Raw genomic sequence first — 72,089 nt, forward strand, 5'->3', positions numbered from 1 at the left:
ATGTTTAGACTAACATGAAGTGCAAAGTGTCACGAGAAAACAGTCTAAAAATCCCCCGGAAGTGTCTCAGGGTTCTAACCACTTATAGTGACACATGTCAGGTGTGAAAAAATGGGTCGTGTCAGGAAGGTGCAAAATGGCCAAGTTGTTAAGGGGTTAATATTATGTGCAATGTACTAAATGTGGTGGTGCCAGCGGTGCAGGTGACACACCCCCTTCATTCATCGGATCAGTGCGATCATGAAGATACTTATATGGTTTGAGTACGTGCCTTGCGTCCTGACTCTGACACCTCTGTTACGGTTTGCGGTACGAGAGGACATTTTCATGAGTACGTGGTATGAGAGTGCGGTATGAGAGGACATTTTCATGAGTACGCGGTATGACAGTGCGGTATGAGAGGACATTTTCATGAGTACGCGGTATGACAGTGCGGTATGAGAGGACATTTTCATGAGTACGTGGTATGAGAGTGCGGTATGAGAGGACATTTTCATGAGTACGTGGTATGAGAGTGCGGTATGAGAGGACATTTTCATGAGTACGCGGTATGAGAGTGCGGTATGAGAGGACATTTTCATCAGTACGCGGTATGAGAGTGCGGTATAAGAGGACATTTTCATGAGTACGCGGTACGAGAGTGCGGTATGAGAGGACATTTTCATGAGTACGTGGTATGAGAGTGCGGTATGAGAGGACATTTTCATGAGTACGCGGTATGAGAGTGCGGTATGAGAGGACATTTTCATGAGTACGTGGTATGAGAGTGCGGTATGAGAGGACATTTTCATGAGTACGTGGTATGAGAGTGCGGTATGAGAGGACATTTTCATGAGTACGTGGTATGAGAGTGCGGTATGAGAGGACATTTTCATGAGTACGCGGTATGAGAGTGCGGTATAAGAGGACATTTTCATGAGTACGTGGTATGAGAGTGCGGTATAAGAGGACATTTTCATGAGTACGTGGTATGAGAGTGCGGTATGAGAGGACATTTTCATGAGTACGCGGTATGAGAGTGCGGTATAAGAGGACATTTTCATGAGTACGTGGTATGAGAGTGCGGTATAAGAGGACATTTTCATGAGTACGCGGTATGAGAGTGCGGTATGAGAGGACATTTTCATGAGTACGCGGTATGAGAGTGCGGTATGAGAGGACATTTTCATGAGTACGCGGTATGAGAGTGCGGTATGAGAGGACATTTTCATGAGTACGCGGTATGAGAGTGCGGTATAAGAGGACATTTTCATGAGTACGTGGTATGAGAGTGCGGTATGAGAGGACATTTTCATGAGTACGCGGTATGAGAGTGCGGTATGAGAGGACATTTTCATGAGTACGCGGTATGAGAGTGCGGTATAAGAGGACATTTTCATGAGTACGTGGTATGAGAGTGCGGTATAAGAGGACATTTTCATGAGTACGCGGTATGAGAGTGCGGTATGAGAGGACATTTTCATGAGTACGCGGTATGAGAGTGCGGTATGAGAGGACATTTTCATGAGTACGTGGTATGAGAGTGCGGTATGAGAGGACATTTTCATGAGTACGCGGTACGAGAGTGCGGTATGAGAGGACATTTTCATGAGTACGTGGTATGAGAGTGCGGTATGAGAGGACATTTTCATGAGTACGCGGTATGACAGTGCGGTATGAGAGGACATTTTCATGAGTACGCGGTATGAGAGTGCGGTATAAGAGGACATTTTCATGAGTACGTGGTATGAGAGTGCGGTATGAGAGGACATTTTCATGAGTACGCGGTATGAGAGTGCGGTATGAGAGGACATTTTCATCAGTACGTGGTATGAGAGTGCGGTATGAGAGGACATTTTCATGAGTACGCGGTATGAGAGTGCGGTATGAGAGTGCGGTATGAGAGTGCGGTATGAGAGTGCGGTACGAGAGGACATTTTCATGAGTAGAACCTTTAGATGACTTTTTATTGTGTTATAGGGAAAGGTGGATTTGAATTTTTTGAATTTTCTTTTCATACTGACTCAATTACTATTATTTCCGGTCCACGGTGTCTCTTGGTTTTGGTTTTGTCTCTTTTGTCTCTTTGGGGGGGGTGCAGTTTTATGTACAAAACTTTGCGACTTCTTGCAAATCTTTAAAACCTAAACCCCTGGATGTCACGGGTGTCCCTGCGATCCATTCCACACCCGTGCCCCTCTCCGTGGTGGTGCTTTGCGCTCATTAGCCATTGTGAAAGCTTCCCTGTGCGTTGTTCCTTGTTCCTGTTCCCGTTCCTACGTTGATCTTCAGTTGTGACCTAGGACCTGACCTTTGACCTCTGGATCTCTGCCGCCAGCCCTGACTACCTACCTGTGCCTGACCCCGAGCCTGGACTCTGAAAAGGAGATGAATGTCGAGAAAGACTTCAATTCACATAAACATTTCGTTGAATTCCCCTCCAGGCCGATGTCACAAGGAAGTAGAAGAATAAGCAGCTCCCGGAGTAAAGAACTTCGCATTTCTTGACAAGTGACATTCAATGTTTCAGCTCAGAACAACATAAGAGCCGGGGTTTTCCATCAGAGGAAGGTCTGACGAAGCTGCTGACATTGTGACACAGGTAAGTCCATCCTACAGATCACTTACTGCACAATACACGATGGAGACGTGTGAGTATATCAGGACCTCTAGTATCTGTGGGTAATAGTGTTTTGTACGTGAAATGTCTTTAGTTTTCTTTCTTGTATGTTTGAGGTGAAAATCTCAGATGTTGGGAGTTACAGGATCTGTAGAGCGTCAGGTGCCGGGGAAGGAACATTACAGAGAGCGGCCAAATCCTGTACCCAGAATCTATGAGACTGACACTGACAGTGGCCACATCCTGTACCCAGAATCTATGAGACTGACACTGAGCAGTGACCACATCCTGTACCCAGAATCTATGAGACTGATACTGAGCAGTGGCCACATCCTGTACCCAGAATCTATGAGACTGATACTGAGCAGTGACCACATCCTGTACCCAGAATCTATGAGACTGATACTGAGCAGTGGCCACATCCTGTACCCAGAATCTATGAGACTGACACTGAGCAGTGACCACATCCTGTACCCAGAATCTATGAGATTGATACTGAGCAGCGGCCACATCCTGTACCCAGAATCTATGAGACTGACACTGAGCAGTGACCACATCCTGTACCCAGAATCTATGAGACTGATACTGAGCAGTGACCACATCCTGTACCCAGAATCTATGAGACTGATACTGAGCAGTGGCCACATCCTGTACCCAGAATCTATGAGACTGATACTGAGCAGTGACCACATCCTGTACCCAGAATCTATGAGACTGATACTGAGCAGTGGCCACATCCTGTACCCAGAATCTATGAGACTGACACTGAGCAGTGACCACATCCTGTACCCAGAATCTATGAGACTGATACTGAGCAGTGACCACATCCTGTACCCAGAATCTATGAGACTGATACTGAGCAGTGGCCACATCCTGTACCCAGAATCTATGAGACTGATACTGAGCAGTGACCACATCCTGTACCCAGAATCTATGAGACTGATACTGAGCAGTGACCACATCCTGTACCCAGAATCTATGAGACTGATACTGAGCAGCGGCCAAATCCTGTACCCAGAATCTATGAGACTGATACTGAGCAGTGACCACATCCTGTACCCAGAATCTATGAGACTGATACTGAGCAGTGACCACATCCTGTACCCAGAATCTATGAGACTGATACTGAGCAGTGGCCACATCCTGTACCCAGAATCTATGAGACTGATACTGAGCAGTGGCCACATCCTGTACCCAGAATCTATGAGACTGATACTGAGCAGCGGTCACATCCTGTACCCAGAATCTATGAGACTGATACTGAGCAGTGACCACATCCTGTACCCAGAATCTATGAGACTGATACTGAGCAGTGGCCACATCCTGTACCCAGAATCTATGAGACTGATACTGAGCAGTGACCACATCCTGTACCCAGAATCTATGAGACTGATACTGAGCAGTGACCACATCCTGTACCCAGAATCTATGAGACTGATACTGAGCAGTGACCACATCCTGTACCCAGAATCTATGAGACTGACACTGAGCAGTGACCACATCCTGTACCCAGAATCTATGAGACTGATACTGAGCAGTGACCACATCCTGTACCCAGAATCTATGAGACTGATACTGAGCAGTGACCACATCCTGTACCCAGAATCTATGAGACTGATACTGAGCAGTGGCCACATCCTGTACCCAGAATCTATGAGACTGATACTGAGCAGTGGCCACATCCTGTACCCAGAATCTATGAGACTGATACTGAGCAGCGGTCACATCCTGTACCCAGAATCTATGAGACTGATACTGAGCAGTGACCACATCCTGTACCCAGAATCTATGAGACTGATACTGAGCAGTGGCCACATCCTGTACCCAGAATCTATGAGACTGACACTGAGCAGTGGCCACATCCTGTACCCAGAATCTATGAGACTGATACTGAGCAGTGGCCACATCCTGTACCCAGAATCTATGAGACTGACACTGAGCAGTGGCCACATCCTGTACCCAGAATCTATGAGACTGATACTGAGCAGTGACCACATCCTGTACCCAGAATCTATGAGACTGACACTGAGCAGCGGCAAAATCCTGTACCCAGAATCTATGAGACTGACACTGAGCAGCGGCAAAATCCTGTACCCAGAATCTATGAGACTGATACTGAGCAGTGACCACATCCTGTACCCAGAATCTATGAGACTGATACTGAGGAGTGGCCACATCCTGTACCCAGAATCTATGAGACTGATACTGAGGAGTGGCCACATCCTGTACCCAGAATCTATGAGACTGATACTGAGCAGTGGTCACATCCTGTACCCAGAATCTATGAGACTGATACTGAGCAGTGGTCACATCCTGTACCCAGAATCTATGAGACTGATACTGAGCAGTGACCACATCCTGTACCCAGAATCTATGAGACTGATACTGAGCAGTGACCACATCCTGTACCCAGAATCTATGAGACTGATACTGAGCAGTGACCACATCCTGTACCCAGAATCTATGAGACTGATACTGAGCAGCGGCCACATCCTGTACCCAGAATCTATGAGACTGATACTGAGCAGTGGTCACATCCTGTACCCAGAATCTATGAGACTGATACTGAGCAGCGGCCACATCCTGTACCCAGAATCTATGAGACTGATACTGAGCAGTGGCCACATCCTGTACCCAGAATCTATGAGACTGATACTGAGCAGTGGCCACATCCTGTACCCAGAATCTATGAGACTGATACTGAGCAGTGACCACATCCTGTACCCAGAATCTATGAGACTGATACTGAGCAGTGGCCACATCCTGTACCCAGAATCTATGAGGCTGACACTGAGCAGTGACCACATCCTGTACCCAGAATCTATGAGACTGATACTGAGCAGTGGCCACATCCTGTACCCAGAATCTATGAGACTGATACTGAGCAGTGACCACATCCTGTACCCAGAATCTATGAGACTGATACTGAGCAGTGACCACATCCTGTACCCAGAATCTATGAGACTGATACTGAGCAGTGACCACATCCTGTACCCAGAATCTATGAGACTGACACTGAGCAGTGGCCACATCCTGTACCCAGAATCTATGAGACTGATACTGAGCAGCGGCCAAATCCTGTACCCAGAATCTATGAGACTGACACTGAGCAGTGGTCACATCCTGTACCCAGAATCTATGAGACTGATACTGAGCAGTGACCACATCCTGTACCCAGAATCTATGAGACTGATACTGAGCAGCGGCCACATCCTGTACCCAGAATCTATGAGACTGATACTGAGCAGCGACCACATCCTGTACCCAGAATCTATGAGACTGATACTGAGCAGTGACCACATCCTGTACCCAGAATCTATGAGACTGATACTGAGCAGTGGTCACATCCTGTACCCAGAATCTATGAGACTGATACTGAGCAGTGGCCACATCCTGTACCCAGAATCTATGAGACTGACACTGAGCAGTGACCACATCCTGTACCCAGAATCTATGAGACTGATACTGAGCAGTGACCACATCCTGTACCCAGAATCTATGAGACTGATACTGAGCAGTGGCCACATCCTGTACCCAGAATCTATGAGACTGACACTGAGCAGTGGCCACATCCTGTACCCAGAATCTATGAGACTGATACTGAGCAGTGACCACATCCTGTACCCAGAATCTATGAGACTGATACTGAGCAGTGACCACATCCTGTACCCAGAATCTATGAGACTGACACTGAGCAGTGGCCACATCCTGTACCCAGAATCTATGAGACTGATACTGAGCAGTGGCCACATCCTGTACCCAGAATCTATGAGACTGATACTGAGCAGTGGCCACATCCTGTACCCAGAATCTATGAGACTGACACTGAGCAGTGGCCACATCCTGTACCCAGAATCTATGAGACTGATACTGAGCAGTGGCCACATCCTGTACCCAGAATCTATGAGACTGATACTGAGCAGTGGCCACATCCTGTACCCAGAATCTATGAGACTGATACTGAGCAGTGACCACATCCTGTACCCAGAATCTATGAGACTGATACTGAGCAGTGGCCACATCCTGTACCCAGAATCTATGAGACTGATACTGAGCAGTGGCCACATCCTGTACCCAGAATCTATGAGACTGATACTGAGCAGTGACCACATCCTGTACCCAGAATCTATGAGACTGATACTGAGCAGTGGCCACATCCTGTACCCAGAATCTATGAGACTGATACTGAGCAGTGGCCACATCCTGTACCCAGAATCTATGAGACTGATACTGAGCAGTGACCACATCCTGTACCCAGAATCTATGAGACTGACACTGAGCAGTGGCCACATCCTGTACCCAGAATCTATGAGACTGATACTGAGCAGCGACCACATCCTGTACCCAGAATCTATGAGACTGATACTGAGCAGTGACCACATCCTGTACCCAGAATCTATGAGACTGATACTGAGCAGCGGCCACATCCTGTACCCAGAATCTATGAGACTGACACTGAGCAGTGGCCACATCCTGTACCCAGAATCTATGAGACTGATACTGAGCAGTGGCCACATCCTGTACCCAGAATCTATGAGACTGACACTGAGCAGTGGCCACATCCTGTACCCAGAATCTATGAGACTGATACTGAGCAGTGACCACATCCTGTACCCAGAATCTATGAGACTGATACTGAGCAGTGACCACATCCTGTACCCAGAATCTATGAGACTGACACTGAGCAGTGGCCACATCCTGTACCCAGAATCTATGAGACTGATACTGAGCAGTGACCACATCCTGTACCCAGAATCTATGAGACTGATACTGAGCAGTGACCACATCCTGTACCCAGAATCTATGAGACTGATACTGAGCAGTGACCACATCCTGTACCCAGAATCTATGAGACTGATACTGAGCAGTGACCACATCCTGTACCCAGAATCTATGAGACTGACACTGAGCAGTGGCCACATCCTGTACCCAGAATCTATGAGACTGATACTGAGCAGTGGCCACATCCTGTACCCAGAATCTATGAGACTGATACTGAGCAGTGGCCACATCCTGTACCCAGAATCTATGAGACTGATACTGAGCAGTGACCACATCCTGTACCCAGAATCTATGAGACTGATACTGAGCAGTGGCCACATCCTGTACCCAGAATCTATGAGACTGATACTGAGCAGTGACCACATCCTGTACCCAGAATCTATGAGACTGATACTGAGCAGCGACCACATCCTGTACCCAGAATCTATGAGACTGATACTGAGCAGTGGCCACATCCTGTACCCAGAATCTATGAGACTGACACTGAGCAGTGGCCACATCCTGTACCCAGAATCTATGAGACTGATACTGAGCAGTGGCCACATCCTGTACCCAGAATCTATGAGACTGATACTGAGCAGTGGCCACAGTCTCCTTCACATTACGGATGAGGACAGGTCCTGCTGAAGCTCCTCCACAAGTAATGACCTCCCCTCCCCATGTCTCATGTAATTTTTTTTAATGGATTTAGGATATAAATAGAAAATAAAGGTTTTTCTCTCATTAATAACTAGCTGTAGTGTAACCCAAGTCTCCACCATGATTAGTTGTTAGGTGAGGGTCTCCTGCAGTGTAGCTGCTGCCTGTGTGATACAAGTCCCCATAGAGTGATTTAGGGCACCTGACCCGGTGACGGTTTCTGCTCACCTTCCTCCAGTTGTTCTCCATGTTCTGGGTGTGAGGAGGAGCAGGGGACGGGCTGTTGGATCTTCCTTCGCTCTTCCATTGTGAGCAGTAGATGCTGCAGCGCCCTGACTCCTTACCATGGCAGACTGTTATGTGGCCACTTTGGAGCAGCTTTAGGTCCCGGCCTCTGTACAAAATGCCCAAAGATCATCTGCCATCGGTCACAAAGTATTGAAGCTGTTCACATAGTAAATGGTGGTCAATGATTTCAGCCCTTAGATTGGACTTATAGTCACATGGTTCTTTTCTGATAACAACTCGCACTCGTTGTCAGGATTCGGGGTCAGTGAACCCCCTGGACCACCTCGGACGGTGACACAAGCCGACACCTGGGACCGGAATCTAAGTGGCACCCGGTCTCCCCCAGAGCCGACACAAAGCGGGTTGGTCTTGCTGCGTCGTGGTGCCACCAGGTCGTTCCACAGGTGTAACTTGTTGGCAGTGCCAGCCGAGGTCGAGGTGCAGATTCACAATCCAGGCTCGAGGTCGGGGACAGGCAGGTAGTCAGGGCTGGCGGCAGCGGTACAGAACCAAGAACAGGTCTGAGGTCACAGCAGGAGATCAGAGCAGAACAGGAACGGAAAACAGGAATCACAGTGGACGCTTTCTCTACGGCTACGAACTCAAAGATCCGGCAGAGGTTTATATAGAAACCAGCGCCAATCTTCGAGAGCCGGCCTGAGGAGGCGGGGCAGCTCGGGCGACCGGAGAGGTAAGTGAGGGCTGGGGTCGCGCCACCACGGAGAGGGGCATGGGTGTGCCCACGACCCAAGACATGGATACAGCAAATTCTCTCCCCTTCTTATATTCACTTATTTGATTCTATTATATTTGAAAAGTATTTCTTCTACATTGATACACTGGGGCACATTTACTTACCCGGTCCATTCGCGATCCAGCGGCGCGTTCTCTGCACTGGATTCGGGTCCGGCCAAGATTTAATAAGGTAGTTCCTCCGACGTCCACCAGGTGGCGATGCTGCGCTGAAGAGCATCTGAACGTACTGGAGTTCACAGGCTCGGGCTGAGTGAAGGTAAGCACATCCCAAGCGACACATTTTCCGTTCTAAAATTCCCGATTTCCGTCACGCGCATGCCGGCGCCGATGCGCCACAATCCGATCGCGTGCGCCAAAATCACGGGGCAATTCAGGTACAATCGGCGCAAATCGGAAATATTTGGGAAAACACGAATCGGGCCCTTAGTAAATGACCCCCATTGTATCTCAATAACAATAATAACAATAATCTGTATTTATATATATCGCCATCATATTCTGTACTTTACAAATCATAGGGGACAAATATAATATAATAGGGGACACAGCACAAACATTCATATGGAACAATAGGAATGAGAGCTTACAGTCTATGAGGATGAGGGGAGACACAAGAACTTACGGTCTATGAGGATGAGGGGAGACACAAGAACTTACGGTCTATGAGGATGAGCGGGGACACAAGAGCTTACAGTCTACGAGGATGAGGGGGACACAAGAGCTTACAGTCTATGAGGAATAGGGGAGACACAAGAGCTTACAGTCTATGAGGATGAGGGGAGACACAAGAGCTTACAGTCTATAAGGGTGATGGGGGGACACAAGAGCTTACAGTCTATGAGGATGAGGGGTGACACAAGAGCTTACAGTCTATGAGGATGAGGGGAGACACAAGAGCTTACAGTCTATGAGGATGAGGGGGTGACACAAGAGCTTACAATCTATGAGGATGAGGGGGTGACACAAGAGCTTACAGTCTATGAGGATGAGGGGATGACACAAGAGCTTACAGTCTATGAGGATGAGGGGAGGACACAAGAGCTTACAGTCTATGAGGATGAGGGGGGACACAAGAGATTACAGTCTATGAGGATGAGGGGGTGACACAAGAGCTTACAGTCTATGAGGATGAGTGGAGACACAAGAGCTTACAGTTCAGGTTGGGATTTGAACCTAGAACCTGGAATCCATGTGCCTTAAAGACTAGGCAACAGGCTCATCAGATAACAGTTAGATGATTTATGGTAACTGCTACTGTTACACTGTGACACAGACTAATGCAATGATATATAGAGAGGGATCTTCTCAGAGATTATTATTGTAATTATGGAGACAATTATTATTATTTTTACTATTATTAATAATCGTCTCCATAATAATAAAAAATAATAAAATTTATATTAATAATTGTCTCCATAGTTACAATGATAATCTCTGAGAAGATCCCTCTCTATATATCATTGCATTAAGTCTGTGTCACAGTGTAACAGTAACAGGTAACAGTTCTTAGTTACCAAAAATCCTCAGCTAGAGAATCACAGCTCATAGCTCAGTAGATCGAGGTTCTGTGTCTCTACGTCAGTTGGACTGCAGAGGGTCTGGGTTTGAATCCTGGGCTAGGCTAAAATGTATTTAATTGAATTAAATAGAGACCTTGGGGCAGATTTATCAGGTATCTGAAAGTCAGAATATTTCCAGTTGCCCATGGCAACCAATCACAGCTCCCCTTTAAAATATTCATGAGCACTGGTGAAATGAAAGCTGAGCTGTGATTGGTTGCCATGGGCAACTGGAAATATTCTGACTTTCAGACAATTGATAAATCTGCCCCCTTGTGTCTGGGGAAGCCCTAGGACAGGGGTGGCGAACCTATGGCACGGGTGCCAGAGGCGGCACTCTGAGCCCTTTCAGTGGGCACCCAGGCCATCACCCCAGAATAAAGTTCACCAGACAGAACTCAAAGAATCTGCCTGCAGAATCTTCCTACAATGATAGATGAATTTGCCCTCCTCCTTTCAGCTGGGTTGGTGTCCTTGGGAGGCTGAAGGATTGAAAGTTGTCAATGAACAAAGAGAAATACATTGCTGCGCTGGCACTTTGCAATAAATAAGTGGCTTTTGGTTGAAGTTTGGGCACTGAGGCTCTAAAAGGTTCACCATCACTGCCCTAGGAGATGTGGAGACCATATATGGACAGATTGTGATCTCTCCCTGATGACGTGGTCCCTGCTCTCGGCTAACCCGATCTCTCAGAAGGATTCCCTGCCTGATGTCTGTAGAAGCCATTCAGTATGGCAGGTTCTGGCTTTGAAAGTCTTTACTAGGCGGGACACAGAGCCGGGACAACCCCAGCCCGTGCGGGACCTGGAGAGAATATCCGTGACAATCTCCCAGCTCTGCCCGTGACGCGAGGCAGAGGGGAAAAAAACAGGACTGTCCCAGCCAATCCGGGACAGTTGGGAGCTACAGTACATAGCTGGGTGTCATGAGCACAGAGATAATATTGAAAACCAAATCTGCTGATGGTTAGGCCAGTATAGGCAGTGTAGAGGGAGAAGAGATGAGGACCTAGGACTGAGCCCTGAGGACCCCGAAACTGAGAGGAAGAAGAGAAGAGAAAGATCCAGAAAAGGAGACACTGAAAGTGCAGTCAGAGAGAGGAGACTGCAGGGTCCTTCTGCCAATGGTGCGAAGCCCCTGAGGAGGAGCTGGTGGTCCACAGTATCAAACGCTGCCGATAGATCCAATAGGATGAGGAGGGAAGAGTCACCTCTGGATTTAGCAGTGATCTATAATATTGATTATTTTCTGAAATTAAAATTCACATATTAAGGCCACTTTCACATGACTGTAGGAGATCTATATACGGCTGCAAGCTTGCGGCCATACATCCATCCCCTATAGACCGACAATGGCTGAACGGAGCGATGCGGTGCCACTGTACCACTCCGTACACAAAGAAAAGATAGGACACGTCTTATCTTTCCCTGTGTTTTGGGCCATGAACCGTGGAGAGGGGAGGGGTTAACCCCTCCTCATGGCGCCGGACGTATGCCCACATGTCAGTATACACAGCCTGCCTACTGCAGGAAGCAGCAGATGTCTGCCCCACCTCTTCACTGCCAAGCAGCTGCTGACTGTCCTCAAACACTTTGTCCTCGCTGAATAGTGGCGCGGAGCCCAGACCACCTAGTAGCTCTCTGGCTGCGGGAAAGGAACAGGACAGAGCCTGGTTGAGGACAGGTGAGGGCCGCTGACCTGCACCTGGGCCATGCCAACTAATTGTTGTATCTGACGAACCCACAGACTCTTGGCTGGGGTTGTCAGATGTTATATTAGAGGAATTGGATGACCTGGTCAACCATTCAACAACCTTTGGGTTGTTGATGAACACACTGTCGCTAGATGACAACGGCAGTTCTAGCCTCACAGAGTCACCCCTGCTGCGACATCCCCTTACTGTGCTGCCACCTCTGCCTGCTCCACCTGCCACCTTTCTGTCTGACATAGTGGTTTATAAACTATGTGGATCTGACACGTAAATCTGGCTGTAAACTATAGGCCCAAAAAGTTATGGCAATGTGTGTTATACAGATACCTCACAACTGACACCTAGTGAGAGGTCCACAAATCACTACAGCAGCTGCATATGCATGTATGTCAAACAGATTTGTTCCTATTCGATTTTGTCACTAAATAGAACTGCAATTTTGGGTATACAGATCCCCCCATAAAGAACAACCAGGGATTGGAGCAGGAATCGCTACAGCACAGAACAGTAGCAGCAGCTGGACGCTACAGACAGCACATCCAGTGTAATATGCTTAGTAACATATAAGATGATATTTACCGTTCCACTTGTTGTAAATTACAAACTAATGTTACATTGTTTCTTTCAGTGTCGGTGTCCACAATGTCCACAACAAATAATGAGAATTCCCCTCCTGGCTACACCCCACAGAGCCCGGCTCCGACATCTGTCCCTAACTGGAATACACAAGTTCCAACCTACATACAGAATGTCCCTTCTCCATATCCCGGATACAATGCTTCTTCTCCAGCACAGGCGTGGAATGTAGCCACGGGGCCACCACAATGGAATGTGGCTGGAATAGTGGCCCCAAATACAGACCCTTCATCTCCTTTCTTCACAACATTCCTGAGGGGCAAACCAAAAGCCTTGGGGGTAAGTAGACATAGAATAGGCACCAATAGGAAAGAATGATAAGCCTTTGATTTGTCATAATTTTTGTCCATGATTTTCTTACATAAAACTACATACAGTAAATGTCTTATGTCCGGCTGCTCACCAGATGATTGCGCTGTGGCTCAGTTACAAGATGTATTATTTCACATTTATGATGATGCGCAACTCTGAGAAGCAGCCAAAGATGCCTGGAGGTGGTCTGCAGGACTTCATGTCTACCAGTCTTTCCTTCCTTCTTATAGACCAGTGATGGCTCTGTCTATAGCAGTGATGGCAAACCTTTTAGAGGCCGAGTGCCCAAACTACAAGAAAGATCCGCTTATTTATCGCAAAGTGCCAACACAGAAATGTAATTAGTGATTTATACTCCCTTCTCTGTCACAGTTTTCATTGATACCAGCCCCTGAGGCATCAATACAGCAGAAAATAGTCCCAGGTACAGCTGTCACTTTATAATAGCTCTGTGCACAGCAAGTCCTGGGCTGTCTGGGACTGCAGGAAGATACCTGGAGTCATCTCTGGTGATGGCCTGAGTGCCCACAGAAAGGGCTCCGAGTGCCACCTCTGACACCAGTGCCATAGGTTACCCATCACTGCTATAGACATTCAGAGGAAATAACCCTAATGTTACAGATTTCAGTCTCTGTATAATATATTTCATTATTTTAACCCAACCTGAAGGGCATAATTCAGGTCCAGGAGATCGAACAAGCTCTGCTGTTTGGGATCGGGGTCCATGTTCAAATCAAGCAGCTTCCAGCCCCTGAGGATCCACTGGCTTGTCCTCTGTGATTGGCCAGGCTGGACATGAGACTCAAACAGTATAGGAGCAGGGTCTAGATGCCATCACACACAAGAGACTGCTACGGAGAGGATGCTGCTTGTCATAGGGTCAGTCATCTAGATTTTGGAAAAAAAGATTTGGGATTTCAGAAAAAAACTGCAATTCCCCTGGTCCAGGCACCTAGGTGTATAGCTGTGGCTCCTGTTATTAGGGACAGGTGGAAATGTGAAATAACTGCCATTATTGGGGCACTATGAAAATCTACATTAGGCTACTCATAGGCTGCTATAGTGCAGGATTAGTCAGGGCTGTGAGTCTGTGGACCCTCTGGACCTCCACGGGAGGTGGTACTAGCCGACACCGGAGTCTAAGTGGCACCTGGTCTTCACCAGAGCGCCGCGCGGAGTGGGATGGACTTGCTGTGGCAGGATACCACCAGGTCGTTCCACAGGTGCGACTAGTCCATGGTGGCAGCCGAGGTAGTAATGCAGGAGACAGTCTGTACCCGGGGTGACAGCAGGAGAAAAGTGCAGGAAGGAACACAGGAACGGATTGGTACATGGGACAGGAATACAGGATACACAGGAGGGCTTTCACTTCAGGGAAATGGCTTAAAAATCCGGTGGGGAATTATGGGAGCCGCCGGATTAAATGCAGACCCAGAAGTGGCCAGCGCCAATCACCTGGGCCTAGTCCGGACAGGAACAAGAGGTAAGTCCAAGGGAGCAGGGCCAACGCAGCGGAGAGAGGCACAGGTGCACCCGCGATCCGCGATATGGATCACAGGGGTACCCGTGACAGTACTCCCCCCACCTTCGGCCTACCCCTCTTCTTCTTGGTCCCTCTAAAGGAGCTCAGACCCGGACCCCTTCCAGTCTACAAGAAAGAACCGCTTACCACTTACCACAATCTTCATGTCCAGAAACTCTTTAACCTCATAGACATCACCAGGAGAGAAGACAGGAGGAGTCCTACCCATCAGCCTGGGTCTTGACGCGGTCCGTGGCTCAAAGAAGGGACTGGTGGGTCTGGTCCCAAATAGACTTGAGGTCCTGCACCAGATCCTCTACCGCAGGGACATCAGAGAGAGTAGACAGCGGAAGAGGAAGGCAAGGAATACGTCCATAGACCACAAAGAATGGAGCCAAGCACGTAGACCCCGAGTCCAAGGAATTATAGGAAAACTCAGGTAGTAAGTCAGCCCCATTGTCTTGACGGGGTTCTGGTAGAGTCTGGTTCACCCTCTCTACTTGACCATTCGACCGAGGGTGGTAGGCAGAAGAAAAGTCAAGGTTGACCTGCAACTGGTTACACAGGGAATGCCAGAATCAGACACAATGTGTAGCGGAAGGCCATGCAGCCGGAATATATGTTTGAAGAACAAACTGGCAAGCTGTGGGGAACCCGGAAGACCTGAAGGGGAACAAAATGAGACATTTTGGAAAACGGGTCCGTCATCACCCAGTTGACAGTACTGCCTGAGGAGACAGGCGGGTCGGTGACAAAGTCCGTTGCCACGTGAGACCACGGGCGACTGGGTATTAGCAACGGAAGTAACAGTCCAGCCGGTTTGAGACGAGAGGCTTTATTGCGGGCACAGGAGGAGCAGGATCCCACAAACTCCCGAACATCTTTGACCAGGTCTGTCCACCAGTAGTAGCAGGAGATGAGGGCCACGAAGCGTTGCAGCCCTGGGTCCCCAACCAGACGAGAAGAATGTCCCCAAGACATATGTCTTGCCGGGAGGTAGCTGCCGAAGATCCACTGGAGCTGCAACAACAAGCTGGTCCGGAGAAATTATATGCCAAGGAGCTGGTTCTTCCTTAATATCCGAAGCACGGGCAGTGCATCAGCCTTGACATTCTTGTCTGTCAGACGAAAATGAATCAGCAAGTCGAAGCGGGAGAAGAACAGTGACCGGCGGGCTTGCCTGGGATTCAGGCGCTGGGCTGTCTGGAGGTACAGTAAGTTCTTGTGGTCAGTGTACACACTCACGGGATGGAGCTCCTTCCAGAAGATACCGCCATTCTTCTAAAGCAAGTTTGATGGCCAACAGCTCTCCAATCGAATAATTTCTCTCAGCTGGAGAAAAGGTGTCAGTACCCGTCCAGCAAACCGCACAACCACAACCAGGCTTGGCGCTCGCTGTCAGACTAGGTAAGTGGTGGGAACTCACCCTGCGATGTCCCTGTGGGCTAAGGCCCTGCCTAAAGCAGATAAACCGACCTGGTAAGGGGGAACCTAACTGACGATCCCTTGGGCTGCAAGACCAAAAAAACCTGGAAACACCTAAGGTTCCTCCCATTGCTTCAGATGTCCCGGCCTGTTACCTGCCTCTCAAGTCACAAGGCAACCGGTCCCCCTGCAAAAGGAGGATGTGTCCCCACTACCAGCAGCACCAGGGCCACCCATCCACAGCATCTGCTCAGCTCTCCAGCCTCTAAATCATGCACATTTCCAGGACCTTAATAGGAACATTTCCAAATTGTTGTCCTTTGACATATTCCCAATCAGGCTGGTGAGGATGGACAGCTGTAAAGATGTGATGTGGTGGCTGAGCCCTAGTCCTTCTCCCAACAGTCAGTCCCCACCCTTCCCCAGCAGCTTGTGGACTCAATCTGCAACGCTATTACTCCAGAGGTGCAGCTCACAACCCACACATGGACCAGTAAGCACGGACAGCCCCGGACAATCTCCTCACCTACCCAATGGGATAACATAGCGGTGATATTAAGAACTTCATTAACACCGTATTCACCAGTAATAGAAATGTGTAACCAAACAATTTATACCAAAACCTACAATAGTTCCACATAATCTACTAATCCAATTCTTAACAAGAGCAAAGACAAAGGGGTCATTTATCTTTCATTTTTTATGATTTTTTTGCGATTTTTTTCTGCACTGATGTCGGCTGGACATTTGTTTATCGTCAGTAAGACTCATGTGTCTTCTATCCCAGATGTTCTAAAAGTTGCAAATTTCAATGTTATCTGGATACGACCACCTCTGCTGGAGGAATTGCACAAAGACACAAATTGTATTTGTATATGAAATGTCCTGGAGTTACTGCAGGTCCCGCAGCCGTCCTGTGGTAATGATCGCTGGATGCAGGAGGTCAGGCAGGACTCAATAGCGCATGTCTGGCCACCGCTGCCAGAGTGTGAGGTGGTCGTATCCAAGGACACAGTCTCATTTCTAAGGCACAACATGACGACATTTATGAGAAATTATCTTCACACAGGAACATTTTTTTTTATGACTTTCAATTGAAGAAAAGGAGCAATGAAGTGAATGCAATGTAACGCAATAGCAGCATGACAAGGGGTTAAATGGGAGCTATCTATGGGGTTAGGTGAAGGTCAGAGATGGAGGGGGAGATGTTACAGTAAGTAGTGAGCAGTCACGTACAGGGGAGGGTTTGGGAATATTGGTAAATATACGGACACGAGGCAGTGTCAGTCTGTCACTGGAATCTGAGGAGAAAAGAACAATTTTCCCGCCCGCCCCTTTATAATAAGGGATGCAGATGGGGGGCCAAAAACAATGTCGCAGCGGCGGATGTAGGAGGGGTTCTCGGGGGCAAAAAGGAGGTGTTGAGACGGGGGAGCTGGCACCACGGGGGGTGTCCAGTCCCCAGAATAGTTGTTTAACAGAGAAATGGTGAATTCCTGGGAGCAAGGATCTCAGGAGGTGCGGAAGTCTCCATTTTGGGTCCCTGGTCAGGCGCATATACGGCCGGGGACAAGTGAGACTTTGTGGCAGCTGCTTTGATGGTAATTTAGATGCCCCCCGGAACCCCTTTGCTAGCTGAGTTTAATGTAAATTGTAATGTTATGCAATGTTATTGATTAATGATGATGTTTGTTATAATAAATGCGGCCGCTGTCTACTTTACATCTAACGTCTGTGTACGCCTGGTAATGAATAGAGGGATTTTGGGGGGTTGGGTTTTTACAGCGGTAATTTTAAGTCCCAAAGTCATGTTTTCATAAGGCAAATGAAATAATTAAATGTAAATGTCCAGATGGGAAAACTCCTTTAACACAAGAAAAAAGTTAGAATGATAAATTACCAAAGAAGCAGATGGAGAAGAGACAAAAAAGAGCCAAAACAAACAGGGTGCGGTCACACGTCGCATTTACTGCATGTGTTTAAAAACGCATTGCTACAGCTGAAGGGAGATTTGCCTAATTAAACAGCTGTTTACAAAACGCAAGTGTTAACACATTGTTAACACATGTGTTAACATCACGGTTGGCGCAAGTGTTTGTTAACACATTGTTAACACATGCATTAACATCGCGGTTAGCGCATGCGTTTTGTAAACGCAAGCGTTAACAGCTGTTTAATTAGGCAAATCTCCCTTCAGCTGTAGCAATGCGTTTTTAAACACATGCAGTAAATGCGACGTGTGACCGCGCCCACAGAGAAAAGATAAACAATTAAGCGATTGTGTAGAATAAAGTATCATTTTACAGATAACAATATCTCCATATGTGAGTGGCATAAAGTCTAATACCCGATATGTATTGAATATTGATATCATAATGCACTGAACCCCCAGCAGCGATCATTCACACTGTTCAGTTCTGAGACTCCAGTCTTCATTATTAATCTTCCTACACAGACGGACAGAACAATCAATGATCAGACGTAACAATTACTGAAACCATGGGAACAACACAAAACCTTCATAACGAGTCGTCCGCATTGCTACATCGTATCCTTCCCCTAATCTAAACCCATCCAAGAAAATGTAACAATGAAAGAGAACTGGAAGATTAGCTCAAACACATGGCAGTAAATGACACATTAATTATCCCGCAGTGAATAATAGAATAAATACATTTTCCAGCCGCAGCGGAGAGATGGGTTTAACGTTGTCATTATTTATATTCTTTATTTTTTATTAATGCACAAGGCAAATTCAATACAAAAAGTTTCTCCACTTCATCTCATTCCATCTTCACAAAGGTTTCTATAGACAGACTTAGGGCGCGTTCACACGTTACGTTTTGGTTGCGTTTGAAACGCATATACAACAGCTGATGTGAGGTGATTTGCCTAATTACATTACCGTTTACGCTTGTAAACGCAATGTTAACGCATGTGTTAACAAAACACATGCGTTAACACGTTGTTAGCGCATGCGTTAACATCGCGTTTACAATGCGTTTTGTAAACGGAAATGTTAACAGTGATGTAATTAGGCAAATCACCTCCTCAGCTGTTGTATATGCGTTTCAAACGCAATGAAAACGCAGGTCAAAACACTACGTGTGAACGCGCCCTTAATGTTAAAGATGGGGAAGTTCTTTTTATATGGGATGAAAACTTACTTTGGTTACTACCTTCTTGTACCTTCTCTGGCTCACATTCTGCCCCCACCCAGGATTTGCTGGTAATCACTCATTGACCCCAGTTGGCTCCTCCAGGTACACGGCTTCCTCATCCGGTCATCCCAGCACCACGCCACCACTTTTAGCAAAGCCACAGGGAAACAGCAGCAGGTCTTTTCTACAACTCATCTGTTCAAGCAAAAGACCACGCAGCATCCTAGAGCTGAGGCCAGGGATCCAGGAGCAGAAACCCTCCAGCCCTTTCCAGTCTTCCAGCTCTCCAGCTCTTTCCAACACTTTCCAGCTCTCTCCAGCCCTTTCCAGCCCTCTCCGGCCCTCCAGCCCTTTCCAGCTCTCCAGCCCTTTCCAGCTCTCCAGCCCTTTCCAGCCCTCCGGCTTTCCAGCTCTCCAACCCTGCGGCTCTCCGGCCCTCCAGCCCTGCAGCTTTCCAGCTCTCCAGCCCTGCGGCTTTCCAGCTCTCCAGCCCTGCGGCTTTCCGGCCCTCCAACCCTGCGGCTCTCCGGCCCTCCAGCCCTGCGGCTTTCCAGCTCTCCAGCCCTCCGGCTTTCCAGCTCTCCAGCCCTCCAGCCCTGCGGCTCTCCGGCCCTCCAGCTCTCCAGCCCTCCAGCCCTGCGTCTCTCCGGCCCTCCAGCCCTGCGGCTTTCCGGCTCTTTCCAACCCTGCGGCTCTCCAGTCCTCCAGCCCTTTCCAGCTCTCCAGCCCTCCGGCTTTCCAGCCCTCCAGCCCTGCGGCTCTCCAGCCCTCCAGCCCTGCGTCTCTCCGGCCCTCCAGCCCTGCGGCTTTCCGGCTCTTTCCAACCCTGCGGCTCTCCAGCCCTCCAGCCCTTTCCAGTCCTTTTTGGGTTTTAAAATCCACGTCCCAATTGATTTCAAAGTTGTGGCCTGAACCAAATTGTGTTGTGAAATTCAGATAAACCTTCAAACCCGAATTTGGAACAACTCTGATCTCCGATTCTTTTTCCTTTTCAGTTGTGTCTAGCACTGGAGCCTTTATTCCACCAAAGTTCACAGTGGATGGAAATTTGTCATTATTTTAATTGTCTTCCAATATTTTTTGTTACAAAGAACAACGAGTTTACCCTTTACTTCTCAGACCTGTATTATAAAGGTAACGCTGTAATTACTTGCCTGTATCACAGACATCTGGACCGCGCTCTTCTGGGGTGGAAAGGCTAAAATGTGATGAATGATGAGCCGGACTGTGACTGCTAATGCCAGGCAGCTGCTGATACAGCAAGAACAGCTGAAACGCACAACAATAAAAGATGATACAATTTGGGTTATTCAAAAAACAATGCAAAAATAGGATATTGACCTAAAAAGTTCTTTAATGTTTTGTTTCTTTGTGTTTCAGATTGTGACGATTGTTGCCGCCATCCTGGAGATTGCATTTGGAATCGGCTTGGCTTTCACTAGTCCCGGCATAACATTAATAAGTGGAATTCCTTTTTGGGGGCCGATTTTTGTAGGTATCATTACTATGTCCTAATTGTAGATGCCTTTGTACTTGATATGAACCACCACTAGAAATGTCCTTGATTCAGAGCAGAGGTCAGAGGGCAGGGGGCAGGGGGGAGGACTGGTCATGTTGGGTCTTGGGTCTACACGACCTTTGTATGTTCCCATCATGTTTTCCTAGGTTTGCCCTTAATTTATCCCACTTATAAAAACACTGAGATGGAAATGTTACTTTCTTCTGTGTCAATCTATGATCAGTGGTAAACGGGTAAGTTATCGGAGCGGCAGCGGGTTCCCTAATTCCTGAGCTGGAAGCAAAGCGTCACCTGAAGGTCACACTGGGGCACATTTACTTACCCGGCCCATTCGCGATCCAGCGGCGCGTTCTCTGCACTGAATTCGGGTCCGGCCGGGATTTATGATGGTAGTTCCTCCGCCGTCCACCAGGTGGCGCTGCTGCGCTGCAAATCATCTGAACGCGCCGTAATACACAGAGCTGGACCAGGTGAAGGTAAGCGCTTCCCAAGCGACACATTTTCGGTTTTTAAATGCGGCGGTTTTTCCGAATACGTTGGGTTTTCGTTCGGCCACGCCCCCCAATTTCCGTCGCGTGCATGCCGGCGCCGATGCGACACAATCCTATCGCGTGCGTCAAAATCCCGGGGCAATTCAGGGAAAATCGGCGCAAATCGGAAATATTCGGGTAACACGTCGGGAAAACGCGAATCGGGCCCTTAGTAAATGACCCCCACTGTCTGCTCTCCTGTAACTTCCTGTCACAGCAAACTTAAAGGGTTATTCCAAAAATCATCATTCATATAATTCCTTAAAATCTAAGCTGATATGTAATTACTTGTTATTTAAAATGTTTCTCCCCTTAGTAGAAAATGCTGTGACATAGACTGTGATGGAGAATTACTATGCTCCCGGCCCTTTAATCAGTTTGTTGCTTTCGTCCGCGTGGAGCCGGCACAGGACAGAAGATACCGCTGGTCACATGTCCACATCACATGTCCTGCAGCTGCCTGGGCTGGTCACATGTCCACATCACATGTCCTGCAGCTGCCTGGGCAGGTCACATGTCCACATCACATGTCCTGCAGCTGCCTGGGCAGGTCACATGTCCACATCACATGTCCTGCAGCTGCCTGGGCAGGTCATGTGATCACCACTATGTCTGGCTGTAGTCGGTTGGTTGCGGTGCATCCAGTATGGCCGGTTACACATCATTACTATGGTAACAGAGCAGGACAGTCTGTTACATCATCACTGGGAGCAGAGCATAAGAGGGAGGAGGAGTTACTGAGAACTGAGGGATCATGGGACTTGTAGTTTCCAGTGGCAGCCATCTTGGTGATAACTCCACCTACTTTAGAGAGAGCATAACATTTTGTGAATCATAAAATCAAACTCTTTAAGCTCCATTCTGTGACTAATGACGTTGGGTTTTGTTATGATGGGTTTTTGTGTCAGCTTGGTCATATTCCCAGAATACCCCATTTAATAGTTTGCCATGTGCAGGGTTTTTCTTCAGAGGAAAACCTTTTTGGGCATCAGATGTTGATCCTTTTCTCATAATTCTTCATACTGTGTCCCGATGCTGCTGTAGCGATGACGGCTTCTACACCGAGTCTAATTCTATATTTTCCTTACAGTATATCATTGCAGGATCTCTGTCCATTGCTGCTCAGGCCAAGCCCAACACCTGCCTGGTGAGTGACCACCTACAGATTATCACCAACACCATCTGGTCAGGAAATATTCAACCCCAACGGGTCTTTAACATGAAGAAAAAATAATACCAGCAATGAGTTCCATCAGTATAATCAGATAAAAAACGTTTAGAGATTTCTGTTTTATTCCTTTTTGTTCTTTTTTCTGCTGGTCAGATGTGCCTTAAAAGTTTTGCCTTTTTAAAACATCTGAGTAAAGGTCTATAGTGAATTTAAGATTTTTTGTAAAAAAGTCACACAAATAGAAATCTGTCTCTCCGCCTCTCGCTCTCCCTGTCTGTCTCTCTGTCACTCGCTCTCCCTGTCTGTCTCTCTGTCACTCGCTCTCCCTGTCTGTCTCTCTGTCACTCGCTCTCCCTGTCTGTCTCTCTGTCACTCGCTCTCCCTGTCTGTCTCTCTGTCACTCGCTCTCCCTGTCTGTCTCTCTGTCACTCTCCCTGTCTGTCTCTCTGTCACTCTCCCTGTCTGTCTGTCTGTCACTCGCTCTCCCTGTCTGTCTGTCTGTCTGTCACTCGCTCTCCCTGTCTGTCTGTCTGTCTGTCACTCGCTCTCCCTGTCTGTCTGTCTGTCTGTCACTCGCTCTCCCTGTCTGTCTCTCTGTCACTCGCTCTCCCTGTCTGTATCTCGGTCTGTCACTCGCTCTCCCTGTCTGTATCTCGGTCTGTCACTCGCTCTCCCGGTCTGTCTCTCTGTCACTCGCTCTCCCTGTCTGTATCTCGGTCTGTCACTCGCTCTCCCGGTCTGTCTCTCTGTCACTCGCTCTCCCTGTCTGTCTCTCTGTCACTCGCTCTCCCTGTCTGTCTCTCTGTCACTCGCTCTCCCTGTCTGTCTCTCGGTCTGTCACTCGCTCTCCCTGTCTGTCTCTCGGTCTGTCACTCGCTCTCCCTGTCTGTCTCTCTGTCACTCGCTCTCCCTGTCTGTCTCTCTGTCACTCTCCCTGTCTGTCTGTCTGTCACTCGCTCTCCCTGTCTGTCTGTCTGTCACTCGCTCTCCCTGTCTGTCTGTCTGTCTGTCACTCGCTCTCCCTGTCTGTCTGTCTGTCTGTCACTCGCTCTCCCTGTCTGTCTCTCTGTCACTCGCTCTCCCTGTCTGTATCTCGGTCTGTCACTCGCTCTCCCGGTCTGTCTCTCTGTCACTCGCTCTCCCTGTCTGTCTCTCTGTCACTCGCTCTCCCTGTCTGTCTCTCTGTCACTCGCTCTCCCTGTCTGTCTCTCGGTCTGTCACTCGCTCTCCCTGTCTGTCTCTCGGTCTGTCACTCGCTCTCCCTGTCTGTCTCTCTGTCACTCGCTCTCCCTGTCTGTCTCTCTGTCACTCTCCCTGTCTGTCTGTCTGTCACTCGCTCTCCCTGTCTGTCTGTCTGTCTGTCACTCGCTCTCCCTGTCTGTCTCTCTGTCACTCGCTCTCCCTGTCTGTATCTCGGTCTGTCACTCGCTCTCCCTGTCTGTATCTCGGTCTGTCACTCGCTCTCCCGGTCTGTCTCTCTGTCACTCGCTCTCCCTGTCTGTCTCTCTGTCTGTCACTCGCTCTCCCTGTCTGTCTCTCTGTCACTCGCTCTCCCTGTCTGTATCTCGGTCTGTCACTCGCTCTCCCTGTCTGTATCTCTGTCACTCGCTCTCCCTGTCTGTATCTCTGTCACTCGCTCTCCCTGTCTGTCTCTCTGTCACTCGCTCTCCCTGTCTGTCTCTCTGTCTGTCACTCGCTCTCCCGGTCTGTCTCTCTGTCTGTCACTCGCTCTCCCGGTCTGTCTCTCTGTCTGTCACTCGCTCTCCCGGTCTGTCTCTCTGTCTGTCACTCGCTCTCCCGGTCTGTCTCTCTCTATCCCTATCGGCCACTCGCTCTCCCGGCCTGCCTCTATCCCTATCCATCACAGACACTGTGTTTACAATCTGTCAATAGGAAACATAGAAGGTTTCTGCGTCTTTCATCAATATTATAAATGTCTTTTATATGACCTTTACCCCAACATGAGAAATATTAAAAAACCAATCGCCTCATAGCAAAGGTCAAATCTAATATCTGTTTGTATCCATATTTTATGCCTTATGTAACATCCCTGGTTCTCTGATTGTGCAGGTGAGAGGATCCCTGGCCTTACATATCATCAGCTGCATCTTCACTGTTATCGCTGTCATTATGAACGGCCTTGATCTGAGCTTCGGTTACTATTGTTTTGTTTATGACAGCTATGGACATAATGAAGGAGACGGATACAGAAGATGCAAAGTAACTGCTCATTAAGATAAATCCTCGACAGAACAATAGAGTCGTAGATAATAGGAAATGACACAGGGAAAAGTATTGAACAACTTACTGAAATATTGTAGTAGATTTGCCAGAAGCCGCTGGTGATGAAGCTTCATGTCGCCTCCTGTATGGAGAAACTAGTCACGTCCATTACTTCATTCTCCTACACAAAGAATCCAGGGGCTCCCCCTATGCAGAGGCTGGGCCCCAGAGCAGACCATTGAATGGGGCCCCCTTACCCTTAAATACATATATGTTTATACACACACATTTACACAATCATTTTTACACTCATACACCTGTCTATGCATTCATATATTTACACACATCAAACGCATCTAGTATATACAGCATACACACAGATAAACAGTATATATACACACACATCCAGTATATACAGCATACACACAGATAAACAGTATATATACACACACATCCAGTATATACAGCATACACACAGATATACAGTATATATATACACACACATCCAGTATATACAGCATACACACAGATAAACAGTATATATACACACACATCCAGTATATACAGCATACACACAGATAAACAGTATATATACACACACATCCAGTATATACAGCATACACACAGATAAACAGTATATATACACACACATCCAGTATATACAGCATACACACAGATATACAGTATATATACACACACATCCAGTATATACAGCATATACACAGATATACAGTATATATATACACACATCCAGTATATACAGCATACACACAGATAAACAGTATATATACACACACATCCAGTATATACAGCATACACACAGATAAACAGTATATATACACACACATCCAGTATATACAGCATACACACAGATAAACAGTATATATACACACACATCCAGTATATACAGCATACACACAGATATACAGTATATATACACACACATCCAGTATATACAGCATATACACAGATATACAGTATATATATACACACATCCAGTATATACAGCATACACACAGATATACAGTATATATACACACACATCCAGTATATACAGCATACACACAGATAAACAGTATATATACACACACATCCAGTATATACAGCATACACACAGATATACAGTATATATACACACACATCCAGTATATACAGCATACGCACAGATATACAGTATATATACACACACATCCAGTATATACAGCATATACACAGATATACAGTATATATACACACACATCCAGTATATACAGCATACACACAGATATACAGTATATATACACACACATCCAGTATATACAGCATACACACAGATAAACAGTATATATACACACATCCAGTATATACAGCATACACACAGATAAACAGTATATATACACACACATCCAGTATATACAGCATACACACAGATAAACAGTATATATACACACACATCCAGTATATACAGCATACACACAGATATACAGTATATATACACACACATCCAGTATATACAGCATATACACAGATATACAGTATATATATACACACATCCAGTATATACAGCATACACACAGATATACAGTATATATACACACACATCCAGTATATACAGCATATACACAGATAAACAGTATATATACACACACATCCAGTATATACAGCATACACACAGATAAACAGTATATATACACACACATCCAGTATATACAGCATACACACAGATAAACAGTATATATACACACACATCCAGTATATACAGCATATACACAGATATACAGTATATATATACACACATCCAGTATATACAGCATACACACAGATAAACAGTATATATACACACATCCAGTATATACAGCATACACACAGATAAACAGTATATATACACACACATCCAGTATATACAGCATACACACAGATAAACAGTATATATACACACACATCCAGTATATACAGCATACACACAGATATACAGTATATATACACACACATCCAGTATATACAGCATATACACAGATATACAGTATATATATACACACATCCAGTATATACAGCATACACACAGATATACAGTATATATACACACACATCCAGTATATACAGCATATACACAGATAAACAGTATATATACACACACATCCAGTATATACAGCATACACACAGATAAACAGTATATATACACACACATCCAGTATATACAGCATACACACAGATAAACAGTATATATACACACACATCCAGTATATACAGCATACACACAGATATACAGTATATATATACACACACATCCAGTATATACAGCATACACACAGATATACAGTATATATACACACACATCCAGTATATACAGCATACACACAGATATACAGTATATATACACACACATCCAGTATATACAGCATACACACAGATATACAGTATATATACACACACATCCAGTATATACAGCATACACACAGATATACAGCATATATACACACACATCCAGTATATACAGCATACACACAGATATACAGTATATATACACACACATCCAGTATATACAGCATACACACAGATATACAGTATATATATACACACACATCCAGTATATACAGCATACACACAGATATACAGTATATATACACACACATCCAGTATATACAGCATACACACAGATATACAGTATATATATACACACACATCCAGTATATACAGCATACACACAGATATACAGTATATATATACACACACATCCAGTATATACAGCATACGCACAGATATACAGTATATATACACACACATCCAGTATATACAGCATACACACAGATATACAGTATATATATACACACACATCCAGTATATACAGCATACGCACAGATATACAGTATATATACACACACATCCAGTATATACAGCATACGCACAGATATACAGTATATATATACACATCCAGTATATACAGCATACGCACAGATAAACAGTATATATACACACACATCCAGTATATACAGCATACACACAGATATACAGTATATATACACACACATCCAGTATATACAGCATACACACAGATATACAGCATATATATACACACACATCCAGTATATACAGCATACACACAGATATACAGTATATATATACACACACATCCAGTATATACAGCATACACACAGATATACAGCATATATACACACACATCCAGTATATACAGCATACACACAGATAAACAGTATATATACACACACATCCAGTATATACAGCATACACACAGATATACAGTATATATACACACACATCCAGTATATACAGCATATACACAGATAAACAGTATATATACACACACATCCAGTATATACAGCATACACACAGATATACAGTATATATACACACACATCCAGTATATACAGCATATACACAGATATACAGTATATATACACACACATCCAGTATATACAGCATACACACAGATAAACAGTATATATACACACACATCCAGTATATACAGCATATACACAGATATACAGTATATATATACACACATCCAGTATATACAGCATACACACAGATATACAGTATATATACACACACATCCAGTATATACAGCATACACACAGATATACAGCATATATATACACACACATCCAGTATATACAGCATACACACAGATATACAGTATATATATACACACACATCCAGTATATACAGCATACACACAGATATACAGTATATATACACACACATCCAGTATATACAGCATACACACAGATATACAGTATATATATACACACACATCCAGTATATACAGCATACACACAGATATACAGTATATATACACACACATCCAGTATATACAGCATACACACAGATATACAGTATATACACACACACATCCAGTATATACAGCATACACACAGATATACAGTATATATACACACACATCCAGTATATACAGCATACGCACAGATATACAGTATATATATACACATCCAGTATATACAGCATACACACAGATATACAGTATATATATACACATCCAGTATATACAGCATACACACAGATATACAGTATATATACACACACATCCAGTATATACAGCATACACACAGATATACAGCATATATATACACACACATCCAGTATATACGGCATACACACAGATATACGGTATAGGTGTAGAGGATGCCCCCTGTCTATGGTGATGGTAGAACCTCCTCTCCTCTAGGTGTAGAGGATGCCCCCTGTCTATGGTGATGGTAGAACCTCCTCTCCTCTAGGTGTAGAGGATGCCCCTGTCTATGGTGATGGTAGAACCTCCTCTCCTCTAGGTGTAGAGGATGCCCCCTGTCTATGGTGATGGTAGAACCTCCTCTCCTCTAGGTGTAGAGGATGCCCCCTGTCTATGGTGATGGTAGAACCTCCTCTCCTCTAGGTGTAGAGGATGTCCCCTGTCTATGGTGATGGTAGAACCTCCTCTCCTCTAGGTGTAGAGGATGCCCCCTGTCTATGGTGATGGTAGAACCTCCTCTCCTCTAGGTGTAGAGGATGTCCCCTGTCTATGGTGATGGTAGAACCTCCTCTCCTCTAGGTGTAGAGGATGCCCCCTGTCTATGGTGATGGTAGAACCTACTCTCCTCTAGGTGTGGAGGATGCCCCCTGTCTATGGTGATGGTAGAACCTCCTCTCCTCTAGGTGTAGAGGATGTCCCCTGTCTATGGTGATGGTAGAATCTCCCTCCTCTAGGTGTAGAGGATGCCCCCTGTCTATGGTGATGGTAGAACCTCCTCTCCTCTAGGTGTAGAGGATGCCTCCTGTCTTTGGTGATGGTAGAACCTCCTCTCCTCTAGGTGTAGAGGATGCCCCCTGTCTATGGTGATGGTAGAACCTCCTCTCCTCTAGGTGTAGAGGATGCCCCCTGTCTATGGTGATGATAGAATCTCCTCTCCTCTAGGTGTAGAGGATGCCCCTGTCTATGGTGATGATAGAATCTCCTCTCCTCTAGGTGTAGAGGATGTCCCCTGTCTATGGTGATGGTAGAACCTCCTCTCCTCTAGGTGTAGAGGATGCCCCTGTCTATGGTGATAATAGAATCTCCTCTCCTCTAGGTGTAGAGGATGCCCCGTGTCTATGGTGATGGTAGAACCTCCTCTCCTCTAGGTGTAGAGGATGCCCCCTGTCTATGGTGATGGTAGAACCTCCTCTCCTCTAGGTGTAGAGGATGCCCCCTGTCTATTGTGATGGTAGAATCGCCTCTTCTCTAGGTGTAGAGGATGCCCCCTGTCTATGGAGATGGTAGAACCTCCTCTCCTCTAGGTGTAGAGGATGTCCCCTGTCTATGGTGATGGTAGAACCTCCTCTCCTCTAGGTGTAGAGGATGTCCCCTGTCTATGGTGATGGTAGAACCTCCTCTCCTCTAGGTGTAGAGGATGTCCCCTGTCTATGGTGATGGTAGAACCTCCTCTCCTCTAGGTGTAGAGGATGCCCCCTGTCTATGGTGATGGTAGAACCTCCTCTCCTCTAGGTGTAGAGGATGCCCCCTGTCTATGGTGATGGTAGAACCTCCTCTCCTCTAGGTGTAGAGGATGCTCCCTGTCTATGGTGATGGTAGATCCTCCTCTCCTCGAGGTGTAGAGGATGCCCCCTGTCTATGGTGATGGTAGAACCCCCTCTCCTCTAGGTGTAGAGGATGCCCCCTGTCTATGGTGATGGTAGAACCTCCTCTCCTCTAGGTGTAGGGGATGTCCCCTGTCTATTGTGATGGTAGATCCTCCTCTCCTCTAGGTGTAGAGGATGCCCCCTGTCTATGGTGATGGTAGATCCTCCTCTCCTCTAGGTGTAGAGGATGCTCTCTGTCTATGGTGATGGTAGAACCTCCTCTCCTCTAGGTGTAGAGGATTTCCCCTGTCTATGGTGATGGTAGAACCTCCTCTCCTCTAGGTGTAGAGGATTTCCCCTGTCTATGGTGATGGTAGAACCTCCTCTCCTCTAGGTGTAGAGGATGCCCCTGTCTATGGAGATGGTAGAACCTCCTCTAGGTGTAGAGGATGCTCCCTGTCTATGGTGATGGTAGATCCTCCTCTCCTCTAGGTGTAGAGGATGCTCTCTGTCTATGGTGATGGTAGAACCCCCTCTCCTCTAGGTGTAGAGGATGTCCCCTGTCTATGGTGATGGTAGAACCTCCTCTCCTCTAGGTGTAGAGGATGCCCCTTGTCTATGGTGATGGTAGAACCTCCTCTCCTCTTGGTGTAGAGGATGCCCCCTGTCTATGGTGATGGTAGAACCTCCTCTCCTCTAGGTGTAGAGGATGCCCCTGTCTATGGAGATGGTAGAACCTCCTCTAGGTGTAGAGGATGCCTCCTGTCTATGGTGATAGTAGAACCTCCTCTCCTCTAGGTGTAGAGGATGCCCCCTGTCTATGGTGATGGTAGAACCTCCTCTCCTCTAGGTGTAGAGGATGCCCCCTGTCTATGGTGATGGTAGAACCTACTCTCCTCTAGGTGTGGAGGATGCCCCCTGTCTATGGTGATGGTAGAACCTCCTCTCCTCTAGGTGTAGAGGATGTCCCCTGTCTATGGTGATGGTAGAACCTCCTCTCCTCTAGGTGTAGAGGATGCCCCTGTCTATGGAGATGGTAGAACCTCCTCTAGGTGTAGAGGATGCCTCCTGTCTATGGTGATAGTAGAACCTCCTCTCCTCTAGGTGTAGAGGATGCCCCCTGTCTATGGTGATGGTAGAACCTCCTCTCCTCTAGGTGTAGAGGATGCCCCTGTCTATGGTGATGGTAGAACCTCCTCTCCTCTAGGTGTAGAGGATGCCTCCTGTCTATGGTGATGGTAGAACCTCCTCTCCTCTAGGTGTAGAGGATGCCCCCTGTCTATGGTGATGGTAGAACCTCCTCTCCTCTAGGTGTAGAGGATGTCCCCTGTCTATGGTGATTGTAGAACCTCCTCTCCTCTAGGTGTAGAGGATGTCCCCTGTCTATGGTGATGGTAGAACCTCCTCTCCTCTAGGTGTAGAGGATGCCCCTGTCTATGGTGATAGTAGAACCTCCTCTCCTCTAGGTGTAGAGGATGCCCCCTGTCTATGGTGATGGTAGAACCTACTCTCCTCTAGGTGTAGAGGATGCCCCCTGTCTATGGTGATGGTAGAACCTACTCTCCTCTAGGTGTAGAGGATGTCCCCTGTCTATGGTGATTGTAGAACCTACTCTCCTCTAGGTGTGGAGGATGCCCCCTGTCTATGGTGATGGTAGAACCTCCTCTCCTCTAGGTGTAGAGGATGTCCCCTGTCTATGGTGATGGTAGAACCTCCTCTCCTCTAGGTGTAGAGGATGCCCCTGTCTATGGAGATGGTAGAACCTCCTCTAGGTGTAGAGGATGCCTCCTGTCTATGGTGATAGTAGAACCTCCTCTCCTCTAGGTGTAGAGGATGCCCCCTGTCTATGGTGATGGTAGAACCTCCTCTCCTCTAGGTGTAGAGGATGCCCCTGTCTATGGTGATGGTAGAACCTCCTCTCCTCTAGGTGTAGAGGATGCCCCCTGTCTATGGTGATGGTAGAACCTCCTCTCCTCTAGGTGTAGAGGATGCCCCCTGTCTATGGTGATGGTAGAACCTCCTCTCCTCTAGGTGTAGAGGATGTCCCCTGTCTATGGTGATGGTAGAACCTCCTCTCCTCTAGGTGTAGAGGATGCCCCCTGTCTATGGTGATGGTAGAACCTCCTCTCCTCTAGGTGTAGAGGATGTCCCCTGTCTATGGTGATGGTAGAACCTCCTCTCCTCTAGGTGTAGAGGATGCCCCCTGTCTATGGTGATGGTAGAACCTACTCTCCTCTAGGTGTGGAGGATGCCCCCTGTCTATGGTGATGGTAGAACCTCCTCTCCTCTAGGTGTAGAGGATGTCCCCTGTCTATGGTGATGGTAGAATCTCCCTCCTCTAGGTGTAGAGGACGCCCCCTGTCTATGGTGATGGTAGAACCTCCTCTCCTCTAGGTGTGGAGGATGCCCCCTGTCTATGGTGATGGTAGAACCTCCTCTCCTCTAGGTGTAGAGGATGTCCCCTGTCTATGGTGATGGTAGAATCTCCCTCCTCTAGGTGTAGAGGATGCCCCCTGTCTATGGTGATGGTAGAACCTCCTCTCCTCTAGGTGTAGTGGATGCCCCCTGTCTATGGTGATGGTAGAACCTCCTCTCCTCTAGGTGTAGAGGATGCCCCCTGTCTATGGTGATGGTAGAACTTCCTCTCCTCTAGGTGTAGAGGATGCCCCCTGTCTATGGTGATGGTAGAACCTCCTCTCCTCTAGGTGTAGAGGATGCCCCCTGTCTATGGTGATGGTAGAACATCCTATCCTCTAGGTGTAGAGGATGCCCCCTGTCTATGGTGATGGTAGATCCTCCTCTCCTCTAGGTGTAGAGGATGCCCCCTGTCTATGGTGATAGTAGAACCTCCTCTCCTCTAGGTGTAGAGGATCCCCCTGTCTATGGTGATGGTAGAACATCCTATCCTCTAGGTGTAGAGGATGCCCCCTGTCTATGGTGATGGAAGTACCTCCTCTTCTCTAGGTGTAGAGGATGCCCCCTGTCTATGGTGATGGTAGAACCACCTCTCCTCTAGGTGTAGAGGATGCCCCCTGTCTATGGTGATGGTAGAACATCCTATCCTCTAGGTGTAGAGGATGTCCCCTGTCTATGGTGATGGTAGAACCTCCTCTCCTCTAGGTGTAGAGGATGCCCCCTGTCTATGGTGATGGTAGAATCGCCTCTCCTCTAGGTGTAGAGGATGCCCCCTGTCTATGGTGATGGTAGAACCTCCTCTCCTCTAGGTGTAGAGGATGCCCCCTGTCTATGGTGATGGTAGAACCTCCTCTCCTCTAGGTGTAGAGGATGTCCCCTGTCTATGGTGATGGTAGAACCTCCTCTCCTCTAGGTATAGAGGATGCCCCCTCTCTATGGTGATAATAGAACCTCCTCTCCTCTTGGTGTAGAGGATTCCCCCTGTCTATGGTGATGGTAGAACCTCCTCTCTTCTAGGTGTAGAGGATGCCCCTGTCTATGGTGATGGTAGAACCTCCTCTCCTCTAGGTGTAGGGGATGTCCCCTGTCTATGGTGATGATAGAACCTCCTCTCCTCTAGGTGTAGAGGATGCCTCCTGTCTATGGTGATGGTAGAACCTCCTCTCCTCTAGGTGTAGAGGATGCCCCCTCTCTATGGTGATGGTAGAACCTCCTCTCCTCTAGGTGTAGAGGATGCCCCCTGCCTATGGTGATGGTAGCACCTCCTCTCTTCTAGGTGCAGAGGATACCCCCTGTCTATGGTGATGGTAGAACCTCCTCTCCTCTAGGTGTAGAGGATGCCTCCTGTCTATGGTGATGGTAGAACCTCCTCTCCTCTAGGTGTAGAGGATGCCCCCAGCCTATGGTGATGGTAGCACCTCCTCTCTTCTAGGTGTAGAGGATGCCCCCTGTCTATGGTGATGGTAGAACCCCCTCTCCTCTAGGTGTAGAGGATGCCTCCTGTCTATGGTGATGGTAGAACCTCCTCTCCTCTAGGTGTAGAGGATGCCCCCTGTCTATGGTGATGGTAGAACCTCCTCTTCTCTAGGTGTAGAGGATGCCCCCTGTCTATGGTGATGGTAGAACCTCCTCCCCTCTAGGTGTAGAGGATGCCCCCTGTCTATGGTGATGGTAGAACCTCCTCTTCTCTAGGTGTAGAGGATGCCTCCTGTCTATGGTGATGGTAGAACCTCCTCTCCTCTAGGTGTAGAGGATGCCCCCTGCCTATGGTGATGGTAGCACCTCCTCTCTTCTAGGTGTAGAGGATACCCCCTGTCTATGGTGATGGTAGAACCTCCTCTCCTCTAGGTGTAGAGGATGCCTCCTGTCTATGGTGATGGTAGAACCTCCTCTCCTCTAGGTGTAGAGGATGCCCCCAGCCTATGGTGATGGTAGCACCTCCTCTCTTCTAGGTGTAGAGGATGCCCCCTGTCTATGGTGATGGTAGAACCTCCTCTCCTCTAGGTGTAGAGGATGCCTCCTGTCTATGGTGATGGTAGAACCTCCTCTCCTCTAGGTGTAGAGGATGCCCCCTGTCTATGGTGATGGTAGAACCTCCTCTTCTCTAGGTGTAGAGGATGCCCCCTGTCTATGGTGATGGTAGAACCTCCTCCCCTCTAGGTGTAGAGGATGCCCCCTGTCTATGGTGATGGTAGAACCTCCTCTTCTCTAGGTGTAGAGGATGCCTCCTGTCTATGGTGATGGTAGAACCTCCTCTCCTCTAGGTGTAGAGGATGCCCCCTGTCTATGGTGATGGTAGAACCTCCTCTCCTGTAGGTGAAGAGGATGTCCCCTGTCTATGGTGATGGTAGATCCTCCTCTCCTCTAGGTGTAGAGGATGCCCCCTGTCTATGGTGATGGTAGAACCTCCTCTGCTCTAGGTGTAGAGGATGCCTCCTGTCTATGGTGATGGTAGAACCTCCTCTTCTCTAGGTGTAGAGGACGCCCCCTGTCTATGGTGATGGTAGAGCCTCCTCTCCTCTAGGTGTAGAGGATGTCCCCTGTCTATGGTGATGGTAGAACCTCCTCTTCTCTAGGTGTAGAGGACGCCCCCTGTCTATGGTGATGGTAGAGCCTCCTCTCCTCTAGGTGTAGAGGATGTCCCCTATCTATGGTGATGGTAGAACCTCCTCTCCTCTAGGTGTAGAGGATGCCTCCTGTCTATGGTGATGGTAGAGCCTCCTCTCCTCTAGGTGTAGAGGATGCCTCCTGTCTATGGTGATGGTAGAACCTCCTCTCCTCTAGGTGTAGAGGATGCCCCTGTCTATGGTGATGGTAGAACCTCCTCTTCTCTAGGTGTAGAGGATGCCCCCTGTCTATGGTGATGGTAGAACCTTCTCTCCTCTAGGTGTAGAGGATGCCCCTGTCTATGGTGATGGTAGAACCTCCTCTCCTCTAGGTGTAGAGCATGCCCCCTGTCTATGGTGATGGTAGAACCTCCTCTCCTCTAGGTGTAGAGGATGCCCCCTGCCTATGGTGATGGTAGAACCTCCTCTCCTCTAGGTGTAGAGGATGCCCCCTGTCTATGGTGATGGTAGAACCTCCTCTCCTCTAGGTGTAGAGGATGCCTCCTGTCTATGGTGATGGTAGAACCTCCTCTTCTCTAGGTGTAGAGGATGCCCCCTGTCTATGGTGATGGTAGAACCTCCTCTCCTCTAGGTGTAGAGGATGCCCCCTGTCTATGGTGATGGTAGAACCTCCTCTCCTGTAGGTGAAGAGGATGTCCCCTGTCTATGGTGATGGTAGATCCTCCTCTCCTCTAGGTGTAGAGGATGCCCCCTGTCTATGGTGATGGTAGAACCTCCTCTCCTCTAGGTGTAGAGGATGCCTCCTGTCTATGGTGATGGTAGAACCTCCTCTCCTCTAGGTGTAGAGGATGCCCCCTGTCTATGGTGATGGTAGAGCTTCCTCTCCTCTAGGTGTAGAGGATGCCTCCTGTCTATGGTGATGGTAGAACCTCCTCTGCTCTAGGTGTAGAGGATGCCTCCTGTCTATGGTGATGGTAGAACCTCCTCTTCTCTAGGTGTAGAGGACGCCCCCTGTCTATGGTGATGGTAGAGCCTCCTCTCCTCTAGGTGTAGATGATGCCTCCTGTCTATGGTGATGGTAGAACCTCCTCTTCTCTAGGTGTAGAGGACGCCCCCTGTCTATGGTGATGGTAGAGCCTCCTCTCCTCTAGGTGTAGAGGATGTCCCCTATCTATGGTGATGGTAGAACCTCCTCTCCTCTAGGTGTAGAGGATGCCTCCTGTCTATGGTGATGGTAGAACCTCCTCTCCTCTAGGTGTAGAGGATGCCCCTGTCTATGGTGATGGTAGAGCCTCCTCTCCTCTAGGTGTAGAGGATGCCTCCTGTCTATGGTGATGGTAGAACCTCCTCTCCTCTAGGTGTAGAGGATGCCCCTGTCTATGGTGATGGTAGAACCTCCTCTTCTCTAGGTGTAGAGGATGCCCCCTGTCTATGGTGATGGTAGAACCTCCTCTCCTCTAGGTGTGGAGGATGCCCCCTGTCTATAATGATGGAAGAACATCCTCTCCTCTAGGTGTAGAGGATGCCCCTGTCTATGGTGATGGTAGAACCTCCTCTTCTCTAGGTGTAGAGGATGTCCCCTGTCTATGGTGATGGTAGAACCTCCTCTCCTCTAGGTGTGGAGGATGCCCCCTGTCTATAATGATGGAAGAACATCCTCTCCTCTAGGTGTAGAGGATGCCCCTGTCTATGGTGATGGTAGAACCTTCTCTCCTCTAGGTGTAGAGGATGCCCCTGTCTATGGTGATGGTAGAACCTCCTCTCCTCTAGGTGTAGAGCATGCCCCCTGTCTATGGTGATGGTAGAACCTCCTCTCCTCTAGGTGTAGAGGATGCCCCCTGCCTATGGTGATGGTAGAACCTCCTCTCCTCTAGGTGTAGAGGATGCCCCCTGCCTATGGTGATGGTAGAACCTCCTCTCCTCTAGGTGTAGAGGATGCCTCCTGTCTATGGTGATGGTAGAACCTCCTCTCCTCTAGGTGTAGAGGATGCCCCCTGTCTATGGTGATGGTAGAGCTTCCTCTCCTCTAGGTGTAGAGGATGCCTCCTGTCTATGGTGATGGTAGAACCTCCTCTCCTGTAGGTGAAGAGGATGTCCCCTGTCTATGGTGATGGTAGATCCTCCTCTCCTCTAGGTGTAGAGGATGCCCCCTGTCTATGGTGATGGTAGAACCTCCTCTCCTCTAGGTGTAGAGGATGCCTCCTGTCTATGGTGATGGTAGAACCTCCTCTCCTCTAGGTGTAGAGGATGCCCCCTGTCTATGGTGATGGTAGAGCTTCCTCTCCTCTAGGTGTAGAGGATGCCTCCTGTCTATGGTGATGGTAGAACCTCCTCTGCTCTAGGTGTAGAGGATGCCTCCTGTCTATGGTGATGGTAGAACCTCCTCTTCTCTAGGTGTAGAGGACGCCCCCTGTCTATGGTGATGGTAGAGCCTCCTCTCCTCTAGGTGTAGATGATGCCTCCTGTCTATGGTGATGGTAGAACCTCCTCTTCTCTAGGTGTAGAGGACGCCCCCTGTCTATGGTGATGGTAGAGCCTCCTCTCCTCTAGGTGTAGAGGATGTCCCCTATCTATGGTGATGGTAGAACCTCCTCTCCTCTAGGTGTAGAGGATGCCTCCTGTCTATGGTGATGGTAGAACCTCCTCTCCTCTAGGTGTAGAGGATGCCCCTGTCTATGGTGATGGTAGAGCCTCCTCTCCTCTAGGTGTAGAGGATGCCTCCTGTCTATGGTGATGGTAGAACCTCCTCTCCTCTAGGTGTAGAGGATGCCCCTGTCTATGGTGATGGTAGAACCTCCTCTTCTCTAGGTGTAGAGGATGCCCCCTGTCTATGGTGATGGTAGAACCTCCTCTCCTCTAGGTGTGGAGGATGCCCCCTGTCTATAATGATGGAAGAACATCCTCTCCTCTAGGTGTAGAGGATGCCCCTGTCTATGGTGATGGTAGAACCTCCTCTTCTCTAGGTGTAGAGGATGTCCCCTGTCTATGGTGATGGTAGAACCTCCTCTCCTCTAGGTGTGGAGGATGCCCCCTGTCTATAATGATGGAAGAACATCCTCTCCTCTAGGTGTAGAGGATGCCCCTGTCTATGGTGATGGTAGAACCTTCTCTCCTCTAGGTGTAGAGGATGCCCCTGTCTATGGTGATGGTAGAACCTCCTCTCCTCTAGGTGTAGAGCATGCCCCCTGTCTATGGTGATGGTAGAACCTCCTCTCCTCTAGGTGTAGAGGATGCCCCCTGCCTATGGTGATGGTAGAACCTCCTCTCCTCTAGGTGTAGAGGATGCCCCCTGCCTATGGTGATGGTAGAACCTCCTCTCCTCTAGGTGTAGAGGATGCCCCTTGTCTATGGTGATGGTAGAACCTCCTCTCCTCTAGGTGTAGTGGATGCCTCCTGTCTATGGTGATGGTAGAACCTCCTCTCCTCTAGGTGTAGAGGATGCCCCCTGCCTATGGTGATGGTAGAACCTCCTCTCCTCTAGGTGTAGAGGATGCCCCTTGTCTATGGTGATGGTAGAACTTCCTCTCCTCTAGGTGTAGAGGATGCCCCCTGTCTATGGTGATGGTAGAACCTCCTCTCCTCTAGGTGTAGAGGATGCCCCCTGTCTATGGTGATGGTAGAACCTCCTCTCCTCTAGGTGTAGATGATGCCCCCTGTCTATGGTGATGGTAGAACCTCCTCTCCTCTAGGTGTAGAGGATGTCCCCTGTCTATGGTGATGGTAGATCCTCCTCTCCTCTAGGTGTAGAGGATGCCCCCTGTCTATGGTGATGGTAGAACCTCCTCTCCTCTAGGTGTAGAGGATGCCCCCTGTCTATGGTGATGGTAGAACCTCCTCTCCTCTAGGTGTAGAGGATGCCCCCTGTCTATGGTGATGGTAGAACCTCCTCTCCTCTAGGTGTAGAGGATGTCCCCTGTCTATGGTGATGGTAGAACCTCCTCTCCTCTAGGTGTAGAGGATGCCCCCTGTCTATGGTGATGGTAGAACCTCCTCTCCTCTAGGTGTAGAGGATGCCCCCTGTCTATGGTGATGGTAGAACCTCCTCTCCTCTAGGTGTAGAGGATGCCCCCTGTCTATGGTGATGGTAGAACCTCCTCTCCTCTAGGTGTAGAGGATGCCCCCTGTCTATGGTGATGGTAGAACCTCCTCTCCTCTAGGTGTAGAGGATGCCCCCTGTCTATGGTGATGGTAGAACCTCCTCTCCTCTAGGTGTAGAGGATGCCCCCTGTCTATGGTGATGGTAGAACCTCCTCTCCTCTAGGTGTAGAGGATGTCCCCTGTCTATGGTGATAGTAGAACCTCCTCTCCTCTAGGTGTAGAGGATGCCCCCTGTCTATGGTGATGGTAGAACCTCCTCTCCTCTAGGTGTAGAGGATGTCCCCTGTCTATGGTGATGGTAGAACCTCCTCTCCTCTAGGTGTAGAGGATGCCCCCTGTCTTTGGTGATGGTAGAGCCTCCTCTTCTATTAGATGTAGAGGATGCCCCTTCTCTATGGTGATGGTAGACCCTCCTCTCCTCTAGGTGTAGAGGATGCCCCCTGTTTATGGTGATGGTAGATCCTCCTCTCCTCTAGGTGTAGAGGATGCCTCCTGTCTATGGTGATGATAGAACCTCCTCTCCTCTAGGTGTAGAGGATGCCCCCTGTCTATGGTGATGGTAGAACCTCCTCTCCTCTAGGTGTAGAGGATGTCCCCTGTCTATGGTGATGGTAGAACCTCCTCTCCTCTAGGTGTAGAGGATGCCCCCTGTATATGGTGATGGTAGAACCTCCTCTCCTCTAGGTGTAGAGGATGCCCCCTATCTATGGTGATGGTAGAACCTCCTCTCCTTTAGGTGTAGAGGATGCCCCCTGTCTATGGTGATGGTAGAACCTCCTCTCCTCTAGGTGTGGAGGATGCCCCCTGTCTATAATGATGGAAGAACATCCTCTCCTCTAGGTGTAGAGGATGCCCCTGTCTATGGTGATGGTAGAACCTCCTCTCCTCTAGGTGTAGAGCATGCCCCCTGTCTATGGTGATGGTAGAACCTCCTCTCCTCTAGGTGTAGAGGATGCCCCCTGCCTATGGTGATGGTAGAACCTCCTCTCCTCTAGGTGTAGAGGATGCCCCTTGTCTATGGTGATGGTAGAACCTCCTCTCCTCTAGGTGTAGTGGATGCCTCCTGTCTATGGTGATGGTAGAACCTCCTCTCCTCTAGGTGTAGAGGATGCCCCCTGCCTATGGTGATGGTAGAACCTCTTCTCCTCTAGGTGTAGAGGATGCCCCTTGTCTATGGTGATGGTAGAACTTCCTCTCCTCTAGGTGTAGAGGATGCCCCCTGTCTATGGTGATAGTAGAACCTCCTCTCCTCTAGGTGTAGAGGATGCCCCCTGTCTATGGTGATGGTAGAACCTCCTCTCCTCTAGGTGTAGAGGATGTCCCCTGTCTATGGTGATGGTAGAACCTCCTCTCCTCTAGGTGTAGAGGATGCCCCCTGTCTTTGGTGATGGTAGAGCCTCCTCTTCTATTAGATGTAGAGGATGCCCCTTCTCTATGGTGATGGTAGACCCTCCTCTCCTCTAGGTGTAGAGGATGCCCCCTGTTTATGGTGATGGTAGATCCTCCTCTCCTCTAGGTGTAGAGGATGCCTCCTGTCTATGGTGATGATAGAACCTCCTCTCCTCTAGGTGTAGAGGATGCCCCCTGTCTATGGTGATGGTAGAACCTCCTCTCCTCTAGGTGTAGAGGATGTCCCCTGTCTATGGTGATGGTAGAACCTCCTCTCCTCTAGGTGTAGAGGATGCCCCCTGTATATGGTGATGGTAGAACCTCCTCTCCTCTAGGTGTAGAGGATGCCCCCTATCTATGGTGATGGTAGAACCTCCTCTCCTTTAGGTGTAGAGGATGCCCCCTGTCTATGGTGATGGTAGAACCTCCTCTCCTCTAGGTGTGGAGGATGCCCCCTGTCTATAATGATGGAAGAACATCCTCTCCTCTAGGTGTAGAGGATGCCCCTGTCTATGGTGATGGTAGAACCTCCTCTCCTCTAGGTGTAGAGCATGCCCCCTGTCTATGGTGATGGTAGAACCTCCTCTCCTCTAGGTGTAGAGGATGCCCCCTGCCTATGGTGATGGTAGAACCTCCTCTCCTCTAGGTGTAGAGGATGCCCCTTGTCTATGGTGATGGTAGAACCTCCTCTCCTCTAGGTGTAGTGGATGCCTCCTGTCTATGGTGATGGTAGAACCTCCTCTCCTCTAGGTGTAGAGGATGCCCCCTGCCTATGGTGATGGTAGAACCTCTTCTCCTCTAGGTGTAGAGGATGCCCCTTGTCTATGGTGATGGTAGAACTTCCTCTCCTCTAGGTGTAGAGGATGCCCCCTGTCTATGGTGATGGTAGAACCTCCTCTCCTCTAGGTGTAGAGGATGCCCCCTGTCTATGGTGATGGTAGAACCTCCTCTCCTCTAGGTGTAGATGATGCCCCCTGTCTATGGTGATGGTAGAACCTCCTCTCCTCTAGGTGTAGAGGATGTCCCCTGTCTATGGTGATGGTAGATCCTCCTCTCCTCTAGGTGTAGAGGATGCCCCCTGTCTATGGTGATGGTAGAACCTCCTCTCCTCTAGGTGTAGAGGATGCCCCCTGTCTATGGTGATGGTAGAACCTCCTCTCCTCTAGGTGTAGAGGATGTCCCCTGTCTATGGTGATGGTAGATCCTCCTCTCCTCTAGGTGTAGAGGATGCCCCCTGTCTATGGTGATGGTAGAACCTCCTCTCCTCTAGGTGTAGAGGATGCCCCCTGTCTATGGTGATGGTAGAACCTCCTCTCCTCTAGGTGTAGAGGATGCCCCCTGTCTATGGTGATGGTAGAACCTCCTCTCCTCTAGGTGTAGAGGATGCCCCCTGTCTATGGTGATGGTAGAACCTCCTCTCCTCTAGGTGTAGAGGATGTCCCCTGTCTATGGTGATAGTAGAACCTCCTCTCCTCTAGGTGTAGAGGATGCCCCCTGTCTATGGTGATGGTAGAACCTCCTCTCCTCTAGGTGTAGAGGATGCCCCCTGTCTATGGTGATGGTAGAACCTCCTCTCCTCTAGGTGTAGAGGATGCCCCCTGTCTATGGTGATGGTAGAACCTCCTCTCCTCTAGGTGTAGAGGATGCCTCCTGTCTATGGTGATGGTAGAACCTCCTCTCCTCTAGGTGTAGAGGATGTCCCCTGTCTATGGTGATAGTAGAACCTCCTCTCCTCTAGGTGTAGAGGATGCCCCCTGTCTATGGTGATGGTAGAACCTCCTCTCCTCTAGGTGTAGAGGATGCCTCCTGTCTATGGTAATGGTAGAACCTCCTCTCCTCTAGGTGTAGAGGATGTCCCCTGTCTATGGTGATAGTAGAACCTCCTCTCCTCTAGGTGTAGAGGATGCCCCCTGTCTATGGTGATGGTAGAACCTCCTCTCCTCTAGGTGTAGAGGATGTCCCCTGTCTATGGTGATGGTAGAACCTCCTCTCCTCTAGGTGTAGAGGATGCCCCCTGTCTTTGGTGATGGTAGAGCCTCCTCTTCTATTAGATGTAGAGGATGCCCCTTCTCTATGGTGATGGTAGACCCTCCTCTCCTCTAGGTGTAGAGGATGCCCCCTGTCTATGGTGATGGTAGATCCTCCTCTCCTCTAGGTGTAGAGGATGCCTCCTGTCTATGGTGATGATAGAACCTCCTCTCCTCTAGGTGTAGAGGATGCCTCCTGTCTATGGTGATGGTAGAACCTCCTCTCCTCTAGGTGTAGAGGATGCCCCCTGTCTATGGTGATGGTAGAACCTCCTCTCCTCTAGGTGTAGAGGATGCCCCCTGTCTATGGTGATGGTAGAACCTCCTCTCCTCTAGGTGTAGAGGATGTCCCCTGTCTATGGTGATGGTAGAACCTCCTCTCCTCTAGGTGTAGAGGATGCCCCCTGTCTATGGTGATGGTAGAACCTCCTGTCCTCTAGGTGCAGAGGATGCCCCTGTCTATGGGGATGGTAGAACCTCCTCTCCTCTAGGTGCAGAGGATGCCCCTGTCTATGGTGATGGCAGAACCTCCTCTCCTCTAGGTGCAGAGGATGCCCCTGTCTATGGTGATGGTAGAACCTCCTCTCCTCTAGGTGTAGAGGATGCCCCCTGTCTATGGTGATGGTAGAACCTCCTCTCCTCTAGGTGTAGAGGATGCCCCCTGTCTATGGTGATGGTAGAACCTCCTCTCCTCTAGGTGTAGAGGATGCCCCCTGTCTATGGTGATGGTAGAACCTCCTCTCCTCTAGGTGTAGAGGATGTCCCCTGTCTATGGTGATGGTAGAACCTCCTCTCCTCTAGGTGTAGAGGATGCCCCTGTCTATAGTGTAGGTAGAACCGCCTCTCCTCTAGGTGTAGAGGATGCCCCTGTCTATGGTGATGGTAGAACCTCCTCTCCTCTAGGTGTAGAGGATGCCCCCTGTCTATGGTGATGGTAGAACCTCCTCTCCTCTAGGTGTAGAGGATGCCTCCTGTCTATGGTGATGGTAGAACCTCCTCTCCTCTAGGTGTAGAGGATGCCCCCTGTCTATGGTGATGGTAGAACCTCCTCTCCTCTAGGTGTAGAGCATGCCCCTGTCTATGGTGATGATAGAACCTCCTCTCCTCTAGGTGTAGAGGATGCCCCCTGTCTATGGTGATGATAGAACCTCCTCTCCTCTAGGTGTAGAGGATGCGCCCTGTCTATGGTGATGGTAGAACCTCCTCTCCTCTAGGTGTAGAGGATGTCCCCTGTCTATGGTGATGGTAGAACCTCCTCTCCTCTAGCTGTAGTGGATGCCCCCTGTCTATGGTGATGGTAGAACCTCCTCTCCTCTAGGTGTAGAGGATGTCCCCTGTCTATGGTGATGGTAGAACCTCCTCTCCTCTAGGTGTAGAGGATGTCCCCTGTCTATGGTGATGGTAGAACCTCCTCTCCTCTAGGTGTAGAGGATGCCCCCTGTCTATGGTGATGGTAGAACCTCCTCTCCTCTAGGTGTAGAGGTTGCCCCCTGTCTATGGTGATGGTAGATCCTCCTCTCCTCTAGGTGTAGAGGATGCCCCCTGTCTATGGTGATGGTAGAACCTCCTCACCTCTAGGTGTAGAGGATGCCCCCTGTCTATGGTGATGATAGAACCTCCTCTCCTCTAGGTGTAGAGGATGCCCCCTGTCTATGGTGATGGTAGAACCTCCTCTCCTCTAGGTGTAGAGGATGCCTCCTGTCTATGGTGATGGTAGAACCTCCTCTCCTCTAGGTGTAGAGGATGCCCCCTGTCTATGGTGATGGTAGAACCTCCTCTCCTCTAGGTGTAGAGGATGCCCCCTGTCTATGGTGATGGTAGAACCTCCTCTCCTCTAGGTGTAGAGGATGCCCCTGTCTATGGTGATGGTAGAACCTCCTCTCCTCTAGGTGTAGAGGATGTCCCCTGTCTATGGTGATGGTAGAACCTCCTCTCCTCTAGGTGTAGAGGATGCCCCCTGTCTATGGTGATGGTAGAACCTCCTCTCCTCTAGGTGTAGAGGATGCCTCCTGTCTATGGTGATGGTAGAACCTCCTCTCCCCCAGCTATAGAGGATGCCCCAGTTTGCTAGCCATAGGCCTAGTTATAAATAGATCTTTGGAGAGATCCTTGTATTGTCCATTCAGGTATTTTTAGGTTTAGATGTCTTTTTTGCTTAACTGAATAATCCCAATTTTAGAAATCTATCCTTGTATTGTAGTCCCCCCATTCCCCGAATAATCTTGCATCTCCTCTGCTCTACTATGTCTTACTGGTGCCCAAAACTGTCCCCAATATTCCATGTGTGGTCTGACCAGGGATTTGTATGATGAGAATCTTTTCCTCTCTTGATACATCCCATAATTCGTTATATATAGTCCAGATCATCACCGTGGGAAGGCGCTGTATATATATATACACATGAAACCATTCCCTGGACTTGTGTTACTCTCACTTCACATTTAGGTTCTTAATTTAAGTGACCTTTACCACGACCCTCCCTACTGTAGTAACGCATCAATAATATAGAGAATATTAAGATCTCTGCTTGCTGCCTCTGACTCTTTGGCTTTGTGTTTGCAGGACGCTGCATATGGAGTGGGATCCGTTCTTATTATTATAAACTTGCTGCTCTTCTGTGTGTCCTTGTCCCTCTCTATATTTGGATGTCGCTCTCTATCCTATGCGGATACACGCGCTCCTCAGGTAAGAGCACAGATTGTGCACCGGATAAATGTGTGGACATCCCAACACCTTCCATCAACCAATCTTATTCATTATCTAAAGGGAATCTGCCACCACATTCACAAATACAGATAGTGATAGGTTCCCTTAGAGTCCTATTACCTAAATGTCCCCTCCTTTTAGCTCAATTTTTTTTTACCTCACATTCCCATTAAATCAACTTTTGTATTTGACCTGGTATATAGCCACATCTAGCAGCAAGTTTGAGGGGTAATGTCATCACCAAATAACATTTGCAAAATCTACCCCATGTATGTATCTGATCACATGAAATCACAGAATGTATGTACTTTTACTCCTCCTAGTCCTCCCTGGAGACATGCTGTGATTTCATGTGATCAGATACATACATAGGGTTGATTTTGTTAATGGGTAGAGGACCTTAGATGACATCACCCTGGTCACATGACATGAAAAGCTGAATGGTGAGGAGTCATGTGACATGGAGAGGAGTTGCAGGACACACCCTGTCACCCTGTCTTACCTGTATGCCAGGTAAGAGGTAAACAATTCAGAGCTAAAGGAAGGCAGTCATTTAGTTAATATAACTCCATGGGAACCTGTCACAAGTCGTATTTGTGAAAAAAATGTGGTGACAGGTTCCCTTTAATTTTTTCTAAGCCCTTTGTGACCTTAAGCTTTTCTAAACCTGTTCATGTGAATTGTGTGGAGAGACCTTACAGATTGAGCCGGCTCCTTACAGGCAGGTCCTGCTGAGCTTCACAGCAAACACATTGGTTCAGAGCAGCGAAACCGTCAACACGTCTGATCAGCATCGGCGCGTGGGCATCACCCCGACATGGTCATTATACCGTATACTGTGCGAGGCCGTATATTCATCCATACATTATACCGTATACTGTGCGAGGCCGTATATTCATCCATACATTATACCGTATACTGTGCGAGGCCGTATATTCATCCATACATTATACCGTATACTGTGCGAGGCCGTATATTCATCCATACATTATACCGTATACTGTGCGAGGCCGTATATTCATCCATACATTATACTGTATACTGTGCGAGGCCGTATATTCATCCATACATTATACCGTATACTGTGCGAGGCCGTATATTCGTCCATACGTTATACCGTATACAGTGCGAGGCCGTATATTCGTCCATACGTTATACCGTATACTGGGCGAGGCCGTATATTCATCCATACATTATACCGTATACCGTGCGAGGCCGTATATTCATCCATACATTATACCGTATACTGTGCGAGGCCGTATATTCATCCATACATTATACCGTATACTGTGCGAGGCCGTATATTCATCCATACATTATACCGTATACTGTGCGAGGCCGTATATTCATCCATACATTATACCGTATACCGTGCGAGGCCGTATATTCATCCATACATTATACTGTATACCGGGCGAGGCCGTATATTCGTCCATACATTATACCGTATACCGGGCGAGGCCGTATATTCATCCATACATTATACCGTATACCGTGCGAGGCCGTATATTCATCCATACGTTATACCGTATACTGTGCGAGGCCGTATATTCCTCCATACGTTATACCGTATACTGTGCGAGGCCGTATATTCATCCATACATTATACCGTATACTGGGCGAGGCCGTATATTCCTCCATACATTATACCGTATACTGTGCGAGGCCGTATATTCGTCCATACATTATACTGTATACTGTGCGAGGCCGTATATTCCTCCATACATTATACCGTATACTGTGCGAGGCCGTATATTCATCCATACATTATACCGTATACTGGGCGAGGCCGTATATTCGTCCATACATTATACCGTATACTGGGCGAGGCCGTATATTCCTCCATACATTATACCGTATACTGTGCGAGGCCGTATATTCATCCATACATTATACCGTATACTGGGCGAGGCCGTATATTCCTCCATACATTATACCGTATACTGTGCGAGGCCGTATATTCATCCATACATTATACCGTATACTGGGCGAGGCCGTATATTCGTCCATACATTATACCGTATACTGGGCGAGGCCGTATATTCGTCCATACATTATACCGTATACTGTGCGAGGCCGTATATTCATCCATACATTATACCGTATACTGTGCGAGGCCGTATATTCATCCATACATTATACTGTATACAGTGCGAGGCCGTATATTCATCCATACATTATACCGTATACTGTGCGAGGCCGTATATTCATCCATACATTATACCGTATACTGGGCGAGGCCGTATATTCGTCCATACATTATACCGTATACTGGGCGAGGCCGTATATTCGTCCATACATTATACCGTATACTGTGCGAGGCCGTATATTCATCCATACATTATACCGTATACTGTGCGAGGCCGTATATTCATCCATACATTATACCGTATACTGTGCGAGGCCGTATATTCATCCATACATTATACCGTATACTGTGCGAGGCCGTATATTCATCCATACATTATACCGTATACTGTGCGAGGCCGTATATTCATCCATACATTATACCGTATACTGTGCGAGGCCGTATATTCATCCATACATTATACTGTATACTGGGCGAGGCCGTATATTCATCCATACATTATACTGTATACTGGGCGAGGCCGTATATTCATCCATACATTATACTGTATACTGTGCGAGGCCGTATATCCGTCCATACATTATCCGTCCATACATAAACATGTTACATATCCCCGTGTCTCATAATATGTGGCTAAAAAATATAAAAACAATTATAACATTAAAATAAAATTCTATTTTTTATGCTATTGACAAAAATAAAGGAGATGTAAAAAATTAAAAAAGCCCACATGAAAATGGCGCAATGATATTTCTTTCTATCCCACCGTATCTGGCACAGAGTATTAAATGGTGGCACCAGAAAGTAGAAATCGTCCTATAGATGAGAAACCCTCATGTGGCTTGTGGAAGGAGATAAACTGAAACCAAAACCTTGGGGGTAAAAGGGATTAATATACTGAGGAGCCCTGCACCCAGCACCACAGACCCTGCACCCCGCACCCTGCAGCACCCTGCAGCACCCTGCAGCACCCTGCAGCACCCTGCACCACGGACCCCGCACCACGGACCCCGCACCACGGACCCTGCAGCACCCGCCCGGACTGATGGAATATGGGGCAGGGAGCAGATGGCTCCTCTCTTACTGTAGGGACTGAACGGAGTCACCGCAGTTTTCATCCAATAAAATGAATAAAAGATTTACTCAGTGTTGGACTGGGTTTCCTTAGGCCCAGCAGAGAAAGTCAATTTTAGGGGCCGACTCTTCATTATCCCCCAGGAAATACAATCTAGCAGCCTCCAAATTGTGGTGTTTTCTGATGGACCTCTGGAGTTCAGTATTGAGCCAGGGCCCACCGGGGGATCCTCTGCTACTCCGGTGGGCCAGTCCGACACTGGATATTCTAATAACTTATTCTATTGGATATATTATCAATATTTGTAGCCTCCGACCTCGCCTTTCCCTGCTCGTTACACGTCGCTCACACTTTGCTGTTTTCTCCAATAGGTGTTTTTGATCCAAAATGGTCATGTGCTCCCCGTGAATCCGTCTACAGTCACATCTTCAGGATTTACTCCGCCATATGCACCAGCAGCTGCACCACCACCACCATATGTGACCCAGGGAGTGAAGGCTCCGCCGGTCTGATAGACACTTCTCTCTATCCTCCATCTATGTGTCTGATACATTGTAATAAGTGTTTGTCACATTCTTATCTCCATTGATGATTTGTAAACGTCTTTTCCATAAATGGTAACAATTCTATAATAAATGATCCGTGATGAGAAGATTCCGTTCCTGTGTGTGAAGCCTCCGCTGTGAGGGACCTGGTAATATCACACACTACAGAGATTATTACTGTGATTGGTGCCGTCACGGATCTTGTTGCTTTCATTGATTTCATTACATTTTCGAATGTACAAATTGAAAAAACCTTGTACGTTTCTCACTGTCGCTGAATAAACCCTTTATACTTCCTTGGATTCTTCTTTGGGTTGGTTTTCTGACCATGTTTTGCAGATTGATTCTGTACTGCATTGTCCTCTTGGTCTGATTCCTTCTAGATGACTGTTGTTCTATGTTTTACTCCGCGCTCATTGCAGTGCTGAATGTTATGGGCACGCGCCATTGTTTGTGGTGCCCAGCGCCGCCGCCTTCTACTGCGCATGTTCACAGTGCGGCAGCAATGGAGCAGCCGCTATTTCTGCCCGTATTGCGCCAAAGTCTGTCTCACTACACCACGAACGCGCTCAATAAACGGCTTTGGAGACCTGAGTGAGCCGCAGTTTGTGAAGCTCGCCCAGGCCAGAACACATGTTTTTGTGCATGGGACCGAACATTTTACAATCATGTCCATGATTTCGCTGTATGTAATAAGTGTAAACTGACACTGATACTCCTCTCCATACACACACAGCTCTGCTATACTGATAATACTCTATATACACACACAGCTCTGCTATACTGATACTACTCTCTATACACACACAGCTCTGCTATACTGATAATACTCTCTATACACACACAGCTCTGCTATACTGATAATACTCTCTATACACACACAGCTCTGCTATACCGATACTACTCTCTATACACACACAGCTCTGCTATACTGATAATACTCTCTATACACACACAGCTCTGCTATACTGATAATACTCTCTATACACACACAGCTCTGCTATACTGATACTACTCTCCATACACACACAGCTCTGCTATACTGATACTACTCTATACACACACAGCTCTGCTATACTGATACTACTCTCTATACACACACAGCTCTGCTATACTGATACTACTCTCTATACACACACAGCTCTGCTATACTGATAATACTCTATATACACACACAGCTCTGCTATACTGATAATACTCTCTATACACACACAGCTCTGCTATACTGATACTACTCTCTATACACACACAGCTCTGCTATACTGATAATACTCTCTATACACACACAGCTCTGCTATACTGATACTACTCTCTATACACACACAGCTCTGCTATACTGATACTACTCTCTATACACACACAGCTCTGCTATACTGATACTACTCTCTATACACACACAGCTCTGCTATACTGATACTACTCTCTATACACACACAGCTCTGCTATACTGATACTACTCTCTATACACACACAGCTCTGCTATACTGATACTACTCTCTATACACACACAGCTCTGCTATACTGATACTACTCTCTATACACACACAGCTCTGCTATACTGATACTACTCTCTATACACACACAGCTCTGCTATACTGATACTACTCTCTATACACACACAGCTCTGCTATACTGATAATACTCTATATACACACACAGCTCTGCTATACTGATAATACTCTATATACACACACAGCTCTGCTATACTGATAATACTCTCTATACACACACAGCTCTGCTATACTGATAATACTCTATATACACACACAGCTCTGCTATACTGATAATACTCTATATACACACACAGCTCTGCTATACTGATAATACTCTATATACACACACAGCCTGCTATACTGATAATACTCTCTATACACACAGCTCTGCTATACTGATAATACTCTCTATACACACACAGCTCTGCTATACTGATAATACTCTATATACACACACAGCTCTGCTATACTGATGCTACTCTATACACACACAGCTCTGCTATACTGATACTACTCTCTATACACACACAGCTCTGCTATACTGATACTACTCTATATACACACACAGCTCTGCTATACCGATACTGCTCTCTATACACACAGCTCTGCTATACCGATACTGCTCTCTATACACACACAGCTCTGCTATACTGATAATACTCTATATACACACACAGCTCTGCTATACTGATACTACTCTATACACACACAGCTCTGCTATACTGATACTACTCTCTATACACACACAGCTCTGCTATACTGATACTACTCTATACACACACAGCACTGCTATACCGATACTACTCTATACACACACAGCTCTGCTATACCGATACTACTCTCTATACACACAGCTCTGCTATACTGATACTACTCTATACACACACAGCTCTACTATACTGATACTACTCTCTATACACACACAGCTCTGCTATACTGATACTACTCTCTATACACACACAGCTCTGCTATACTGATACTACTCTATACACACACAGCTCTGCTATACTGATACTACTCTCTATACACACACAGCTCTACTATACTGATACTACTCTCTATACACACACAGCTCTGCTATACTGATACTACTCTCTATACACACACAGCTCTGCTATACTGATACTACTCTGTACACACACAGCTCTGCTATACTGATACTACTCTCTATACACACACAGGTCTGCTATACTGATACTACTCTCTATACACACACAGGTCTGCTATACTGATACTACTCTCTGTACACACACAGCTCTGCTATACTGATACTACTCTCTATACACACACAGCTCTGCTATACTGATACTACTCTCTATACACACACACAGCTCTGCTATACTGATACTGCTCTCTATACACACACAGCTCTGCTATACTGATACTACTCTCTGTACACACACAGCTCTGCTATACTGATACTACTCTCTATACAGACACAGCTCTGCTATACTGATACTACTCTCTATACACACACACAGCTCTGCTATACCGATACTGCTCTCTATACACACAGCTCTGCTATACCGATACTGCTCTCTATACACACACAGCTCTGCTATACTGATAATACTCTATATACACACACAGCTCTGCTATACTGATACTACTCTATACACACACAGCTCTGCTATACTGATACTACTCTCTATACACACACAGCTCTGCTATACCGATACTACTCTATACACACACAGCACTGCTATACCGATACTACTCTATACACACACAGCTCTGCTATACCGATACTACTCTATACACACACAGCTCTACTATACTGATACTACTCTCTATACACACACAGCTCTGCTATACTGATACTACTCTCTATACACACACAGCTCTGCTATACTGATACTACTCTATACACACACAGCTCTGCTATACTGATACTACTCTCTATACACACACAGCTCTACTATACTGATACTACTCTCTATACACACACACAGCTCTGCTATACTGATACTACTCTCTATACACACACAGCTCTGCTATACTGATACTACTCTCTATACACACACACAGCTCTGCTATACTGATACTACTCTCTATACACACACAGCTCTGCTATACTGATACTACTCTCTATACACACACACAGCTCTGCTATACTGATACTGCTCTCTATACACACACAGCTCTGCTATACCGATACTACTCTCTATACACACACAGCTCTGCTATACTGATACTACTCTCTGTACACACACAGCTCTGCTATACTGATACTACTCTCTATACACACACAGCTCTGCTATACTGATACTACTCTCTATACACACACACAGCTCTGCTATACTGATACTGCTCTCTATACACACACAGCTCTGCTATACTGATACTACTCTCTGTACACACACAGCTCTGCTATACTGATACTACTCTCTATACAGACACAGCTCTGCTATACTGATACTACTCTCTATACACACACACAGCTCTGCTATACTGATACTGCTCTCTATACACACACAGCTCTGCTATACCGATACTACTCTCTATACACACACAGCTCTGCTATACTGATACTACTCTCTGTACACACACAGCTCTGCTATACTGATACTACTCTCTATACACACACAGCTCTGCTATACTGATACTACTCTCTATACACACACACAGCTCTGCTATACTGATACTGCTCTCTATACACACACAGCTCTGCTATACTGATAATACTCTATATACACACACAGCTCTGCTATACTGATACTACTCTCTATACATACACAGCTCTGCTATACCGATACTACTCTCTATACACACACACAGCTCTGCTATACTGATACTGCTCTCTATACACACACAGCTCTGCTATACTGATAATACTCTATATACACACACAGCTCTGCTATACTGATACTACTCTCTATACACACAGCTCTGCTATACTGATACTACTCTATACACACACAGCTCTGCTATACTGATACTGCTCTCTATACACACACAGCTCTGCTATACTGATACTACTCTCTATACACACACAGCTCTGCTATACTGATACTACTCTCTATACACACACAGCTCTGCTGTACCGATACTACTCTCTATACACACACAGCTCTGCTATACTGATACTACTCTCTATACACACACAGCTCTGCTATACTGATACTACTCTCTATACACACACAGCTCTGCTATACTGATACTACTCTATACACACACAGCTCTGCTATACCGATACTACTCTCTATACACACACAGCTCTGCTATACCGATACTACTCTCTATACACACACAGCTCTGCTATACTGATAATACTCTCTATACACACACAGCTCTGCTATACTGATACTACTCTCTATACACACACAGCTCTGCTATACTGATACTACTCTCTATACACACACAGCTCTGCTATACTGATACTACTCTCTATACACACACACAGCTCTGCTATACTGATACTGCTCTCTATACACACACAGCTCTGCTATACTGATAATACTCTATACACACACAGCTCTGCTATACTGATACTACTCTCTATACACACACAGCTCTGCTGTACCGATACTACTCTCTATACACACACAGCTCTGCTATACTGATACTACTCTCTATATACACACACAGCTCTGCTATACTGATACTACTCTATACACACACAGCCCTGCTATACCGGTTATTTTGCGTCTGTGGCCCCGCCCCTTCGCCCTTCCCTCACACGTGACCGATCACGTGATCTCCGGTCCCGCAGACCAGACCCCGGCATGTAGGAGGCAGCAGGTAACGGCCGCTCTTATTCCCATCACACCGGAGGCTGCAGGCGGCGCTGTATGACGTCATCGCGGTGCAGTGCGCTCTGCTGACGTCACACCCGTCACCTGCAGCACAGGGGCGGGAACATCAGGAGAATTACTGGGAGGAGCCAGGGCAGAGAGGCTGCCGGGAGGTGCGGTCATGTGATCTCATGGTCATGTGACACAAGTAAGTCCCGCCCATCCTCCAGTTCAGCCTGAACCCAGACGCCTTGTACAGGACCAGAGTCCTTGCATCATAGAGATATAGGATGCAGGGACTCCCTCTCTACCCAACACAGGATATAGAATTGTGCTATTATTACCAGTGAGTGTGCAGGGTGTGATGAGGCCTCCGCTGATACATCAGGAGGATATAGAGGCCGGTGTAGAATTGTGCTATTATTACCAGTGAGTGTGCAGGGTGTGATGAGGCCTCCGCTGATACATCAGGAGGATATAGAGGCCGGTGTAGAATTGTGCTATTATTAGCAGTGAGTGTGCAGGGTGTGATGAGGCCTCCGCTGATACATCAGGAGGATATAGAGGCCGGTGTAGAATTGTGCTATTACCAGTGAGTGTGCAGGGTGTGATGAGGCCTCCGCTGATACATCAGGAGGATATAGAGGCCGGTGTAGAATTGTGCTATTATTACCAGTGAGTGTGCAGGGTGTGATGAGGCCTCCGCTGATACATCAGGAGGATATAGAGGCCGGTGTAGAATTGTGCTATTATTACCAGTGAGTGTGCAGGGTGTGATGAGGCCTCCGCTGATACATCAGGAGGATATAGAGGCCGGTGTAGAATTGTGCTATTATTACCAGTGAGTGTGCAGGGTGTGATGAGGCCTCCGCTGATACATCAGGAGGATATAGAGGCCGGTGTAGAATTGTGCTATTATTACCAGTGAGTGTGCAGGGTGTGATGAGGCCTCCGCTGATACATCAGGAGGATATAGAGGCCGGTGTAGAATTGTGCTATTATTACCAGTGAGTGTGCAGGGTGTGATGAGGCCTCCGCTGATACATCAGGAGGATATAGAGGCCGGTGTAGAATTGTGCTATTATTACCAGTGAGTGTGCAGGGTGTGATGAGGCCTCCGCTGATACATCAGGAGGATATAGAGGCCGGTGTAGAATTGTGCTATTATTACCAGTGAGTGTGCAGGGTGTGATGAGGCCTCCGCTGATACATCAGGAGGATATAGAGGCCCGGTGTAGAATTGTGCTATTATTACCAGTGAGTGTGCAGGGTGTGATGAGGCCTCCGCTGATACATCAGGAGGATATAGAGGCCGGTGTAGAATTGTGCTATTATTACCAGTGAGTGTGCAGGGTGTGATGAGGCCTCCGCTGATACATCAGGAGGATATAGAGGCCGGTGTAGAATTGTGCTATTATTACCAGTGAGTGTGCAGGGTGTGATGAGGCCTCCGCTGATACATCAGGAGGATATAGAGGCCGGTGTAGAATTGTGCTATTATTACCAGTGAGTGTGCAGGGTGTGATGAGGCCTCCGCTGATACATCAGGAGGATATAGAGGCCGGTGTAGAATTGTGCTATTATTACCAGTGAGTGTGCAGGGTGTGATGAGGCCTCCGCTGATACATCAGGAGGATATAGAGGCCGGTGTAGAATTGTGCTATTATTACCAGTGAGTGTGCAGGGTGTGATGAGGCCTCCGCTGATACATCAGGAGGATATAGAGGCCGGTGTAGAATTGTGCTATTATTACCAGTGAGTGTGCAGGGTGTGATGAGGCCTCCGCTGATACATCAGGAGGATATAGAGGCCGGTGTAGAATTGTGCTATTATTACCAGTGAGTGTGCAGGGTGTGATGAGGCCTCCGCTGATACATCAGGAGGATATAGAGGCCGGTGTAGAATTGTGCTATTATTACCAGTGAGTGTGCAGGGTGTGATGAGGCCTCCGCTGATACATCGGGAGGATATAGAGGCCGGTGTAGAATTGTGCTATTATTACCAGTGAGTGTGCAGGGTGTGATGAGGCCTCCGCTGATACATCAGGAGGATATAGAGGCCGGTGTAGAATTGTGCTATTATTACCAGTGAGTGTGCAGGGTGTGATGAGGCCTCCGCTGATACATCAGGAGGATATAGAGGCCGGTGTAGAATTGTGCTATTATTACCAGTGAGTGTGCAGGGTGTGATGAGGCCTCCGCTGATACATCAGGAGGATATAGAGGCCGGTGTAGAATTGTGCTATTATTACCAGTGAGTGTGCAGGGTGTGATGAGGCCTCCGCTGATACATCAGGAGGATATAGAGGCCGGTGTAGAATTGTGCTATTATTACCAGTGAGTGTGCAGGGTGTGATGAGGCCTCCGCTGATACATCAGGAGGATATAGAGGCCGGTGTAGAATTGTGCTATTATTAGCAGTGAGTGTGCAGGGTGTGATGAGGCCTCCGCTGATACATCAGGAGGATATAGAGGCCGGTGTAGAATTGTGCTATTATTACCAGTGAGTGTGCAGGGTGTGATGAGGCCTCCGCTGATACATCAGGAGGATATAGAGGCCGGTGTAGAATTGTGCTATTATTACCAGTGAGTGTGCAGGGTGTGATGAGGCCTCCGCTGATACATCAGGAGGATATAGAGGCCGGTGTAGAATTGTGCTATTATTACCAGTGAGTGTGCAGGGTGTGATGAGGCCTCCGCTGATACATCAGGAGGATATAGAGGCCGGTGTAGAATTGTGCTATTATTACCAGTGAGTGTGCAGGGTGTGATGAGGCCTCCGCTGATACATCAGGAGGATATAGAGGCCGGTGTAGAATTGTGCTATTATTACCAGTGAGTGTGCAGGGTGTGATGAGGCCTCCGCTGATACATCGGGAGGATATAGAGGCCGGTGTAGAATTGTGCTATTATTACCAGTGAGTGTGCAGGGTGTGATGAGGCCTCCGCTGATACATCGGGAGGATATAGAGGCCGGTGTAGAATTGTGCTATTATTACCAGTGAGTGTGCAGGGTGTGATGAGGCCTCCGCTGATACATCAGGAGGCTATAGAGGCCGGTGTAGAATTGTGCTATTATTACCAGTGAGTGTGCAGGGTCTGATGAGGCCTCCGCTGATACATCAGGAGGATATAGAGGCCGATGTAGAATTGTGCTATTACCAGTGAGTGTGCAGGGTGTGATGAGGCCTCCGCTGATACATCAGGAGGATATAGAGGCCGGTGTAGAATTGTGCTATTATTACCAGTGAGTGTGCAGGGTGTGATGAGGCCTCCGCTGATACATCAGGAGGATATAGAGGCTGGTGTAGAATTGTGCTATTATTACCAGTGAGTGTGCAGGGGGTGATGAGGCCTCCGCTGATACATCAGGAGGATATAGAGGCCGGTGTAGAATTGTGCTATTATTACCAGTGAGTGTGCAGGGTGTGATGAGGCCTCCGCTGATACATCAGGAGGATATAGAGGCCGATGTAGAATTGTGCTATTATTACCAGTGAGTGTGCAGGGTGTGATAAGGCCTCCGCTGATACATCAGGAGGATATAGAGGCCGGTGTAGAATTGTGCTATTATTACCAGTGAGTTTGCAGGGTGTGATGAGGCCTCCGCTGATACATCAGGAGGATATAGAGGCCGGTGTAGAATTGTGCTATTACCAGTGAGTGTGCAGGGTGTGATGAGGCCTCCGCTGATACATCAGGAGGATATAGAGGCCGGTGTAGAATTGTGCTATTATTACCAGTGAGTGTGCAGGGTGTGATGAGGCCTCCGCTGACATATCAGGAGGATATAGAGGCCGGTGTAGAATTGTGCTATTATTACCAGTGAGTGTGCAGGGTGTGATGAGGCCTCCGCTGATACATCAGGAGGATATAGAGGCCGGTGTAGAATTGTGCTATTATTACCAGTGAGTGTGCAGGGTGTGATGAGGCCTCCGCTGATACATCAGGAGGATATAGAGGCCGGTGTAGAATTGTGCTATTATTACCAGTGAGTGTGCAGGGTGTGATGAGGCCTCCGCTGATACATCAGGAGGATATAGAGGCCGGTGTAGAATTGTGCTATTATTACCAGTGAGTGTGCAGGGTGTGATGAGGCCTCCGCTGATACATCAGGAGGATATAGAGGCCGGTGTAGAATTGTGCTATTATTACCAGTGAGTGTGCAGGGTGTGATGAGGCCTCCGCTGATACATCAGGAGGATATAGAGGCCGGTGTAGAATTGTGCTATTATTACCAGTGAGTGTGCAGGGTGTGATGAGGCCTCCGCTGATACATCAGGAGGATATAGAGGCCGGTGTAGAATTGTGCTATTATTACCAGTGAGTGTGCAGGGTGTGATGAGGCCTCCGCTGATACATCAGGAGGATATAGAGGCCGGTGTAGAATTGTGCTATTATTACCAGTGAGTGTGCAGGGTGTGATGAGGCCTCCGCTGATACATCAGGAGGATATAGAGGCCGGTGTAGAATTGTGCTATTATTACCAGTGAGTGTGCAGGGTGTGATGAGGCCTCCGCTGATACATCAGGAGGATATAGAGGCCGGTGTAGAATTGTGCTATTATTACCAGTGAGTGTGCAGGGTGTGATGAGGCCTCCGCTGATACATCAGGAGGATATAGAGGCCGGTGTAGAATTGTGCTATTATTACCAGTGAGTGTGCAGGGTGTGATGAGGCCTCCGCTGATACATCAGGAGGATATAGAGGCCGGTGTAGAATTGTGCTATTATTACCAGTGAGTGTGCAGGGTGTGATGAGGCCTCCGCTGATACATCAGGAGGATATAGAGGCCGGTGTAGAATTGTGCTATTATTACCAGTGAGTGTGCAGGGTGTGATGAGGCCTCCGCTGACATATCAGGAGGATATAGAGGCCGGTGTAGAATTGTGCTATTATTACCAGTGAGTGTGCAGGGTGTGATGAGGCCTCCGCTGATACATCAGGAGGATATAGAGGCCGGTGTAGAGTTGTGCTATTATTACCAGTGAGTGTGCAGGGTGTGATGAGGCCTCCGCTGATACATCAGGAGGATATAGAGGCCGGTGTAGAGTTGTGCTATTATTACCAGTGAGTGCGCAGGTGTGATGAGGCCTCCGCTGATACATCAGGAGGATATAGAGGCCGGTGTAGAATTGTGCTATTATTACCAGTGAGTGTGCAGGGTGTGATGAGGCCTCCGCTGACATATCAGGAGGATATAGAGGCCGATGTAGAATTGTGCTATTACCAGTGAGTGCGCAGGGTGTGATGAGGCCTCCGCTGATACATCAGGAGGATATAGAGGCCGGTGTAGAATTGTGCTATTATTACCAGTGAGTGTGCAGGGTGTGATGAGGCCTCCGCTGACATATCAGGAGGATATAGAGGCCGGTGTAGAATTGTGCTATTATTACCAGTGAGTGTGCAGGGTGTGATGAGGCCTCCGCTGATACATCAGGAGGATATAGAGGCCGGTGTAGAATTGTGCTATTATTACCAGTGAGTGTGCAGGGTGTGATGAGGCCTCCGCTGACATATCAGGAGGATATAGAGGCCGGTGTAGAATTGTGCTATTACCAGTGAGTGTGCAGGGTGTGATGAGGCCTCCGCTGATACATCAGGAGGATATAGAGGCCGGTGTAGAATTGTGCTATTATTACCAGTGAGTGTGCAGGGTGTGATGAGGCCTCCGCTGATACATCAGGAGGATATAGAGGCCGGTGTAGAATTGTGCTATTATTACCAGTGAGTGTGCAGGGTGTGATGAGGCCTCCGCTGATACATCAGGAGGATATAGAGGCCGGTGTAGAATTGTGCTATTATTAGCAGTGAGTGTGCAGGGTGTGATGAGGCCTCCGCTGATACATCAGGAGGATATAGAGGCCGGTGTAGAATTGTGCTATTATTACCAGTGAGTGTGCAGGGTGTGATAAGGCCTCCGCTGATACATCAGGAGGATATAGAGGCCGGTGTAGAATTGTGCTATTATTACCAGTGAGTGTGCAGGGTCTGATGAGGCCTCCGCTGATACATCAGGAGGATATAGAGGCCGGTGTAGAATTGTGCTATTATTACCAGTGAGTGTGCAGGGTCTGATGAGGCCTCCGCTGATACATCAGGAGGATATAGAGGCCGGTGTAGAATTGTGCTATTATTACCAGTGAGTGCGCAGGGTGTGATGAGGCCTCCGCTGATACATCAGGAGGATATAGAGGCCGGTGTAGAATTGTGCTATTATTACCAGTGAGTGTGCAGGGTGTGATGAGGCCTCCGCTGATACATCAGGAGGATATAGAGGCCGGTGTAGAATTGTGCTATTATTACCAGTGAGTGTGCAGGGTGTGATGAGGCCTCCGCTGATACATCAGGAGGATATAGAGGCCGGTGTAGAATTGTGCTATTATTACCAGTGAGTGTGCAGGGTGTGATGAGGCCTCCGCTGATACATCAGGAGGATATAGAGGCCGGTGTAGAATTGTGCTATTATTACCAGTGAGTGTGCAGGGTGTGATGAGGCCTCCGCTGATACATCAGGAGGATATAGAGGCCGGTGTAGAATTGTGCTATTATTACCAGTGAGTGTGCAGGGTGTGATGAGGCCTCCGCTGATACATCAGGAGGATATAGAGGCCGGTGTAGAATTGTGCTATTATTACCAGTGAGTGTGCAGGGTGTGATGAGGCCTCCGCTGATACATCAGGAGGATATAGAGGCCGGTGTAGAATTGTGCTATTATTACCAGTGAGTGTGCAGGGTGTGATGAGGCCTCCGCTGATACATCAGGAGGATATAGAGGCCGGTGTAGAATTGTGCTATTATTACCAGTGAGTGTGCAGGGTGTGATGAGGCCTCCGCTGATACATCAGGAGGATATAGAGGCCGGTGTAGAATTGTGCTATTATTAGCAGTGAGTGTGCAGGGGGTGATGAGGCCTCCGCTGATACATCAGGAGGATATAGAGGCCGGTGTAGAATTGTGCTATTATTACCAGTGAGTGTGCAGGGTGTGATGAGGCCTCCGCTGATACATCAGGAGGATATAGAGGCCGGTGTAGAATTGTGCTATTATTACCAGTGAGTGTGCAGGGTGTGATGAGGCCTCCGCTGATACATCAGGAGGATATAGAGGCCGGTGTAGAATTGTGCTATTATTACCAGTGAGTGTGCAGGGTGTGATGAGGCCTCCGCTGATACATCGGGAGGATATAGAGGCCGGTGTAGAATTGTGCTATTATTACCAGTGAGTGTGCAGGGTGTGATGAGGCCTCCGCTGATACATCGGGAGGATATAGAGGCCGGTGTAGAATTGTGCTATTATTACCAGTGAGTGTGCAGGGTGTGATGAGGCCTCCGCTGATACATCAGGAGGCTATAGAGGCCGGTGTAGAATTGTGCTATTATTACCAGTGAGTGTGCAGGGTCTGATGAGGCCTCCGCTGATACATCAGGAGGATATAGAGGCCGATGTAGAATTGTGCTATTACCAGTGAGTGTGCAGGGTGTGATGAGGCCTCCGCTGATACATCAGGAGGATATAGAGGCCGGTGTAGAATTGTGCTATTATTACCAGTGAGTGTGCAGGGTGTGATGAGGCCTCCGCTGATACATCAGGAGGATATAGAGGCTGGTGTAGAATTGTGCTATTATTACCAGTGAGTGTGCAGGGGGTGATGAGGCCTCCGCTGATACATCAGGAGGATATAGAGGCCGGTGTAGAATTGTGCTATTATTACCAGTGAGTGTGCAGGGTGTGATGAGGCCTCCGCTGATACATCAGGAGGATATAGAGGCCGATGTAGAATTGTGCTATTATTACCAGTGAGTGTGCAGGGTGTGATAAGGCCTCCGCTGATACATCAGGAGGATATAGAGGCCGGTGTAGAATTGTGCTATTATTACCAGTGAGTTTGCAGGGTGTGATGAGGCCTCCGCTGATACATCAGGAGGATATAGAGGCCGGTGTAGAATTGTGCTATTATTACCAGTGAGTGTGCAGGGTGTGATGAGGCCTCCGCTGATACATCAGGAGGATATAGAGGCCGGTGTAGAATTGTGCTATTATTACCAGTGAGTGTGCAGGGTGTGATGAGGCCTCCGCTGATACATCGGGAGGATATAGAGGCCGGTGTAGAATTGTGCTATTATTACCAGTGAGTGTGCAGGGTGTGATGAGGCCTCCGCTGATACATCAGGAGGATATAGAGGCCGGTGTAGAATTGTGCTATTATTAGCAGTGAGTGTGCAGGATGTGATGAGGCCTCCGCTGATACATCAGGAGGATATAGAGGCCAGTGTAGAATTGTGCTATTATTACCAGTGAGTGTGCCGGGTGAGATGAGGCCTCCGCTGATACATCAGGAGGATATAGAGGCCAGTGTAGAATTGTGCTATTATTACCAGTGAGTGTGCCGGGTGAGATGAGGCCTCCGCTGATACATCAGGAGGCTATAGAGGCCGGTGTAGAATTGTGCTATTATTACCAGTGAGTGTGCAGGGTCTGATGAGGCCTCCGCTGATACATCAGGAGGATATAGAGGCCGGTGTAGAATTGTGCTATTATTACCAGTGAGTGTGCAGGGGGTGATGAGGCCTCCGCTGATACATCAGGAGGATATAGAGGCCGGTGTAGAATTGTGCTATTATTACCAGTGAGTGTGCAGGGTGTGATGAGGCCTCCGCTGATACATCAGGAGGATATAGAGGCTGGTGTAGAATTGTGCTATTATTACCAGTGAGTGTGCAGGGGGTGATGAGGCCTCCGCTGATACATCAGGAGGATATAGAGGCCGGTGTAGAATTGTGCTATTATTACCAGTGAGTGTGCAGGGTGTGATGAGGCCTCCGCTGATACATCAGGAGGATATAGAGGCTGGTGTAGAATTGTGCTATTATTACCAGTGAGTGTGCAGGGGGTGATGAGGCCTCCGCTGATACATCAGGAGGATATAGAGGCCGGTGTAGAATTGTGCTATTATTACCAGTGAGTGTGCAGGGTGTGATAAGGCCTCCGCTGATACATCAGGAGGATATAGAGGCCGGTGTAGAATTGTGCTATTATTACCAGTGAGTTTGCAGGGTGTGATGAGGCCTCCGCTGATACATCAGGAGGATATAGAGGCCGGTGTAGAATTGTGCTATTATTACCAGTGAGTGTGCAGGGTGTGATGAGGCCTCCGCTGATACATCAGGAGGATATAGAGGCCGGTGTAGAATTGTGCTATTATTACCAGTGAGTGTGCAGGGTGTGATGAGGCCTCCGCTGATACATCGGGAGGATATAGAGGCCGGTGTAGAATTGTGCTATTATTACCAGTGAGTGTGCAGGGTGTGATGAGGCCTCCGCTGATACATCAGGAGGATATAGAGGCCGGTGTAGAATTGTGCTATTATTAGCAGTGAGTGTGCAGGATGTGATGAGGCCTCCGCTGATACATCAGGAGGATATAGAGGCCAGTGTAGAATTGTGCTATTATTACCAGTGAGTGTGCCGGGTGAGATGAGGCCTCCGCTGATACATCAGGAGGATATAGAGGCCAGTGTAGAATTGTGCTATTATTACCAGTGAGTGTGCAGGGTGAGATGAGGCCTCCGCTGATACATCAGGAGGATATAGAGGCCGGTGTAGAATTGTGCTATTATTACCAGTGAGTGTGCAGGGTGTGATGAGGCCTCCGCTGATACATCAGGAGGATATAGAGGCCGGTGTAGAATTGTGCTATTATTACCAGTGAGTGTGCAGGGTGTGATGAGGCCTCCGCTGATACATCAGGAGGATATAGAGGCCGGTGTAGAATTGTGCTATTATTACCAGTGAGTGTGCAGGGTGTGATGAGGCCTCCGCTGATACATCAGGAGGATATAGAGGCCGGTGTAGAATTGTGCTATTATTACCAGTGAGTGTGCAGGGTGTGATGAGGCCTCCGCTGATACATCAGGAGGATATAGAGGCCGGTGTAGAATTGTGCTATTATTACCAGTGAGTGTGCAGGGGGTGATGAGGCCTCCGCTGATACATCAGGAGGATATAGAGGCCGGTGTAGAGTTGTGCTATTATTACCAGTGAGTGTGCAGGGTGTGATGAGGCCTCCGCTGATACATCAGGAGGATATAGAGGCCGGTGTAGAATTGTGCTATTATTACCAGTGAGTGTGCAGGATGTGATGAGGCCTCCGCTGATACATCGGGAGGATATAGAGGCCGGTGTAGAATTGTGCTATTATTACCAGTGAGTGTGCAGGATGTGATGAGGCCTCCGCTGATACATCAGGAGGATATAGAGGCCGGTGTAGAATTGTGCTATTATTACCAGTGAGTGTGCAGGGTGTGATGAGGCCTCCGCTGATACATCAGGAGGATATAGAGGCCGGTGTAGAATTGTGCTATTATTACCAGTGAGTGTGCAGGGTGTGATGAGGCCTCCGCTGATACATCGGGAGGATATAGAGGCCGGTGTAGAATTGTGCTATTATTACCAGTGAGTGTGCAGGGTGTGATGAGGCCTCCGCTGATACATCAGGAGGATATAGAGGCCGGTGTAGAATTGTGCTATTATTACCAGTGAGTGTGCAGGGTGTGATGAGGCCTCCGCTGATACATCAGGAGGATATAGAGGCCGGTGTAGAATTGTGCTATTATTACCAGTGAGTGTGCAGGGTGTGATGAGGCCTCCGCTGATACATCAGGAGGATATAGAGGCCGGTGTAGAATTGTGCTATTATTAGCAGTGAGTGTGCAGGGTGTGATGAGGCCTCCGCTGATACATCAGGAGGTTATAGAGGCCGGTGTAGAATTGTGCTATTATTACCAGTGAGTGTGCAGGGTGTGATGAGGCCTCCGCTGATACATCAGGAGGATATAGAGGCCAGTGTAGAATTGTGCTATTACCAGTGAGTGTGCAGGGTGTGATGAGGCCTCCGCTGATACATCAGGAGGATATAGAGGCCGGTGTAGAATTGTGCTATTATTAGCAGTGAGTGTGCAGGGTGTGATGAGGCCTCCGCTGATACATCAGGAGGTTATAGAGGCCGGTGTAGAATTGTGCTATTATTACCAGTGAGTGTGCAGGGTGTGATGAGGCCTCCGCTGATACATCAGGAGGATATAGAGGCCGGTGTAGAATTGTGCTATTATTACCAGTGAGTGTGCAGGGTGTGATGAGGCCTCCGCTGATACATCAGGAGGATATAGAGGCCGGTGTAGAATTGTGCTATTATTACCAGTGAGTGTGCAGGGTGTGATGAGGCCTCCGCTGATACATCAGGAGGATATAGAGGCCGGTGTAGAATTGTGCTATTATTACCAGTGAGTGTGCAGGGTGTGATGAGGCCTCCGCTGATACATCAGGAGGATATAGAGGCCGGTGTAGAATTGTGCTATTATTAGCAGTGAGTGTGCAGGGTGTGATGAGGCCTCCGCTGATACATCAGGAGGATATAGAGGCCGGTGTAGAATTGTGCTATTATTACCAGTGAGTGTGCAGGGTGTGATGAGGCCTCTGCTGATACATCGGGAGGATATAGAGGCCGGTGTAGAATTGTGCTATTATTACCAGTGAGTGTGCAGGGTGTGATGAGGCCTCCGCTGATACATCGGGAGGATATAGAGGCCGGTGTAGAATTGTGCTATTATTACCAGTGAGTGTGCAGGGTGTGATGAGGCCTCCGCTGATACATCAGGAGGATATAGAGGCCGGTGTAGAATTGTGCTATTATTACCAGTGAGTGTACAGGGTGTGATGAGGCCTCCGCTGATACATCAGGAGGATATAGAGGCCGGTGTAGAATTGTGCTATTATTACCAGTGAGTGTGCAGGATGTGATGAGGCCTCCGCTGATACATCAGGAGGATATAGAGGCCGGTGTAGAATTGTGCTATTATTACCAGTGAGTGTGCAGGGTGTGATGAGGCCTCCGCTGATACATCAGGAGGATATAGAGGCCGGTGTAGAATTGTGCTATTATTACCAGTGAGTGTGCAGGGTGTGATGAGGCCTCCGCTGATACATCAGGAGGATATAGAGGCTGGTGTAGAATTGTGCTATTATTACCAGTGAGTGTGCAGGGTGTGATGAGGCCTCCGCTGATACATCAGGAGGATATAGAGGCCGGTGTAGAATTGTGCTATTATTACCAGTGAGTGTGCAGGGTGTGATGAGGCCTCCGCTGATACATCAGGAGGATATAGAGGCTGGTGTAGAATTGTGCTATTATTACCAGTGAGTGTGCAGGGTGTGATGAGGCCTCCGCTGATACATCAGGAGGATATAGAGGCCGGTGTAGAATTGTGCTATTATTACCAGTGAGTGTGCAGGGTGTGATGAGGCCTCCGCTGATACATCAGGAGGATATAGAGGCCGGTGTAGAATTGTGCTATTATTACCAGTGAGTGTGCAGGGTGTGATGAGGCCTCCGCTGACATATCAGGAGGATATAGAGGCCGGTGTAGAATTGTGCTATTATTACCAGTGAGTGTGCAGGGTCTGATGAGGCCTCCGCTGATACATCAGGAGGATATAGAGGCCGGTGTAGAATTGTGCTATTATTACCAGTGAGTGTGCAGGGTGTGATGAGGCCTCCGCTGATACATCAGGAGGATATAGAGGCCGGTGTAGAATTGTGCTATTATTACCAGTGAGTGTGCAGGGTGTGATGAGGCCTCCGCTGATACATCAGGAGGATATAGAGGCCGGTGTAGAATTGTGCTATTATTACCAGTGAGTGTGCAGGGTGTGATGAGGCCTCCGCTGATACATCGGGAGGATATAGAGGCCGATGTAGAATTGTGCTATTATTACCAGTGAGTGTGCAGGGTGTGATGAGGCCTCCGCTGATACATCGGGAGGATATAGAGGCCGATGTAGAATTGTGCTATTATTACCAGTGAGTGTGCAGGGTGTGATGAGGCCTCCGCTGATACATCAGGAGGATATAGAGGCTGGTGTAGAATTGTGCTATTATTACCAGTGAGTGTGCAGGGTGTGATGAGGCCTCCGCTGATACATCAGGAGGATATAGAGGCCGGTGTAGAATTGTGCTATTATTACCAGTGAGTGTGCAGGGTGTGATGAGGCCTCCGCTGATACATCAGGAGGATATAGAGGCCGGTGTAGAATTGTGCTATTATTACCAGTGAGTGTGCAGGGTGTGATGAGGCCTCCGCTGATACATCAGGAGGATATAGAGGCCGGTGTAGAATTGTGCTATTATTACCAGTGAGTGTGCAGGGTGTGATGAGGCCTCCGCTGATACATCAGGAGGATATAGAGGCCGGTGTAGAATTGTGCTATTATTAGCAGTGAGTGTGCAGGGTGTGATGAGGCCTCCGCTGATACATCAGGAGGATATAGAGGCCGGTGTAGAATTGTGCTATTATTACCAGTGAGTGTGCAGGGTGTGATGAGGCCTCCGCTGATACATCAGGAGGATATAGAGGCCGGTGTAGAATTGTGCTATTATTACCAGTGAGTGTGCAGGGTGTGATGAGGCCTCCGCTGATACATCAGGAGGATATAGAGGCCGGTGTAGAATTGTGCTATTATTACCAGTGAGTGTGCAGGGGGTGATGAGGCCTCCGCTGATACATCAGGAGGATATAGAGGCCGGTGTAGAGTTGTGCTATTATTACCAGTGAGTGTGCAGGGTGTGATGAGGCCTCCGCTGATACATGAGGAGGATATAGAGGCCGGTGTAGAATTGTGCTATTATTACCAGTGAGTGTGCAGGGTGTGATGAGGCCTCCGCTGATACATCAGGAGGATATAGAGGCCGGTGTAGAATTGTGCTATTATTACCAGTGAGTGTGCAGGGTGTGATGAGGCCTCCGCTGATACATCAGGAGGATATAGAGGCCGGTGTAGAATTGTGCTATTATTACCAGTGAGTGTGCAGGGTGTGATGAGGCCTCCGCTGATACATCAGGAGGATATAGAGGCCGGTGTAGAATTGTGCTATTATTACCAGTGAGTGTGCAGGGTGTGATGAGGCCTCCGCTGATACATCAGGAGGATATAGAGGCCGGTGTAGAATTGTGCTATTATTACCAGTGAGTGTGCAGGGTGTGATGAGGCCTCCGCTGATACATCAGGAGGATATAGAGGCCGGTGTAGAATTGTGCTATTATTAGCAGTGAGTGTGCAGGGTGTGATGAGGCCTCCGCTGATACATCAGGAGGATATAGAGGCCGGTGTAGAATTGTGCTATTATTACCAGTGAGTGTGCAGGGTGTGATGAGGCCTCCGCTGATACATCAGGAGGATATAGAGGCCGGTGTAGAATTGTGCTATTATTACCAGTGAGTGTGCAGGGTGTGATGAGGCCTCCGCTGATACATCAGGAGGATATAGAGGCCGGTGTAGAATTGTGCTATTATTACCAGTGAGTGTGCAGGGGGTGATGAGGCCTCCGCTGATACATCAGGAGGATATAGAGGCCGGTGTAGAGTTGTGCTATTATTACCAGTGAGTGTGCAGGGTGTGATGAGGCCTCCGCTGATACATGAGGAGGATATAGAGGCCGGTGTAGAATTGTGCTATTATTACCAGTGAGTGTGCAGGGTGTGATGAGGCCTCCGCTGATACATCAGGAGGATATAGAGGCCGGTGTAGAATTGTGCTATTATTACCAGTGAGTGTGCAGGGTGTGATGAGGCCTCCGCTGTCCTGGAGGTCCTACAGAGGTCATGGAGAGGTCAGCTTGCATGTCCAGCACTTACCTGGAGGCAGTTGTACTGATCCCGATCATTTCTATATCTATTGTCTTAGGAGACGTTCTTTAGCCATCAAGATGGACGAACACAAGAACCGGACTTCACAGAAGATACTGGACCTCACCCTAGAGATCCTTCACTTACTGACAGGAGAGGTGAGGAGATCACTGACATCGGTTCTGAGGGATTATGGGTCCGGTATATCAGTATTTCTGTAGATGGGAGAGGTGAGGAGATCACTGACATCGGTTCTGAGGGATTATGGGTCCGGTATATCAGTATTTCTGTAGATGGGAGAGGTGAGGAGATCACTGACATCGGTTCTGAGGGATTATGGGTCCGGTATATCAGTATTTCTGTAGACGGGAGAGGTGAGGAGATCACTGACATCGGTTCTGAGGGATTATCGGTCCGGTATATCAGTATTTCTGTAGATGGGAGAGGTGAGGAGATCACTGACATCGGTTCTGAGGGATTATGGGTCCGGTATATCAGTATTTCTGTAGACGGGAGAGGTGAGGAGATCACTGACATCGGTTCTGAGGGATTATCGGTCCGGTATATCAGTATTTCTGTAGACAGGAGAGGTGAGGAGATCACTGACATCGGTTCTGAGGGATTATTGGTCCGGTATATCAGTATTTCTGTAGACAGGAGAGGTGAGGAGATCAGTGACATCGGTTCTGAGGGATTATCGGTCCGGTATATCAGTATTTCTGTAGACGGGAGAGGTGAGGAGATCACTGACATCGGTTCTGAGGGATTATCGGTCCGGTATATCAGTATTTCTGTAGATGGGAGAGGTGAGGAGATCACTGACATCGGTTCTGAGGGATTATCGGTCCGGTATATCAGTATTTCTGTAGACGGGAGAGGTGAGGAGATCACTGACATCGGTTCTGAGGGATTATCGGTCCGGTATATCAGTATTTCTGTAGATGGGAGAGGTGAGGAGATCACTGACATCGGTTCTGAGGGATTATCGGTCCGGTATATCAGTATTTCTGTAGACAGGAGAGGTGAGGAGATCACTGACATCGGTTCTGAGGGATTATCGGTCCGGTATATCAGTATTTCTGTAGATGGGAGAGGTGAGGAGATCACTGACATCGGTTCTGAGGGATTATCGGTCCGGTATATCAGTATTTCTGTAGATGGGAGAGGTGAGGAGATCACTGACATCGGTTCTGAGGGATTATCGGTCCGGTATATCAGTATTTCTGTAGACGGGAGAGGTGAGGAGATCACTGACATCGGTTCTGAGGGATTATCGGTCCAGTATATCAGTATTTCTGTAGACAGGAGAGGTGAGGAGATCACTGACATCGGTTCTGAGGGATTATCGGTCCGGTATATCAGTATTTCTGTAGATGGGAGAGGTGAGGAGATCACTGACATCGGTTCTGAGGGATTATCGGTCCGGTATATCAGTATTTCTGTAGATGGGAGAGGTGAGGAGATCAGTGACATCGGTTCTGAGGGATTATCGGTCCGGTATATCAGTATTTCTGTAGATGGGAGAGGTGAGGAGATCACTGACATCGGTTCTGAGGGATTATCGGTCCGGTATATCAGTATTTCTGTAGACGGGAGAGGTGAGGAGATCACTGACATCGGTTCTGAGGGATTATTGGTCCGGTATATCAGTATTTCTGTAGATGGGAGAGGTGAGGAGATCACTGACATCGGTTCTGAGGGATTATCGGTCCGGTATATCAGTATTTCTGTAGATGGAGAGGTGAGGAGATCACTGACATCGGTTCTGAGGGATTATCGGTCCGGTATATCAGTATTTCTGTAGATGGGAGAGGTGAGGAGATCACTGACATCGGTTCTGAGGGATTATCGGTCCGGTATATCAGTATTTCTGTAGATGTGATGGGAGAGGTGAGGAGATCACTGACATCGGTTCTGAGGGATTATCGGTCCGGTATATCAGTATTTCTGTAGATGTGAGAGGTGAGGAGATCACTGACATCGGTTCTGAGGGATTATCGGTCCGGTATATCAGTATTTCTGTAGATGGGAGAGGTGAGGAGATCACTGACATCGGTTCTGAGGGATTATCGGTCCGGTATATCAGTATTTCTGTAGATGGGAGAGGTGAGGAGATCACTGACATCGGTTCTGAGGGATTATGGGTCCGATATATCAGTATTTCTGTAGACGGGAGAGGTGAGGAGATCACTGACATCGGTTCTGATGGATTATCGGTCCGGTATATCAGTATTTCTGTAGATGGGAGAGGTGAGGAGATCACTGACATCGGTTCTGAGGGATTATCGGTCCGGTATATCAGTATTTCTGTAGACGGGAGAGGTGAGGAGATCACTGACATCGGTTCTGAGGGATTATTGGTCCGGTATATCAGTATTTCTGTAGACAGGAGAGGTGAGGAGATCACTGACATCGGTTCTGAGGGATTATCGGTCCGGTATATCAGTATTTCTGTAGACAGGAGAGGTGAGGAGATCACTGACATCGGTTCTGAGGGATTATCGGTCCGGTATATCAGTATTTCTGTAGACAGGAGAGGTGAGGAGATCACTGACATCGGTTCTGATGGATTATCGGTCCGGTATATCAGTATTTCTGTAGATGGGAGAGGTGAGGAGATCACTGACATCGGTTCTGAGGGATTATCGGTCCGGTATATCAGTATTTCTGTAGACAGGAGAGGTGAGGAGATCAGTGACATCGGTTCTGAGGGATTATGGGTCCGGTATATCAGTATTTCTGTAGATGTGACGGGAGAGGTGAGGAGATCACTGACATCGGTTCTGAGGGATTATCGGTCCGGTATATCAGTATTTCTGTAGATGTGACGGGAGAGGTGAGGAGATCACTGACATCGGTTCTGATGGATTATCGGTCCGGTATAT

The 72,089-nt window shown here is 47.8% G+C and overlaps 2 protein-coding genes across 6 annotated transcripts in view; both read left to right on the plus strand.

Annotated features, from left to right (window-relative positions):
* The first annotated feature begins 2,430 nt into the window (after window positions 1-2,430).
* On the plus strand, window positions 2,431-49,599 carry LOC140106323 (membrane-spanning 4-domains subfamily A member 4A-like). Of its 3 annotated transcripts, XM_072130722.1 has the most exons (8): window positions 2,481-2,581; window positions 12,786-12,878; window positions 12,963-13,249; window positions 20,771-20,881; window positions 22,530-22,586; window positions 24,681-24,830; window positions 45,445-45,567; window positions 49,124-49,599. In XM_072130722.1, exons 3-8 carry the CDS (start codon window positions 12,977-12,979, stop codon window positions 49,262-49,264), a joined length of 855 nt encoding a protein of 284 aa, XP_071986823.1. In that variant the 5' UTR covers window positions 2,481-2,581; window positions 12,786-12,878; window positions 12,963-12,976; the 3' UTR covers window positions 49,265-49,599. The 3 variants fall into 3 exon arrangements, with proteins under 3 accessions (XP_071986822.1, XP_071986823.1, XP_071986821.1); XM_072130721.1 differs by lacking the exon at window positions 12,786-12,878 and having other exon boundaries at window positions 2,431-2,581; XM_072130720.1 differs by lacking the exons at window positions 2,481-2,581; window positions 12,786-12,878 and adding an exon at window positions 2,587-2,630.
* Window positions 49,600-54,468: 4,869 nt separating this feature from the next.
* Window positions 54,469-72,089, plus strand: part of LOC140106309 (uncharacterized) — a 37,068-nt gene continuing 19,447 nt past the window's right edge. The window contains exons 1-2 of one of the 3 annotated variants that reach the window (XM_072130694.1): window positions 54,469-54,531; window positions 69,263-69,362. In XM_072130694.1, the coding sequence (XP_071986795.1) occupies window positions 69,285-69,362 (78 nt within the window). In that variant the 5' untranslated portion in view covers window positions 54,469-54,531; window positions 69,263-69,284. The other 2 variants (XM_072130695.1, XM_072130693.1) reach the window with 2 other exon arrangements.

Source organism: Engystomops pustulosus, chromosome 11 (assembly GCF_040894005.1).
Source record: "Engystomops pustulosus chromosome 11, aEngPut4.maternal, whole genome shotgun sequence".
Taxonomy (NCBI): Eukaryota; Metazoa; Chordata; class Amphibia; order Anura; family Leptodactylidae; genus Engystomops; species Engystomops pustulosus.

Excerpts from the sequence above, each read along its gene's own strand:
- LOC140106323 (XM_072130720.1), top strand. Across the intron at positions 24,831-45,444 it reads ACGGATACAGAAGATGCAAA|GACGCTGCATATGGAGTGGG; the intron begins GTAACTGCTCAT and ends TTGTGTTTGCAG. Across the intron at positions 45,568-49,123 it reads CGGATACACGCGCTCCTCAG|GTGTTTTTGATCCAAAATGG; the intron begins GTAAGAGCACAG and ends TTTCTCCAATAG.